Consider the following 72,089-nt stretch of genomic DNA (forward strand, 5'->3'; position numbering starts at 1 on the left):
GGAGTTTTGTTCTTACCCGTCTCCGTGTCCAGATACCTTTAGGCAAGGAACAATCTACCAAAATATGGATGGCTTCCCTGCCTACTAGAGAAGCCTCACATGGAAGGGCACGCTGTGTATGACCTCATTCTGCCTTCACTCTCTGGTCCTTTAAATGTTGACTGATCAGCCTTTTTTCACTGACCCAGTTTGCCTTCTCTGGAGACGCTTTTTGCAAATACAGCAGGTTTGATGAATGCTTAGCAAGAAGTTTGGATGACTTCTGCACTGGTTTCTGTCTATATGGGGCTGATTGGAAAACTTAAGACACTGAATTTATCTTATACTTGAAATTCTATAACTACTGTTATTTATGTCTGTGTGTCTGTCTCTTTCTTTAATCTTTGTTTTGTTTTTCTTCAGTAAGCAGTTCTATGAGGTAGTTAGGACTGTGATTGGGTAGTTGAGGCTCCATGTGGTAAAGTAATTATATCAGAATAATTTGTTGGAAAGACAGACCAGAATACAGATTTGCTGTTTCTTGAATGAGCATCTTTCCTGTTGAATCAAATTAATATTATAAAAGTAATTTCATGGAAAGAACCATCATAAATTGGCAATATCAGTCCAAATACAGAAAGACCTTGCTTTCCTGACTCTCTGTAGTAGTAGCAAACCCAGTGGAGTTCTGAAGAATGTGGTCATTGCTACGGATTGATGTTAGAGACCAGAGCTAGATTAGTCAGACTGGTCAACTATTCTAGAGTGACTGGAAACTTAAGCATCTAAGTACAAGGACAAATCAGTACAAATACAATTAACCCTTGAGCAATGCGGATATGAACTGCATGGATCCACTTGTACATGGATTTTCTTCTGTTTCTACCATCCGTGAAATAGCAAGACCGACCCCTCTGCTTCCTCTTCCTCTTCAGCCTACTGGACATGAAGATGACAAGAATGAAGACCTTCATGTTTTTCCACTTCCACTTAACAACTAGCAAATACGTTTTTCTTCCTTATGATTTTCTTAGAAACACATTTCTTTTCTCTAGCTTGTTTTACTGTAAGAATATAGTATATAATACATATAACATACAAATATATGTCAATAGACTGTTTATGTTATTGGTAAGCTTTCCAGTTAATGATAGGCTACTACTGGTAGTTAAGATTTTGGGGAGTCAAAAGTTATACTCAGATTTTGAATGCACAGGGGTTTCATATTCCCAGCCCCCATATTGTTCAAGGGATAACTATAATCAAGACCTGACAAGTCCTGCCTAGTCATCAAATCAAAAGTTCACGAGTGAGGAGAGATGTAGGAGAAGAACTTAAGGATGACAGAATGAATATATGAAGGAATAAAGTAGTAAGTAAGTAGCAGACTTCAAAGTAAGCATGAGGATCCAATTGTTTTGCCAAGAACTGGGCTTGAGTGTTCACTTTTCATCTCTAAGTCTGTTCTATTTTAGCCCATATTTTCACCCTCTTATTTGGATATAACACGTCCAGTAAGTGGGTGACTTGCCTGTTTGGAAGCCACTATCTGTTATGAACAAGGCTTAACATGTTCATGTTTCATTCATTATCTCCCAAATGTTGAAATAACGATTTGGGCAGGAGAGTTAGTTTTATAAAGACATCCCACCATAAAAGATATTTAGTATTCAATAAAGCTTGCAGTCCTTTACCTTAATGTTGTGTCTTAATATATTGACTCAGGTCTCACTGGAAATCTGAAACATGGGTTCCATGATCTATACACTTAATAAGCCTTTAAATAATGAAACAGGATATACTTGAAGGGCCAGCTGTCTTTGTTTCTATTTTATGTCTGCATTTTATGGGCTTGATCACTAGCACTCGGACTGGTCCTTGGCAACATTGCAAAGTTAGCAAAGACATTTCCAGTCCTTTCCTGACTTCTTGCTATGTGGAAATTCTATCTCTGACTGCCTGATGCTCTCATGCTGCTTGCATTTCAGTGTCTGCCTTATCCCTAAAGGATATGCCTGCCCTAGAGTTGTCCTATGTACCAGATCTAGGTTTATCAATATTCTGGGAGTCGTTTGTTAAGTTCTCAATTTATTCCTTCTTATAGAGAAGGCTCTTATTCACAGTCTCATATATTTGTAGTATAATGAGTGGGAATGGCAGTCTGGAAGGGGAGAAGACAAATGCAATACCATCTGGTGCCCAGAAGAACTTCTGCACACTTAATCACACCCCAAAGCCTTACATCATCAGCAAAGTGGGAAGCTTAGTATCTCACCTTCACACAATTTTTAGGAGTCATCTCATACCTTATAAATTCTGTCACATTTCAGGAAGCGTTCTTGATGTGTATTCAAGCCTGGACTCTCTTATTTAAGTGCTGTCATTGGGAAGGACGCAAAGTGTTACTGGGTATTTGAGGCTAAGTGTGGTTAAGTATATTGTAGAGAAGATGGGACCATAGTCTATAAATTGTGAGAATAATCCTGACTTCTCTATTTCCCTGCCTGGGATATTCAAGGAGAGAGTTCTAAAATGCAAAGCACCATAAAAGCTCTGGAGTAGCACTGACAGGATGATGGAGACATCACCATGGTGAAGGTTGTTCTGGGTTGTGAGATACCTTTAATTTGATACCTTCTTCCTAAAAGATTAATTCTTACAAAGTTTGTCTTTCTCCAAAATACAAGGGCTCTAACATGGATCAAACAAATAACAGGGTTCTCACTGACTCTTACAGAAGATATAAAATATCTCTTGAGAATGAGAAACCCAGAGGGAACACAGTTCTCCATGCTGGAAACAGAAGATAGCAAGAAAGAAAGACAAAGTGTGATCTAAAGAAGGACCCACTGTGCCTGTTTGTGGAGATAGATACAGCTGAGGGAAGAGACAATTTGTAACTGGAAGGATAAGGCAGGTTTATGGGTGTGTATGTGCCTATGTGACAAGAGAGACCTTGGGTTGTAATGGGCTAGACTTAAGTATGAAGTATGACTGCCTCCATGAAAAGGTTCATTCATGAACCTTAAATCTTGCACATAATGAGAACCAGAAACTCTAGCTGATTCGTGCAAATATCCCCTTGTATATTTCTTAATGTTTCCCATTTTCTTGTTCACCGGATATGTGAGCCTCTGGCTTCATCATCTCATCCTAGTAGTCAACAAATTCCTTCAGAGCATTTACTGAGTCCAGCTCTGGGAATACACAGTGGCAAGGCTGAGGTAGACTTTCTTTCTGTCTGTCCTTATAGTCATCAAACTTGAGAGGGAAATACCTTTTCTTGTTTGCCTTGTGTTCTCTGCTCTGCATCTTACTGAGAAGATGTTGTTATATTGTGCTTTTGTTTGATTTTGTTTTCTCATAGAGACTTTCAGACTCCCCGATGTGATCTGGACACAAAGTCAGTCTGAGCGCCACCACACCAACCCCAAACTATGGTTTCTGGACCCAGTATGGTCTTTTCCTTCAAAGAAGAATCTTGTCCATCCAGTGCAGGGGTTGGAGGATTACAGAAGGCTCTTATTCCTTTATGGATTATGACCCCCAAGCTTGTCAACTGGTCATGACCCTCAACGTTTTCATCCGCTTTCCATCTCGTTAGGCTTCCAGCCATCCATGCAGATAGAACCACCTTCCTAAAACCCTGGCCATTACTCTGTAACTCTCCAAACACAAGTATTTACTGGTCCTCACTAAGAGACTTGGCTTGTAGGGGATCTGAGTGAGATGTTGGCCCTTATTCTTAGTGAGTTACAATCTTCTGAGCAGACAAATACACAGGAAATACTAAGAGACTAACGGAAGATAACCAGGTGGTTTGGATGATCAGTACCATTTTAATCTCTGCTCAAAGCTGACATACTTATCACTAACCCACCAAGTACAGATTTGTTCTCCAAATTCAGAAGTGAACAAATAATTATTAACAATGGTAAGATGAGTCCAGAAAGATTACTGTAGAAGGAGAGGGGTTTGAGGAGACAGTGGTAACAGCAAATAATTTGCAGCTAGAGAAAGATGATCATGATGATTTAATATTGATCAAATTCTATTTATATCATATTTATACGAATTATCTCATTTGATCTTTACAACCCTAAGATATAAATAATTATCTTAATACAAGAATGTACAATTTGGAATCGTTCTACCAAAAAAAAAAAAAAAACCACATACACTCATATGTTCATCACAGAACCATTCATAATGGCAAAGACATGGAATCAATGGTGTGCTGGGTGAAGAAAATGTAGTACATGCACCCCATGGAATACTACATAGTCATAAAAAACAGTGAAATCATGTCCTTTGCTGTGATATGAATGCAGTTGGAGGGCATTATCCTCAGCAAATTAACACAGGAACAGGAAACCAAATACTGCATGTTCTCACATATAAATGGGAGCTAAATATTGAGTAGTCAGGGCATAAAGATGACAACAGTAGAAACTGGGGATGACTAGAAAGGGGAGAGAGGAAGCAGGGCAAGGGTTGAAAAACCAACTATTGGGTACTATGCTCAGTACCTGTGTGATGGGATCATTTGTACTTTAAATTGCAGCATCACGCAATATACTCAGGTAGCAAAAATGTGCATATACCCCAAGAATCTAAAATGCGAGTTGAATAAATAAATACAAGGAAACCAAAACAAAAGAATGTAGAGCTTGGGAGGTTTGATGAACCATCACTTTCATCAAGAATACAACTCCAGGAAGTGAGAGTGAAGTTTCAAGAAAACAAAGCAGAGAACGAACAAGAGCCACAATGAGGATATGTTTTGGATTGGCGGAGACCTAGCATTACTCATTGCTTGATCAACAGAAGCATATTTCTCCCCGGGAATCTATATAATCTATATCTCAGAACTTTCTCCCAGGGGTGGAAAAAGAGATAAATATCCATGACTTGTGTCTCCCTAGGCCAAAAATTATACCCTGGGTCTTAACTGCTTCCCTGACAGTCAATTCATTTGCACATTCCTAGGAGCCACAATAGTCTGGAGGGAAGCCTGGGATGGGAGGTGAGCAGCAGTGTGTGAGGTGCTCTCAGCGATGCCTGTGTGAAGTTGGTCTGATCCCACACACAGATGGGACAAGAGACAAGAGGTGAAGCCAAGAGGATTTGAAATGATGCAAAAGTGATATCTAGTCCCTTACTGTTTTCTTTGTTTTACAAGTGAAGAAATCCTGGGCACAGAAAGCCAGGCAAGTTGTCTAAAGTTAAAATCTGATATGTGATAGGGAGGAAAATGTAAACACAGAGATTCCAAACCATTGTATCCAAACTCCCAACTACTAATTACTAATAGAAAGATTCCTCTTGAAAACTTTCAAAGAATGACCCGCTAGATGACATAGACTAAACATTCAAAGAGCATCAAAAAGAACTGTAAGAAACCTGTGAATGAGAACCACGGACTAAGTTACCAGAGGACAATGGGAACTAAGAGGGTGTCTTTAACCTGGAAAGCAACCAGTGAGCCCAACCACATCCTTCAGTCCCACATCCTCTGACCCCTCACCTCTCACACACAGTAGAGATCTGAGCTGCATGTTGGCACTCTTAAATGTATTTTGGCCAGGTTCCAGAACAAAGAGAAGGCAATGTTCATATCTGTTTCACACGTGTCTCATGCCACAGACGGCTCAGTATTTCACAGGAGCAACACTTCAAGGAACCTAATACCATCTCCATCTTACAGATGACGAAACTGAGGCTTAGATGGGTAAAGGGTGTTCTTTGCTTCTCCATATTGTTTTTCTGGTATATATCACAGGCATATGTTTTGTCTAGGGTCTGTCTGTATTTGCCTTCTAGAATGATATTCAAGAGGTGGGGTTATAAACCCTGGCTGGGTATTAGAATAATTTAGGGATCTTATTAAAATTATAGAACTCCAAGCTCTACCTCAAACCTAAGGCATTAGACCTTTTTAACTAGGGGAACAGATATCCTAATGTGACCATATTTCACAGGGGATCTGATGGGAAGCCAGGGTTGACACTCAAAAGAACGGACAGAAAACAGTGAACATGTTCCTGGGCGGCATGAAAGAAATATGCAAGTTTCAGAACAAGGGCTGGGAGAAAAGACAGTCCTGCTCTTCTTTGTACAAATCAAATCACCTCTGAAGAGGTGCTTTAAATTTTGGGTAGCTTACTTTAAGTACTAGAATTGGAAAGAAAAACTGTACTAGGGAATAGGACTGTGTCCAGGGCACCCAAGACAAAGCCCGACATAATCCAAGAGGCTAACAATTTGGGTAAGTCTGGTGAGGGCAACGATCTCACCCACAGTTAACAAACAAACAAGCAATATTGTCTCCAGGCTCAGTCTCTGGAGTCAGCGTCCTTTCTGGAACATGCCCTGCTGTGTTCCTGCCCAGTCTTGCCAGCAGCTCAGTCTGCATCTGGGCTTTTCCCTACCTTCTGTTGCTAATCCACAGCATCCTTCTCCCTCCCCTCAGGCTACCACCAACCCCCTCCTCCCACGCACCCAGGCTGTGTTTTAGCAGGACAGCTATTTTCTGCCATTCAATGCGGAGTGATCATCATCAGGTACAGCTTCCCAAACACACAACTGCACTACTTGTGCAGCCTCAGGTATCATTATGAAGGCTGTCCCAGCACTCGCTGTCTACACTGTACTTAATGGGGTGGGATGGTCTCTTGTTCTCTGTTAAATATTTTGAAAGAGAACCCATACGTATGACAAGGTTCAGGCACCAAGCAGAAATGGGAATCAGAGTGCCCCTGCTCTGATAGGCAGGCACAAGTTTTAATTATCTACTCATCCAGGCTTTAAAAGTTTTCATTTTACTATAAAAAGCAGAAAAGAATGACAACATGATTTCATGTGCTTACAGGAAATGAAATTGGTTGAGAACATTGCTGTCACTTCTCTCTTCCTTTGTAGTGTTTATTTTTCCTGTTCTATGAATAATAAATACTGAAATATAAAAAAATACAGAAATACATAAAGATGAACAACTTATGACCCCACAGTTCAGACAAAACTTCTTTTAACATTTTTATATGTTTTCATCCAGTCTTTTTCATGCACACTCACACGTACACACAGAGAGACAATATAATTGATTGTATTATGGTAGTTTAATATTCCAATTGTTTTGGTTTGCGCTACATTATGGGAAAACATTTATGCCAATGGATACATTTTAGAAACAACTTTTCTAATAGTTCTATATTTTATCTGTTTCATTCTGATTTATTTCACTTTATTTTCCTGTTATTGGATATTTAAATTATTTCCAATTCTTTGTTGATAACTCTTAATAAATCAATAGACCACCCAAGATATTAATCAAACTCAGCCTATGTGTTGTCACTGTTCATGTCAGCATTGTATGAAGAGTGAATGGGCTTTGGGGACTGAAATGATAATAGGATTAAATACTGATTCTACCACTAGCTCAGAGCATCTAGGCAAGTCATTAAAAATTTACTCATCTGTAAAACACAGCTCACGCTAACTGCTTTGCTTCTGTTTCTAATTTTTTTCTCAATTTCCTAGGACAAACAACGTCAGATAATCTCTTTCTATATATTCTTACTCATTCTGTTTCTCAAGTTGCAAATACACATACACCCACACAATTCCTTTGTTAACACTACCTCATTCTCAAGGCCAAATCCAAATCCTATATCGACTTCTCCCCCCACTGGTTTTCTTCTTCTCTGACCCTTCCTTTTCCAGGCCCTGCATGGATGGCATCAAGGTACTTTCATTGACTCTGGCTCTTCACCTATGACTTCTCATGCCTTTGAGTCTACCATTTCTTTTTCATGGGATTTTTCTCTTGACATTCCTTCATCCCTTTGTATCCAGCTCCTCCTCATAACTGAGAAATCATCTCTAGCCTCAACTCCTCCTGGAAGGATTCCGAATCCCAAACCACAGACAGGGCTAAGCAATCCTCCTTGCTGATTCTTAGGGTTGAAGCATGTTACTGTCAGTAAAAGAGATGCTTTATTTTGAACTTTCTCAATTTGAAGGTTTGGTGCTTTTTCCCTCATTTCTGGCAACATTTCAATGTTTCTTTGCTTTCTCCTTACTATATCTCTAGATATTTCTTCAGCTATACATGGTCAGATGACTAGAGTTCACTTAGCGGTAAGGCTATCCTAAACCTCATTATTTTGTGATATCTATTGACAGTGTGTGAATGAGTCTGTGAGGCTTATCACCTAATATTAGAAACAAAATAAATCACCAAAAAACTTGAAGCAGTTAGCAGTAGAAAAATCCTGAGTTAGATTCCTGGCTCAGTCTTTTACCAGCCATGTGGCATTGACTGAGTCTCCAAACTATATGTTCTTTATCTGTTTACATGAAAATAATATTTGCTAATTCTTACAGTTAGGTATATATAGTTATTTCTAAATGACATATAGTAATCACTTAATGATAATTTTATTAGAAATATTTTCAGCTACCTGTTATTTTTACAAAAGAATCATATTAAAAGATTCTGTTAAAACTCTATGAGAATACATGAGACACAGGTGGTTATTACTATTTGGCATTCACACCCAAATATCTAATCACTAAAATTATTATTAATAATGAAAATGAGGCAGATGATCATGGCATTTATCCCCAAATCTCTAGCACCTTGCACAGTTTCTGGTACATATCCAGCTCCCAGAAATAAACACTGAACTGAATTTATGGTAAAATAAATTTTTAGAGGCTTTGATATTCCATTTTTTAAGCATCCAATCTATTCTACACACCCTCATATTAGCATATTTATGTGACAATGAAACTATTGCAAAAAGAGAGAAGATTATTAAGTTATGGGCATTAAGTTAATGGGGAAGATATAAAATATTGAATAGCTTGGGCTAGACTGCATCTTTTAGAAGAAGAAACTGAGGACCAAAGAATTTCCGTGAACTGCCAGGACACAAAATTTGAGTGGGGCAGAGTTGGAATTAAAACCAAACCTTCTCTCAAGCCAGTTAGAATGGCAATTATTAAAAAATCAAGAAACAACAGATGCTGACGAGGCTGTGGAGAAATAGGAATGCTTTTACACTGTTGGTGGGAGTGTAAATTAGTTCAACCATTGTGGAAGACAGTGTGGCGATTCCTCAAGGATCTAAAACCAGAAATACCATTTGACCCAGCAATCCCATTACATAGAAGGATTATAAATCATTCTATGATAAAGACAAGACACATGCACACGTATGTTTATTGCAGCACTATTTACAATAGCAAAGACTTGGAACCAACCCGAATGCCCATTAATGATAGACTGGATAACGAAAATGTGGCATATATACACCATGGAATACTATGCACCCATAAAAAAGAATGAGTTCACGTCCTTTGCGGGGACATGGATGAAGCTGGAAGCCACTATTCTCAGCAAACTAACACAGGAACAGAAAACCAAACACCAAGTGGCAGTAGAACAATGAGAACACATGGACATAGGAAGGGGAACATCATATACCAGGGCTTGTCGGGGGTTGGGGGACCATAAGAGGGAGGGCATTAGGACAAATACCTAATGCACGTGGGGCTTAAAACCTAGATGACGGGTTGATAGGTGCTGCAAACCACCATGGCACACGTATACCTATCTATGTAACAAACCTGCACATTCTGCAAATGTATCCCAGAACTTAAAATAAAATAAAATAAAATAAAATAAAATAAAATAAAATAAACCCAAGCTTTGCCTCCCTAACACAATTTAGCTTTCCTTCATACTTCAGAAGACTGATTTACCTACTCCACATCACTGGATTTTTGTAGGTCTTTCAAAATCTCATTTATGCATCTAGGATAAACATAAATTTAAATTTAATTTTATGTTAAGCGTTGATCAAACTTGCAAAGTCCCTCTAAGTATTGTGTTGCTTTTGTTATTGCTGTTGCCCTCTCTCCCCACCTCTAATCCAAATTCCTAATGCTTGGTCTTTTTTTTTTTTTTTTTGAGACGGAGTCTCGCAGTCTCGCTCTGTCCCCCAGCCCCCAGGCTGGAGTGCAGTGGCCGGATCTCAGCTCACTGCAAGCTCCGCCTCCCAGGTTCACGCCGTTCTCCTGCCTCAGCCTCCCAAGTAGCTGGGACTACAGGCGCCCGCCACCTCGCCCGGCTAGTTTTTTGTATTTTTTAGTAGAGACGGGGTTTCACAGTGTTAGCCAGGATGGTCTCGATCTCCTGACCTCGTGATCTGCCCATCTCGGCCTCCCAAAGTGCTGGGATTACAGGCTTGAGCCACCGCGCCCGGCCGGTCTTTTTTTTAAACAAAGAACTTGTTTTCATAGAAATGAATCTCTTGTTGATTTTTATGTTATATGTCAAGCTCCCTTATGAATCTATCCAAAACATCCGAAGAATAAATCCCAGGGCAGGAGGAACTTGTATTCACACATCTAATTAACCTTTAATTGTCTATTGTGACTGCTTTGCAGTTCAATAGTTGCTTGATTTTTATTGCCCACCTAATTAGTGTGGTTAAAGTGGCTTTTTATGTCAGCTTTTATTGTATCGGTTTGCTTACACAATTTCACCATACTCCAGGAAGTTCCAATAACATTGTGATTCTTAAGTGCTATATATATATATTTGTTGTTTGTTTGATTTTTCTCCTCAGGAAAAAAAAGTGCTTTTACCAATTTCTCCCACTAGAGTGTATGAGTAGTCTATGAAATTCCTTAATGATAGCAAAAGCCTTTTCATTAATTGTGAATAAATTATCAACACAGCTAGTCAATTCTAATTAATCATTTTTCTACCCAATAAGCCACCAGATTGACAGTCTTAGAATTCTGAAACAAGGGGGAGCAGTGAAGGAAACCCCCCAAAATACTGCAATTTAAGGCAAACTAATATATATGCACATCTCTAAAAATCAGATTCTACAGCTGTAATTTATTACTGAGTCCATGGAATGTAGCTAATTGAGTATCCATCTATCAGGGAAGGGTTAAGATTTAAAATAATCAATTAGATGTACAAATCTTATTGCATACCATGGATCTTTTTTCTTCTTTTTGCTTGCTATTTTATTTTCCAAGTAAAGAATAAACTTGCCTCCAATTATATAATTTGTATTTTCATATGTTAGCCTTTTTTTTTCTTGTTCCACAAACTTTCTAAATTACTGAAAATTATCATGAATGCAATTTAATTTTCTACATACAGAGCACTATGGTTGTCTCTAATATTGGCCACGGTTGTTTCCCTTAGCATCCCTGAGCTCTTGCTTTATTTTCTTCGTCTCTATTCTCTTGGCTTTAAAATAGAGTTAAGCAGTTTGAATTATTTCTAGATCTCTGTCTCTCTCTGTATTGGAGAGATAAAAGATCTAGTACTTAAGAAAGTCCTCAATTTATCACGAATAGTCAAAACGTTCAGTGGCAATTGCCCTATGTATGAAAACAGCAGTGCGGTACAGAGTAAAAACACTGGGACATGCTGTCTCATGCACAGAACAGGAACCAAGAGTAATGGGTTCTATTCCCTACTCTATATTTGACTTACTGTTTAGCCTTGGGCTCATGATGCTTCTTACCCTTCAATGTTTTATTCTTTCCATCTGGAAAACAAAGATAATTGTACTTGTAGGGAGGGAAAAGGGAAAACATGACATAAATTAGTTTGGATATAAATTATTTGCAAGATTCAAAGATGATTCTGAAATGTAATCCATTCCACATTTATTGGGCATTTCCTAGGTTCTAACAATTGTGCTGGGTGCTAAAGAATACACAGTTTACCATTACATTGGTGCTCATTATCTGATAAGGTGTAGCCATGTAATGGTAATTATAATATAATGTGAAAAGTTAATACCAATGAGCCCAACTATCTATTTCTAGCAGAGACAGCTGAACTAAAATTTATTGGAAACATCTTCTGTAACTATTGGCTCATCATAAATCAAGTGAATTGCATTTATAAGGACAGTTTGTCTGTTAATAATCTGCAGGAAGACAAGGAAAGATATCTGGAAAATCACCACAGTAGACTGGATTATTGCTTGTAACTCTTTCTTCCCCATTATGAAAGTATTACACATGAATTGTCTTTACCACTTGACTTCATAGTGACTCCCATTAAAACTGACAGAGTGTGCATCCATCTTCCATTGACTGTGGTTTTGGTGTAATGACTTGCTGTACCCAACGGAATACATTGGGCCAATGAGGAGACATTGCGCAAGTTCTGAGTTGAGTCTTGAAGAGTCATGGGAAGTTTCTGCCAGCCTGATGGGATTTCCTACCATTTGCCAGGATAAGATCATGCTTCAAGTGGCTGTTGCTCCTTGACTTATGATAAGAACAAAGAAATGCTGCACAGACTGAACTCCACCAAAAGCCAGGGTTCCAGCCTAACCCAGATGATACCAGTCTAGACCAGCTGACCCTGAGAAACACTTAGGAGAATAACATAAATGCTGTTGCCGTAAGCTTTGCAGTTGTAGGGACTGTTTGCTCATAACGTTTTCACAGTTAAGGAAGGAAGCTGGTTAATAAAACATCTTTTTGTAAACTCAGATGAAATTATTGACTAATTTCGTCATTTATCAATAAATGATAAAACTATTAGGTGAGAGGTTGATGGAAATTGAGTCTTTACATGGTGTCAAATTGTAACTCCACAAGTTTCTTGCCAGGCACAGAGAACAGACATAACTTATCAATGGAGAGATCAAGCTTTCACTACCTTAGTACAGTGAGGCACTAATTATGTGACAACCAGACACCATAATACAGCATATGACAACACATCAACTCCTCAGCGTGACCTATGAAGTGTTTTTGACAAAAATGATTAACCTGAATTTATCAGAGTCCTAGGTCCGACTCTCCCTTTACAGGAAATATGAGGGATAGAGATAGAAATTAAATACCACCAGCTAACATTAGAAAAATTCATCAAGGATGCTTTCTGTAAGACAACTGACTGATTACTTCAACAAGTCAATGTTACAAAAAGAAAAAGTAACAAAGGAGCAGGAAAAAAAACACATAACAATGCAATGTGTGATTCTAGGTTGGATCCCAGTTTGAATGAAAACAGCTGAGAAAGATACTTGACGACAACTGAGGACATTTACATATGGGTCAGCTTTTAGAATCATTCAGAAATTATTATGTGGTTAGGCTTAATATACTTAATATAGTTTTGTAGTTAGTAGAAAAGTGTCCCAACTTTTAGATATATATAAGGAATTATTTAGAGTTGCTTATATGTAAATAATTGACTTGAAATGACATAAAAATACTAAAATTATGGCAAAGATGTTAATGCTGATTAAATTTGGATAAAAGATACTAAATGTTTATGATTCAATTCTTTCTAAATTGTGTATGTTTGAAAGATTCTAAAATAAAAACGACCAGTGACAGTGTACTTAGGACTCATGCTAAAATCATTTGGGATGTCACTCTGTGTGCAATCTGGCCCGATGTTTAGTGTTGTTTTTGGTGTTCTCCAATTATTTCACTCAATTAAAGGCTGTATCCAGAAGGGGTCAGTAAGCTGCTTAAAGATAAGCACCAAGTTTTATACTTGTTTTCACTTAGCCCAAACACTCAGTGGGTACGCAGGTAAATTCATGTTAGCCATTCCATTAAAGATGATAGAAAGGACTTTCTTTTCATTATTTGCTATTACATTATATGACTATTTATTACCCTTCTTTGTTCTTATCAGCGGAAGCATAGACTTTGGTTGTGTGGCTCCTTATCCCATGAATTAGTTGATTAGATCAGTCCAAGCAGTGTCAGCCAGTCAACCAGCTGGTTAGAGCTAATCAGAGATGACCCACCATCACTGCTCCAGAATTGCTCTACATGTCAGATAACACAGAATGCAAGAAAACACACTGTGTGGTTAAATACCAAATGGGTCCATGCAGTGTATTCTTTTAGTTCTCCATGATGGGCCAAATACATGTAGAAAGGAGAACGTTATGACATAAATATATATCAAGAAGCTCACAACCTTGGTTTCAGTAATAAAAAGGTGTCCATCATGTTAGTATCAATGGATTAATGGTAACATTTTTTGAATCCTCTAATCAAATGTCTCATGCTTGTCATGTAATTGTCAAAATGCCAGAATTGACTGACACATATTGCGAATTCCCCAAGGGTAAATGTTTCAAAAGGAAAACATAGTAATTTCAACATGGCATATAATTATAAGTATTCAGCCATTAATGACAAGTACATAGGCCTCTTTCTCAACACAGAAGTCAGAAATGTGAGGTTTATTTTGGAAAAGCTGAAAAGTTGTGGTTACCATCATACAGATATAATTTTTCAAAATATTAGTGAAAATGATGCAATCATTTATTTTGCACCTACCACATTTCAGGAAACGCACTCAATTCTCTAAACATATTTTTTTAAATGGTTGTTGGCGTGGGACTGGGGCGGTGCTTTTGACTGAAAGTCTTGTGTGCTAGCACCATTATTTTAAATAATAGTAATAATAATTCAAGTGGGGATGAAAATATAATCAGAACAAAAGTAACAAATCAGTGAATTGGTAACATGTGAACTGAAGCCTTACAGGGAAGACTATATTTTTCAATGTTTTTTTGTATTCTTGGAAGGGTATTAGGTAAATTTAGCATCAGATGTCATCAGTGTAAAATAATGTAAAATATTGAATCAAATACCCTGAGAATTCAAGACAAAAGTAGCACTATATACATGTACAAGAGAAAGAAAGGGAGCAGAGCAGCTTTTCCTTTTAATTGTCTGGATGAAAGTTGTAATTTCTACATCACTCTTAATGTACAGAATTAAGGTCCAGAGTCAAGTCTGGATATTACCAGGAATCACTGCTACTGATTAGCAACCATATTTAACAAGGAAGCAATGGACCACACGTGGGAAAGGAAAGACACTGTTGTGAAATGTTGACAGGAATTTATTTCTTGTCAGTGAAACTGGCCAAATGATTTAGATATTGTAGTTAAGAATGAGACGAGAACCTTGTGACAAATGGGAACTGTATGGATTATGATGAGGAAACAGGAAGCATTGCAGAACATGCTATCCACATGTATTATAAGGGTGACTTTTAAGAAAAAAAGAAGTAAACTTTTCAGTCACAGTTTAGAAACAGTCGAAAACATGCAAATACAGTTAACAGTAAGCACAGACATATTTAACACAAAGTTAGAAGTATTTTAAAGAATCTAAATGTCTATATGTGTGTGTATATATATATACACATATGTGTGTATGTGTGTGTACACACATATAGTGAGAGAGCCAGGTGAAATCCAAGCATCAGAATGTCCTCAACATTTTTTCAAACATCAAAATACTCGAACAATTTTGACTCATCCATCAAAAATGAGATTTCTGCCTTGTCTCTCTTCCCACTCCAACCCACAACTCTGAATAGATTTTCCAAAAAAATTGCTTTTATCATGTTACCCTTGAGCCAAATAAAATAAAATTAAATTAAAGTAAAATAAGCATTGATGGCAGCATATTTCACCACTCTACCACATCAGGTCTGTGATTACCAGATAGGACTCTATTCCAATATACTTGTCAATATATGATTCTCTTAAACTCTATATGAATACATTTTCTTCAGTTTCTACTTGCAGTTCCTCTGCAGGGGGCTCAGATTGAAGGATCTGGGTGGAGGGGCAATTTCTATAGATATCATATTTATCACTCTATCTTTAGTACCCCCATCCCTACTGGCACCACATTCACTGCTGTTACTACTAATACCATGATCATGCAGTTTACTTTTAAAATTTGAACTAGCTTTCTCCAATCCTTTCCACTTTAGCCAAAAATAAAACCCTCTTACAACTGACTCATTAGGGCTGTTCATCAATTATTACTTAAAAGGGTCCTAAAAATCTCAGTTTATGTTCAAGTTGGAATTCCTTCTACAACTTATTATATTAAATTTGATTGTTAACATGCTCATCTTTTCTTATCAGGCTATAACATTTCAATGGCAGAAATTATGTGTTGTTAATTTCTCTTCCCCAGTGCCCAGCCAATACTTAGGAAAGCATGTTATATAAAAAAACAAGTCATCAACAGGCATATATATTACAAAAAAACTCAAGGCAAGGAAAATAAAGAAACACAAGTGGGTTTTTGTTATGTCATTTTCTGGAAAAAACAGTGAGTAGATCAGTTTTTCTAAAATGAAGCCCTCTGAGTTGGCATGTCGAGAGAGAGAGAATTGAGGTGGCTGTTAGGATGTTGCCTACAGGCTGTTAATTATCGCCTTATTTGAAATCATCATTTTACTATTCAGAACATTAATTTAAGTAATTATAATAGACTGATATTATGATGGATTAATTGAGGTTAAACAGTGAAGTCTTATATTTAATTAAAAGTAAAAAAACCTATTAGAGTATTATAAAAACCCTGTATGTGCCTGCCAATTTTTACCCCAAGAATTACCTGGAAGCTCTCTTTTCAACTGACAGTGAAAATTTGTTCTGTAATATCTGTTTGGTTTTATGTATTTGTTTTAAAGAGTATATTCAGAGAGTTTCAGAGAAAAGTACTAGGCGAACTAATTGGCAAATTCAAAACTTTAGAGTTGTGGCCCTGCCCCTCAGCCCCACTGCAAAAACATTTATCTATACCTGTAATGGACTTTTCACTGCAGCTGAACAAAAATGCAGCACTTTGGTACTTTATGCACAATTTTCTTATCCTGAGATATCTGTGTATAGCTTAGAAGCTTTGTCTTTTGACAGTAACTACATGACATTCCTCAAAGCTGGTGGAATTGGTAAAATAAGAATCTTGTATCTCCAACAAGAGAGTATCAGTGACTGAATCTTATTTTTCAATTTTAAGTCATCATTAAGATCCTAAGCAAAGCCCAGCCAAAATACAAAATATGGAGAAAGATAAGGAGCTCTGTGGGGTTCTGAGAAAAGAGACAAAACTGGTCCAACCATTGTCTGATTTTTTGCTCTCTACTGAGATTGAAACACATGGAAATAGGATTGAAAATGAAACAAGAATCAGCATTGGACTAACACAGCTGGATGTTAGGCAAATGGTTATTATGTAGTGTTTACTTTTCTAGAGGAGAGGGAGACAGTTGTAATACTTAGGAACCAAACTTTTAGAAATCAAACATAATTCTATTTATGCTTCTCCATCCCCCAAATATGCTTCTCTGTCCCCCAAACAATAAAGCTCACCTTTGCTAATGTTTCTTGCTTTCTCAACTACGTTCCTTGCACTGTGCTAAAATGCCTTTTATCTGCACTATTTTATTTTATTCTTTTATCCACCATGTAAGTCCCTCCCTACAAATTCTATAAAGCTGTGTAATTTGCCCAAATTCACACAGATTCTAAATGGTAGATATTGGACTCATATCCAGGTCTTTCTTCAAAGTCTGACCTCTTAACGACTATTTCACCTGCTAATGAATATTCTTACATTAAATTATAGTACTTCATTGCACGTAGGTTTTTTCTGTATGACTGAACCCAATAGAGTTAAAAGGGATCTTCAAAAAGCATTCCGAGCATCCTTATAGTTTCAGCAAAATGACACGAAACCTCTCTCCCTGTACCCCTCAAAACTTTCCTCCTCTCTAAATAAATAAATAAATGGATAGAGGTTTTTTTTATTTTATAGCACAACTTTCTTCAGTTAACCATCCCAATATTTATTACCTCTTCTGCTTGTGCCTGCCTCCTTGTGTGTAATTCAATATCCTCAAAATGCAATCTGATTCAAACAGCTGGTCCAGGGATGCAAACTACCTGTTTTATTCTGTGTTGAGCGAGTGACTAGTCCTGGGCTGGCTGCTGTGGCAGGGCACAAAGAAATGACCTCAGCCCATAAGGAGCTTAAGAACTGGTAGATAAAATGCGGCATTTACACATTCAGCATATAGAGGCTATACTGCCTGTGTGCAATGAAGTGGTAAGTTGAGTAATAGACTCTAATACTAACAAGATTTCAGAGAGGCCACATGAAGAGACAGGAGTAGCTGAGGATGTCTTTCTATATGAGATGAGCCTATCTTTGGTCTTGAAGAAAACTAGCTTTTATTGAATGCTTTCTATTTGGCAAAAAGTGTGGTATACGGTAGATATTTCACTTACACTTGCTCATTTGATCTTCACAAAATGAGCATTGTCTTTTTATAGTTTATAGAAATGTGGTTCAAAAGAAACTATTGACTGTATAAATCCACACAGTAAGTTTTTGAATTAGACCCTGTCCAACTTACCTGAATCTGTCTAACTATCTGTCCATCCCCATCCATCTACTTTTTTTTTTTTTTTTTTTTTTTTTTTGCTTTTTGCATTACTTTACAATTGCCTCCATGATTGCTATGTCTTGTATAGGTAATATTTACAATTTCTTGCACAGAATCCATTGCTTTTTTGCTAATAGCTCCTCTGCTTTTCTTTGTAGGACTGTCCCACCCCAGTTCTCAATGTGTGTTCTTCAGGTAGGGCTGACATCTTCCCATCAACTCTAGGGGTGAACAATCAGCAAAATAAGCCTCACTGAACACAGTGATTATTTCAGATGGTGTAATTGGTCAGGTATGTGTGTTGAGAAAAAAGGCTCTTCTTTCTGCTAGGGATCTCAGCTCTGAAAATAGGAGTCCATGGTTTTTAGTTGCCACCTTGTTACCAAAAAATGAGAGGGTATTTGAGAAAGACATCATCAGAGAAAAAGCGAATGTCAAGTGACAGGGACAGAAAGATTTGAGCACTGGCATTTGATTGCCTGGCCATGCATAAATTAACTTTTTATTTTTGTCTCAACCAGTTGGATTTGATGTTCTGCCGTATAAAATCAAATGAGCCCAGGCTTACATGGAGGGTATTCCAAGAGTTGACAATTTGGAGGTAGCAGGATGAACCAAGGTTAATGATGAGGAAAATGGCACGTTTTAAATGAAGGCATTAAACATGTAAGGCTAAAGTGAAGAGAAGGTGTTACATAGGAGACAGTAGAGCCAAAATCCCTTGCACTAGCTTTCATTCTTTGCAATAAAGGAGAATTTGGTTGACCCAGGAGGATGGTGCACTGACATTTAAAGCAACACAGCAAGAATGCACTGAATATTAAATGCACTGTAGAAATAATGTGCATCATATATTTGTGATAAAAAGAAAGATAAATATAATTGTAGAGACTCTATCACAAATAGAAAATCTCCTGTGAAATACACTTATAGAAATAGTCAATGTTTTATGCATATTAAAACATTCTCCAAGATGATACAACTGCCAGAAGCACCATAGTTCATTTTAAAAGACAAATACATTCTAAAAATAAAATAAAACTAGAAAACACATTATTTGTTCAAATTGTATTTTGAGGTCAACCAAGATGCACTTGTAGTTCCTTGCAATTTGAGGGATTTTTATAAAACTGACTTTCAATTGAGATTTTGAGAAACACCAAGGCAAGTTAAAATCTTCATGACTTTATTCAACAAAAAAGTGGCAGCAATTTTTCAAATTTTGTGTGAAAGTTCCTACAACAGCAAAAATGACCTAGAAAATAGTTCAGATAAGACCCTCATGGCACAATGACTTTTGCATTCTCCTGAGAAAAGTCCAACAAAGTATAAATCTATTCAAACAGATGGACTTAAATTATAAGCATTAATTCAATTCAAACTTTGTTGCATTATCTAAAAATTGCTGTTGAGAATCAGCTTTATTTTAAGTCTAAATTATTAAAATTAGTAATTAAAATTTCTAAAACAATCCAATTCAACAGTTACTGAGCAATTACTATGTGCCTTATTCTATTTAGTATTTAAAATACAAATAAAATTCATCCAATCCACCAAGGAATGGCCTTGGTATCCTCATCTGTCATACAGGAATGATGATGGTACCCAGGATTGTTGGAATGAGTAAATTAGTTTAATATAGATGAAACACTTAAACAGTGACTGGAGCTTGACAAATACTCTTTAGAGGGTTATTATTACTACTCTGTTAATAGGTGTATTCACAAAACTGTGAAAGCATTGAAGAGGTAATGGTTAGTTTTTTCTTGGGACTAGAAAAGTCTTCACCAAGAAGAAATAATTTAATTCTTTAAGGATGAGTAGAACTTCACTAAATGAAAAAGTGTGGGTGGCCTCTCTAGGGAGAGACTAATGGGTCAAAATTCTAGAGCCACAAAAGAACTTGATATGATCAAGAAGTCATGAATAGGCTGCATTTGATCTGAAGGGGTGCTGAAATTTTATTCTCTAGGGCATAGGGGATAATCAAATTTGTCTGTTTTGGCAGACTAGTGGTATAATAAGAATTAGTTTTAAAGTTGCCCCTAAATGATCACATGAATATTATCATGTGTATATATATCAGTCGCATCATATGAAATTAGAAGCACTTGGCTTAAACCCCATCTGTCATTTAGTGACTTCCCTTTTCTGAAAATATAAATAATAATACTTATTTCAGAGACTTTTCTCTTAAAAGAGACATTTTTAGACTCTCATTATATGGCAGACACTATGTGGTGCTTTTCTATGTATATGGTCATAAGCCTATAAGATTTATATATTGTGAAAGTGTTAGACAATATGATTACTAATGTGTTAATATCCATTTGAAAGTTTTTGGTTTAATTAATAAACACCAGGCTTGGTTGCACTCATTAATGAAAGAAAATATGAAGCATAACATAAGCAATTAAAATAGTATAACAATAGGAAAATAAAGCATATCATCCATCTTCAACAGCCATCAACTCACACCAACCTTGGTTCATCTATTGCTCTACTTACCTCCTCTACTTTCTGGATTAAATTGAAGCAAGTTTCAAAGAACTATTAATTCATTTGTAAATAATTAAATATGCATCTCCAGGAGATAATGACTCCTTGAAAATATATTCTAATATCACACTTAATAAAGAATTAACAATAATTATGTAATATTTTCAAATATCCAGATCCTGCTCAAAATTATATTCAATTTGTCTGAATCAAGATTCAAGTAAGATTCATATTGTAGTTGGTTGACATCGCTAAAGTCTTTCTTGATCTTTTCATCTCTTCTTGTTTGTGTGAAATTTTTGTTTTGTTGTTGTATTGTTGAAGACACCAGGTTGTGTGTCCTGTAGTTTCACTAAGTGCGGATTTTGCTTATTATATCTTTGAGGTGTCATTAACAAGATCTTCTAGCCCCAATACTTTCTGTCAGTTGTTGGTTAGATCTAGAGGTTGAATCAAAGTTAGATATGTCTTTTTAAGCAGGAGTATCTCAAAGGCTTTGCTGTGCATGTTTATCAGGAGGCACACTATGCTATTTGATCTTTAATCTTGAGATGATTGGTAATTAATATTTAGGACTGATAAAAAAAGCAATATTTTAATTCTATCATTTCTTCTTCATTTAAGTTGAAGTGCTTCTATAAACAGAAATCTTCCCTTATCAGCTACTTGGTTGAGATACAACAGGAAACTTGTTGCTAATTACCCTTTATTTATAAGCTTTTAAAATCATATGTTGATACCTCAGTGGTCTTCAAATGCAATCAAAGAGCCTTTTAAAATATCATTGAGTTATACCTGATGTAAATGATGAGTTGATGGGTGCTGACGAGTTGATGGGTGCAGCACACCAACATGGCACAAGTATACATATGTAACAAACCTGCACGTTATGCACATGTACCCTAGAACTTAAAGTATAATAATAATAATAAAATATCATTATAAATGAATAAATTGAGAAATATCTGAGAACGCCAGCCTCACTGGAGCTTAGATGTTTTTCATCTTTGGGCAGTAAAAGCTAAGTCGGGTAGGCTCTTGAATACTTTTGGGAACTTTCTTGTCAACATATAAGATAATTCCAGACTCATCTCATATATTTCCTGCTGCAGACCTGGAATTAATCATTTCTCCAAGAAGCCCTGTTCCCTTTTAGTGGAAAACAGAGCCTATCTAGAGATCAAAATCCAGGAGTGCAGAATGCTTATTGCTATTGTGTTGTTCGTTATTTCTAGGTCTTTCAGTTGACAGAGCAGAGGATACATTTTTATTTTTTTTTAGAAAATAAAATATATTATAAATTTATACTGATGGCTAAAATTCAAATTTAGGGTTACAGTATTTTAGTTTACTCTCATCAATCCTTCATTTTTTTAACTTCTATGTCAAAAATCTTGGTGTTCAGCAACATAAATGTGATTATTCATTTGCTTTAATCCATACTACATATAAAACACTACAAAATTCCCATCACCAATATAACTACCAAAAAACAGTTTATGGTTTATTGTTCCTGAAGTTTATTTTGCCCTTAAGGTGTATCTCAGTGTAGATATACAGTGAAAATACTGTGCTTTATAATCATTTGTTATAGTTCTTCCTTCTATAGTAATTCCACCAATTGGATATTTAATGAAGTGTATCTGTTTTCTTTACTTTCAGAATTTAGGGATTGTTTTTCAAATCTAAATTTATGTGATTTAATAATCACATAAACTATATATGTGAATTCAAAGTCAAATCTTCAAAGACTATTGAGACATGAAAAATGTTTTTTGAGGCCGGGCGCGGTGGCTCAAGCCTGTAATCCCAGCACTTTGGGAGGCCGAGACGGGCGGATCACGAGGTCAGGAGATCGAGACCATCCTGGCTAACACAGTGAAACCCCGTCTCTACTAAAAAATACAAAAAACTAGCCGGGCATGGTGGCGGGCGCCTGTAGTCCCAGCTACTCGGGAGGCTGAGGCAGCAGAATGGCGTAAACCCGGGAGGCGGAGTTTGCAGGGAGCTGAGATCCGGCCACTGCACTCCAGCCTGGGCGACAGAGCGAGACTCCGTCTCAAAAAAAAAAAAAAAAAAAAAAAAAAAATGTCGTTTGAGCTGCCACCTTTCGCCAGGGGGAATTTGGAGGACCACTAAACTCATGCATTTTTGAAATTTCTAGTTTTAGAAAAAGACTTAGGGCTCACCCATCTAGAAGCAGATCCAGTTTGAGAATGAAGAGTGTTGGCTAGCACCAAGCACCAAGGGACAGTTGCAATGTGAAAACACTTCAGAAACTGCTCAGATCATTTTTATTGGAAGAAAAAGTACACTACCAAGTAATATTTTAATAGGTATTTATTTAATTGGAAATATAAAAAAATCAGCCACAATTTTCTTCTACCTTTGTGAAATTTTGCATCTGATTTATGAGTTGACATTAAGAAATCACTTAATACTTGCTGTTCGGCCCTATTGTTTGGCATTCTATCATAAACATTTTCCATGTTGTAGCATATTCTTCCTATTTTCATTTTAATGGCTGCATACTGTTTCATGGAGTGAACGGACCTTAATTTAATTAGTCTGCACTACTGTAAAATATTTAGGCATTTTTTTTTTTTTACTGTTACAATTATCTTCTAGTGAACACATGATGCTCCATAAAAATAATTTTAAGTGCTTGCTTTAGCTGTGGCAGCAGTAGCAAGTAGTATTTTTGATCATCTGGGTGCATAATACTTTACCAGGTTTTGCTCACCAATTAGATAAAATATTAGCCAATTATGATGCAAAGAAGAGCAAAAATAGTAAATACTATTTTGAACCAGCTGCCAAGAGAACAGATGGAATCCCGTAGTATCCAAAACATTTGACCTGAAGTTGTCCTGTGTGACCAGATCCATCTCTTCTCAAAATACATTTTTCAAGTAGTAGTTCCCTGATCAGTAGAAAAAGCTGCTTTTATCTTTCTCTCCTCTTGTAAATCATACTGTATGCTATCTTGTTAAAACACCCCAGAGAAATAAGAATGAATAAATCTTCCTGCAGATCTAGGTTTCCTTTAGGATAAACTAAACCTGGCAAACACACTGTTAAAATAATCAGCCACAGCATTGAACCCCAAGAAAGTTCTATGGTCTTACATCATAACTGCACAACAATCAAGGAGGCCAACTGAGGGTATGAGCTGGGATTTTTTTAGGTAGGGGGAGGGAGTGGAAGTAAAAACAGAGAAGAAAATATGAGCTGCAGGACTAATTGGATGTAATTTGGAGATTTCAAAGAACACTGACTACAAGGTTTGAAGAGTTGCAGTAGTTTTGAATGATGAGGCACCAGAAACTCCCTAGGTAGCATTAGTAATTTAATTTAAATGAGAATCCAGTATTTGTGCAAACCTGGGGCTGTTAGGATGCAAGACTATCTTGGGATTGGGACTGGCAAACCGTGTGCAGAGCTGTGATGAAGAAACCCTGTCAGAAGACGGTGCATTATGGCTTTAGAGAGTTAATTTCTAGACAGTCAAGGTTGTATGAAATGGGGTACTTCCAGCATCCCTGGAGATGATGTCTTGGTTGGTTGGATCTTGGATTTTGCAGATTATTGATGAAAACATTTTTTGGAGATATAAGGGACTGAAGGGATAATATTAAATCTTACTTTCAAAAATTTCTATCAGTTAAATTCGAAGAAGCATTTTGTGGCTTATGGGGATTTATAATATAAGTTTGTGACAGGTGATATTACTTTCTTATATTGGGCCTTGAATTGGATTGAATAATTAACTGTGATTTGAGATGTGAAGAGGCTAGTATTTTCTAAATAGTAAAACTATGGTTTTGGACGTTTTATGCTTCAGAGATTTAATTCCTGCCAGATTAATTTTTTTGTAAACCCCAAAAAGTATCTATATTTTGAATCAGACATCCAGATTTTTTAGAAAGCAATTTTTCACCAAAAATAATTCCTGCCGAGATTTAAATGGATAGAATCCTAGTCACCTCGGGGCATGAAACATGTCTAATTGTCCCATCATTTTATTAGAATATTATTTTATTTAAAATTTTGCCGACTTCATTAAGACATAAAGACCAGGTGAGAAAGAGCAATTCATCTAAAATAATTAGCTGGAATTTTTCATTCACGGAGTCTTTTGCCAACCTTAATCATTAACCTGGACTTTAACAACTTGTGCATTCTTGCTGACAGCCTGACTCTCATCTTGAACTCCCCAACTGAAATTTTTTCTTGAGATAAACTGCACACTGTCTCTTCAAGCATCTGAACGGCAGGGGAAAGCTTAGACAAATAGAATAGTAACAATGCTCAGGTGTGTTGAGAAATGGGCGAACAGCTGTCCTTGACTAACTCTCGGATGGATGCTCAGAGGGACACTTTTATCGTTTCGTGGAGCCCTTGTTTAATACCATGTTTTGAAATACACCGCAAAGTTGACAAGACAAACAGTGGAGAGGTGGAGGTCTTCTTATTTCTTTGTCTTTGTGGCAAATGCCAAATCTCACGTTTTTCCTAAGATTCCTAGAATGCACAGCTAAGAGGAAACATGAGAATTTATTTAGGATAATGGCTTACAATTCTTTCATCATGACACACAGGACAGCTGGTGGATCATGTGCTGCACCTCCCATGGGTTATTTTAAATAGCTCCTCAGGTGTTTGGAACACACAACTAGATTTGTGAATAACTGGCTGGTGGAAAGAAGATGGCACAATATCCTCATTGATAAGATAAAAGCTTTAGAGTAGAAAATTGCTATCATTACTTTAATTTTCCTTAAAACTTTCTCTGCCCCCTCTTGCCTCTACGTTAGATCAATTGTCAGCCTGCCTCTCTGACTTCGCTGAATTGACAGTTGCTAATACATTGCTAATGGCTAACTGGGACTTATTGATTACAGATAAACATTTGGCTCATTCAAAATCAAAGTGGTAACATGTTTGAAAAGATGCTTAATATATGCATTTAAAAACAGCTCTCACAGAAGATTGGTTAAGGGCTTTAGGATACAAAGAACTGTTATTAACAAAGTGGACTTGGGTCATTAATGGGTAATGTATAAGAAAATTAAAATGGGTGATAACATTTTAAAAGAAATTTCCCTCTATTAATAATAAGATAAATATAATTTCAAACTATAACAGCATAGCACTGTGCATTAAATCTCATTTAATTGGCAAAGGGCAAAAGTGATGCCTGGCAGTAGTGAAGCAGTGAGGTTTCTACATTGCAGAGATGGTGCTAACTGGCACAGCCACTCTAAAGAAAGATTAGACAATATGGACCTAAATTCTTTAAAATGTGTATACTGTTGAAGCAGCATTTCTAGGAGTTAGCATAAGAAAATAATTCATCAAATATTCAAAGATGTTTATACACAACTGTTCACAGTAACTTTTAAAAATATTCAAAATAAAAAAAACCTCAGTGGACACCAAAGAATAAGTTTTGAATATCCTTTCGAAAGACTGAGTTAGCCATGAAAATCAATGATACAGATGCATGTGTATCTATATAAATAAATTTTTAATAAATATACAGAAGTAAAAGCACCCTTCTGTAAGACCATATGTATGTACGTATATGTAAATATACACACATACACATACATATCTGTGTAACTTGATAAAATTTGGACGATTATAAATGAACATATAAGGAATATTCTCCCTGAGATGATTTTTTTTCTCTCTCTAATGCTCTATATTTTGTAATTCACTTCTAAAATTTTGAAAGAACACATTATTAAATTTCTGAAAATGAAAAATTCCTATGTTTAACAAATGTAACAAGAAATTATGCTATTTAAAAACTTACTGGTCGTGACATCTTAAGAGTTTATTTCAGTGTCTTTGAAAAGCTCAGACAGATCATTGGAACTACAAATGTAGGCAGGGTTTTTTTATTCTGTCCAGTTCAGGATAATACTAATAAACCTAAAATAATTTCAAAGTTACAGGACAAGCAAAGTCTGATTTGGAAAGGTCAGTTTATGAAATGAGAGCCGAGTTAATATCCATTCTCTTCCCCCTCACCCCATTCCATTATAATTTGATCATTTAAATGAGAAAACAAATATATTACTATTAAGAAAGATGTTATTAGGATTCTTCCTGTCTCAAGCTTGGTTTAAACCCCAAGAGAATAGCTGCCAACCACATCTGGATTTCAAAGAGAGGCCTGTGGGTGCCAGATTACCAAAGCAAGGCTTACCAATGAGATAGCCAAGAGCCAGTTTTGCAACCCTTAAACCCTTAGCTAACTGTCCACCTCTGATCTATAAAAGGGATTTGACAGACTGAGAGAATTTGGTGTAGATTACAAAAGAGTTTTAGAAAAGATCTGTAAGGATACTGTGTGCCTCCTATTCACTCTTCCCTTCAGGTCCCCACCTCTCTCTACCATGTTGGAGGGGTGAAGATGTTTCTCCCTAATTTCAAGTCTAAAAAAAGGGGTCTCAATTGAACTATCTGGAACATTTGATATGTGTCTCCCTAGAGCTAGGGTGCTGTTGCATTGGTATCTAGTTGATGCCTGAGAGATCAATAGGCTTGAGATGATGGCTGGCCAGTTATTCTCATGCAGGACAAAGATTTGCTGCAAGGAAAACTGCTTGAATGCCGAGAGTTGACCAGCATATAGTTTATGTTTTTCAGGGACCAAATGTGACCAAGATGGGAGGTGGGGAGGGAGATTCTGGAGTTGTCTTAAAGGGGCTGGGAAAACCTCAACAAAAAGAGACCTGTGTTGAATGCCTAGGGCTGCTGAGCAAAGAGTGAGGAGCTGGAAGAGGTCATTTGCTAGCTCGCAAGTAAGATGCTGGGGTTTCTGACAAACCCACACATTCGCCTCACTGTGAGTTCCCTCTAAAAGCATGCCTCCTTCCAAGACAGTACCACTCACTGCAGGCCATGTTCCCCTGCCCTACCCCCACCTCTACCCTGAAAAAACCTGTGAATGAGGGAGGAGTTAACAGGAGAAAATGAAGAGTGTTTCCTCAAGCCCAGAGCTAAAGGAAGACAGATAGCTTCACTTTAAGTTGAGCATTTGGATAACTCTGTTAATGATCTGAGAGTACTTTTGGGGACTAAAGGGAATGGAGATATTTTTATGATCTGAGAATGACCAGAAAACTCACAGGGCCTGCCTGTGTGTCCAGTGTCAGGATACAGACTAGCAACATCTTGTCACCATATATTTTATCTTTCTCTCTCTCTCCTTTATATTTATCATTTAAATTAAATCATACATATCAAGACACTTCACTTCTAAAATGTACTATGCGCTTCTTAAGAATAGGGACAATTGCTTTCAGGACCACACTACCATTATCGGGCCAAAAAAAAAAAAAAATCAATTATCAGTAATTTCCAGTCATCTAATGTCTGGCATATATGCAAAATTTCCCAAATGTTGCACCAGTGTCTTTGTAGCTGTTGTCATTTATTCATTTACGTATTTAATTAATAGCTAATCTGGTTCTAATTATGTTTCTTTAGTCTTTTTTGGTCTAGAATATTCCATCCGTTGCTTTTTATGCCACTGCATTTTTTAAAAATCTAGGATATTCTTTTTATAGAATATCCCATAATCTGTATTTGGCTGATTGTTTCATCTTGTTGCAATTAAACATCTTCCTCTATCCCTTATATTTTCTGTAAGCTTAAATAAGTTAGCTTCGGGTTAAATGTTTTTCTCTCTCTTTTCTGCAAGAATAGATGATCAGGAATGCTTTCATATTATATCATATCAGATTGTTCGATACTAGATATCTAAATGTATTCACTTGGCTAATATTGTTACTTCACAGCTTTTCCTTTGCAGTTGATAAGAAATCTAATTTTGTGGTTGGGGAATTGTGAGTACTCTGCTCCCCAACCATTTCTCAACTAATGATTTTAGCACTCATTAATGATACATTCATAATAAATTACAATACTATGGACTTGAAAAATGGTAATTTTATAAATATTATATATATATATTTACATTTATCAGAGAGTTTTTCTGTAAAATAAGTTTCCTTTTTGTTTTTCTTTTGTTTGAGCATAAGTATGGACTTAGGGTGTTGTTTTTTTTTGTTTTTTTTTTTTTGAGACGGAGTCTCGCTCTGTTGCCCAGGCTGGAGTGTAGTGGTGTGATCTCAGCTCCCTGCAAGTTCTGCGTCCTGGGTTCACGCCATTCTCCTGCCTCAGCCTCCTGAGTAGTTGGGACTACAGGCGCCCGCCACCAGCCCCAGCTAATTTTTTTGTATTTTTATTAGAGACAGGGTTTCACCGTGTTAGCCAGGATGGTCTCGATCTCCTGACCTTGTGATCCGCCCACCTTGGCCTCCCAAAGATCTGGGATTACAGGCGTGAGCTACCGCGCCTGGCCAAGGGTTTTAATTTATATTAATGGGTTTCAATTAATTACCATTGTGATTACTTTTGCTGCCAAATTTATCCCAAATTTGACAAGGAATGTTCCTTCAGGCTGGCTCCTGTATCCATTTTTGATAGAGGCCTAATGAATACTTGCTCTCTCACTTATTCCAGGATCTCCTTACCTTACAAACCTCAGACCTAGAATTAACTATTTCTTCATATAGCTCTGGTTCTTTTCATGGGCAATAGTATTTAGAAAACAAAATCTAGGTGCTAGATGTGCTTTCTGCTATTGGGATATCATTGATTCTGAGTCTTTTTAGTGGGCAGAACCAGAAGATATATTAAAATGGAATTAATTACCTTGCATTGATATTTTCATTAAAAATTTAACATTACAGATTTGTTTTCTCCTTACTTCATTTATTTCATATTGTTTTTTCTTTTCTTTTACCTTTCTTTCTTTTCTTTTCTTTTTTTTTTTTTTTTTTTTTTTTTTGACAGAGTCTCGCTTTATTGCCCAGTCTGGAGTGCAGTGGCATGATCTCGGTTCACTGCAAACTCCAACTCCCAGATTCAAGCGATTCTCCTGCCTCAGCCTCTCGAGTAGCTGGGATTACAGGCACGCGCCACTATGTTCAGGAAATTTTTTGTGTTTTTTTAGTAGAGACAGGGTTTCTCCATGTTGGCCAGACGGTCTCAAACTCTTGACCTCAGGTGATCACCTGCCTCGGCCTCCCAAAGTGCTGGGATTACAGGCATGAGCCACCACGCCCGGCCAGATGGTTTTTCTTTTTATTACACTGAAGGTCTAACTTTGTGTGGATTTATTTTATTATTATTTATTATTATTTTTTGAGATGGAGTCTCACTGTGTCGCCCAGACTAGAGTGCAATGGTGGGATCTTGGCTCACTCCAACATCCGCCTACTGAGTTGAAGCAATTCTCCTGCCTCAGCCTCCCGATTAGCTGGATCACAGGTGCACACCACCACATCTGGCTAATTTTTTTGTACTTTTAGTACAGATAGGGTTTCGCTACGTTGGCCAGACTGGTCTTGAATTCCTGACCTCAAGTGATCACTTGCCTTAGCCTCACAAAGTGCTAGGATTACAGGCATGAGCCACCAAGCCTGGCCTTTCTGTGGATTTTAATTGTTTTAATGGGTTACAATTTGCTTTATCTTAAGTATTTATATGTGTGTATTACTATTAAATTTACTGAGTGAAATTTAGATGCAACATCTTGTAGAAATATAAGCTTTGCAGATACATTTAAAAATAACCCTACTAAAATGTAGAGGTTATACGGTCCTCAACAGATCTTTGAAACAATTCTTTAATCTTCATGGTCTTATCAATTAAGTTCATGTGGTAAACCAAATGAATTGATAAGACCATGCAGATTTTGGCACTTCTGCCTGCGTTAAATTTAATCATCTGCTATCTTTTTCTTTTACGTAACATTTCATTTCTCAAATATGAAAAGCTTTTACATAGTTCAAAAGTTAAATGAATATAAAAAGTATATTCAGAGAGGTCTCATTCCTATCCTGTCCTTTCTACCCAAGTCCCTATCCTTATACAGAGCCCTTTTTTTAAGTTTTTTATTTGTCCTTCCCTATTAGCCTATCACGAATTGGTGAATGAGGGCAGAGGAATTGTTTGCCTGAACACACATGGCCACAGAGTGGAGGAGCTAGGATTTCACCCAGAGCAGTCTGGTTGCAGAAGCAAACCCTTAGCTACTTTGCAAATGCCCTTTAAAGTAAGATTGTGGGGAAAGACAGGCTTGAAAATTAGCAGGTTTTCCCACTTGCTGTCTGGGTGACTGAGCAAATTCCTTAACTTCTCTGAGGTTTGTTTTCCCCTATGAATTAGGGATAATAATGTTTACTTTGTAGAGCATAACAAAGAATAGAAATAACTTATGCAAATTAAGTGGTAGATTGTCAGGCACATGGCAATTACTCAGCGAATGTTACCCATTATTATAACTGGTAAAACTATAGTGGTATGACTCATACGGAAGAGCACTAGAAATTTTTATTGTTGAGTTGTCATTGAAGTGTTTGTTGATCTGATTCTATGTTATTTAGTAAGATTTTCTAAGAATTGATGAACTTGAATTATTAGACCAAAAAAGCAAACAAGCTTGGGTTTGATAATTCATAGTTTCAAAAATGTTAAAATAATCTCAGAGGGCTTTGCTGATTTTGGTTCATTTTTCAAAATAGATGTTTCAATATTTTAGTGGAAAAGAATGTTTTACTACTACTAGAAGTCATATAGAAACAATAAGGTAATTTCTAGCTTATTTAACTTCCTCATTTTTTTTTTCTGTTTGCAATGTAAGATATTCTTTTTTTTTTTTTTTTTATACTTTAAGTTCTAGGGTACATGTGCATAACGTGCAGGCTTGTTACATATGTATACTTGTGCCATGTTGGTGTGCTGCACCCATCAACTCGTCAGCATCCATCAATTCATCATTTATATCAGGTATAACTCCCAATGCAATCCCTCCCCCCTCCCCCCTCCCCATGATAGGCCCCGATGTGTGATGTTCCCCTTCCCGAGTCCAAGTGATGTCATTGTTCAGTTCCCACCTATGAGTGAGAACATGCGGTGTTTGGTTTTCTCTTCTTGTGATAGTTTGCTAAGAATGATGGTTTCCAGCTGCGTCCATGTCCCTACAAAGGACGCAAACTCATCCTTTTTTATGGCTGCATAATATTCCATGGTGTATATGTGCCACATTTTCTTAATCCAGTCTGTCACAGATGGACATTTGGGTTGATTCCAAGTCTTTGCTATTGTGAATAGTGCCGCAATAAACATCCGTGTGCATGTGTCTTTATAGTAGCATGATTTATAATCCTTTGGGTATATACCCAGTAGTGGGATGGCTGGGTCATATGGTACATCTAGTTCCAGATCCTTGAGGAATTGCCATACTGTTTTCCATAATGGTTGAACTAGTTTACACTCCCACCAACAGTGTAAAAGTGTTCCTATTTCTCCACATCCTCTCCAGCACCTGTTGTTTCCTGACTTTTGAATGATTGCCATTCTAACTGGTGTGAGATGGTATCTCATTGTGGTTTTGATTTGCATCTCTCTGATGGCCAGTGATGATGAGCATTTTTTCATGTGTCTGTTGGCTGTGTGAATGTCTTCTTTTGAGAAATGTCTGTTCATATCCTTTGCCCACTTTTTGATGGGGTTGTTTGTTTTTTTCTTGTAAATTTGTTTGAGTTCTTTGTAGATTCTGGATATTAGCCCTTTGTCAGATGAGTAGATTGCAAAAATTTTCTCCCATTCTGCAGGTTGCCTGTTCACTCTGATGGTAGTTTCTTTTGCTGTGCAGAAGCTCTTTAGTTTAGTTAGATCCCATTTGTCAATTTTGGCTTTTGCTGCCATTGCTTTTGGTGTTTTAGACATGAAGTCCTTGCCCATGCCTATGTCCTGAATGGTACTACCTAGGTTTTCTTCTAGGGTTTTTATGGTATTACGTCTTATATTTAAGTCTCTAATCCATCTTGAATTAATTTTCGTATAAGGAGTAAGGAAAGGATCCAGTTTCAGCTTTCTACTTATGGCTAGCCAATTTTCCCAGCACCATTTATTAAATAGGGAATCCATTCCCCATTTCTTGTTTCTCTCAGGTTTGTCAAAGATCAGATGGCTGTAGATGTGTGGTATTATTTCTGAGGACTCTGTTCTGTTCCATTGGTCTATATCTCTGTTTTGGTACCAGTACCATGCTGTTTTAGTTACTGTAGCCTTGTAGTATAGTTTGAAGTCAGGTAGCGTGATGCCTCCAGCTTTGTCCTTTGACTTAGGATTGTCTTGGCAATGCGGGCTCTTTTTTGGTTCCATATGAACTTTAAAGCCGTTTTTTCCAATTCTGTGAAGAAACTCATTGGTAGCTTGATGGGGATGGCATTGAATCTATAAACAACCTTGGGCAGTATGGCCATTTTCACGATATTGATTCTTCCTATCCATGAGCATGGAATGTTCTTCCATTTGTTAGTGTCCTCTTTTATTTCACTGAGCAGTAGTATGTAGTTCTCCTTGAAGAGGTCCTTTACATCCCTTGTAAGTTGGATTCCTAGGTATTTGATTCTCTTTGAAGCAATTGTGAATGGAAGTTCATTCATAATTTGGCTCTCTGTTTGTCTGTTACTGGTGTATAAGAATGCTTGTGATTTTTGCACATTAATTTTGTATCCTGAGACTTTGCTGAAGTTGCTTATCAGCTTAAGGAGATTTTGAGCTGAGACAATGGGGTTTTCTAAATATACAATCATGTCATCTGTAAACAGGGACAATTTGACTTCTTCTTTTCCTAACTGGATACCCTTGATTTCTTTCTCTTGCCTGATTGCCCTAGCCAGAACTTCCAACACTATGTTGAATAGGAGTGGTGAGAGAGGGCATCCCTGTCTTGTGCCAGTTTTCAAAGGGAATTTTTCCAGTTTTTGCCCATTCAGTATGATATTGGCTGTGGGTTTGTCATAAATAGCTCTTATTATTTTGAGGTACGTTCCATCAATACCGAATTTATTGAGCGTTTTTAGCATGAAGGGCTGTTGAATTTTGTCAAAAGCCTTTTCTGCATCTATTGAGATAATCATGTGGTTCTTGTCTTTGGTTCTGTTTATATGCTGGATTACGTTTATTGATTTGCAAATGTTGAACCAGCCTTGCATCCCAGGGATGAAGCCCACTTGATCATGGTGGATAAGCTTTTTGATGTGCTGCTGAATCCGATTTGCCAGTATTTTATTGAGGATTTTTGCATCGATGTTCATCAGGGATGTTGGTCTAAAATTTTCTTTTTTTGTTGTGTCTCTGCCAGGCTTTGGTATCAGGATGATGTCGGCCTCATAAAATGAGTTAGGGAGGATCCCCTCTTTTTCAATTGATTGGAATAGTTTCAGAAGGAATGGTAGCAGCTCCTCCTTGTACCTCTGGTCGAATACAGCTGTGAATCCATCTGGTCCTGGACTTTTTTTGGTTGGTAGGCTATTAATTATTGTCTCAATTTCAGAGCCTGCTATTGGTCTATTTAGGGATTCAAATTCTTCCTGGTTTAGTCTTGGAAGAGTGTAAGTGTCCAGGAAATTATCCATTTCTTCTAGATTTTCTAGTTGATTTGTGTAGAGGTGTTGATAGTATTCTCTGATGATAGTTTGTATTTCTGTGGGGTCAGTGGTGATATCCCCTTTATCATTTTTTATTGCGTCTATTTGATTCTTCTCTCTTTTCTTCTTTATTAGTCTGGCTAGCTGTCAATTTTGTTGATTTTTTCAAAAAACCAACTCCTGGATTCATTGATTTTTTTGGAGGGTTTTTTGTGTCTCTATCTCCTTCAGTTCTGCTCTGATCTTAGTTATTTCTTACCTTCTGCTAGCTTTTGAATGTGTTTGCTCTTGCTTCTCTAGTTCTTTTAATTGTGATGTTAGAGTGTCCATTTTAGATCTTTCCAGCTTTCTCTTGTGGGCATTTAGTGCTATAAATTTCCCTCTACACACTGCTTTGAATGTGTCCCAGAGATTCTGGTATGTTGTATGTTTGTTCTCATTGGTTTCAAAGAACATCTTTATTTCTGCCTTCATTTCGTTATGTACCCAGTAGTCATTCAGGAGCAGTTTGTTCAGTTTCCATGTAGTTGAGCGGTTTTGATTGAGTTTCTTAGTGCTGAGTTCTAGTTTGATTGCACTGTGGTCTGAGAGACAGTTTGTTATAATTTCTGTTCTTTTACATTTGCTAAGGAGTGCTTTACTTCCAGTTATGTGGTCAATTTTGGAATAAGTGCGATGTGGTGCTGAGAAGAATGTATATTCTGTTGATTTGGGGTGGAGAGTTCTATAGATGTCTATTAGGTCGGCTTGGTGCAGAGATGAGTTCAATTCCTGGATATCCTTGTTAACTTTCTGTCTCGTTGATCTGTCTAATGTTGACAGTGGAGTGTTGAAGTCTCCCATTATTATTGTATGGGAGTCTAAGTCTCTTTGTAAGTCTCTAAGGACTTGCTTTATGAATCTGGGTGCTCCTGTATTGGGTGCATATATATTTAGGAGAGTTAGCTCTTCCTGTTGAATTGATCCCTTTACCATTATGTAATGGCCTTCTTTGTCTCTTTTGATCTTTCATAGTTTAAAGTCTATTTTATTAGAGACTAGGATTGCAACCCCTGCTTTTTTTTTGTTCTCCATTTGCTTGGTAGATCTTCCTCCATCTCTTTATTTTGAGCCTATGTATGTCTCTGCATGTGAGCTGGGTCTCCTGAGTACAGCAGACTGATGGGTCTTGACTCTTTATCCAGTTTGCCAGTCTGTGTCTTTTAATTGGAGCATTTAGTCCATTTACATTTAAGGTTAATATTGTTATGTGTGAACTTGATCCTGCCATTATGATATTAACTGGTTATTTTGCTCGTTAGTTGATGCAGTTTCTTCCTAGCCTCGATGGTCTTTACATTTTGGCATGTTTTTGCAATGGCTGGTACCGGATGTTCCTTTCCATGTTTAGGGCTTCCTTCAGGGTCTCTTGTAAGGCAGGCCTGGTGGTGACAAAATCTCTAAGCATTTGCTTATCTGTAAAGGATTTTATTTCTCCTTCACTGATGAAACTTAGTTTGGCTGGATATGAAATTCTGGGTTTAAAATTCTTTTCTTTAAGAATGTTGAGTATTGGCCCCCACTCTCTTCTGGCTTGTAGAGTTTCTGCCGAGAGGTCTGCTGTTAGTCTGTTGGGCTTCCCTTTGTGGGTAACCCAACCTTTCTCTCTGGCTGCCCTTAAAATTTTTTCCTTCATTTCAACTTTGGTGAATCTGGCAATTATGTGTCTTGGAGTTGCCCTTCTGGAGGAGTATCTTTGTGGTGTTCTCTGTATTTCCTGAATTTGAATGTTGGCCTGCCCTACTAGGTTGGGGAAGTTCTCCTGGATGATATCCTGAAGTGTTTTCCGAGTTGGTTCCATTTCCCCCCTCACTTTCAGGCACCCCAATCAGACGTAGATTTGGTCTTTTTACATAATCCCATACTTCTTGCAGGCTTTGTTCATTTCTTTTTCTTCTTTTTTCTTTTGGTTTCTCTTCTCGCTTCATTTCATTCATTTGATCCTCAATCGCTGATACTCTTTCTTCCAGTTGATCGAGTCGGTTACTGAAGCTTGTGGATTTGTCACGTATTTCTCGTGTCATGGTTTTCATCTCTGTCATTTCATTTATGACCTTCTCTGCATTAATTATTCTAGCTATCAATTCTTCCACTCTTTTTTCAACATTTTTAGTTTCTTTGCGCTGGATATGTAATTCCTCCTTTAGCTCTAAGAAGTTTGATGGACTGAAGCCTTCTTCTCTCATTTCGTCAAAGTCATTCTCTGACCAGCTTTGATCCATTGCTGGCGATGAGCTGCACTCCTTTGCAGGGGGAGATGAGCTCTTATTTCTTGAATTTCCAGCTTTTCTTCCCTGCTTCTTCCCCATCTTCGTGGTTTTATCTGCCTCTGGTCTTTGATGATGGTGATGTACTGATGGGGTTTTGGTATAGGTGTTCTTCCTGTTTGATAGTTTTCCTTCTAATAGTCAGGACCCTCAGCTATAGGTCTGTTGGAGATTGCTTGAGGTCCACTCCAGACCCTGTTTGCCTGAGTATCAGCAGCAGAGGTTGCAGAAGATAGAATATTGCTGAACAGCGAGTGTACCTGTCTGATTCTTACTTTGGAAGCTTCCTCTCAGGTGTGTACTCCACCCTGTGAGGTGTGGGGTGTTGGTCTGCCCCTAGTGGGAGATGTCTCCCATTTAGGCTACTCAGGGGTCAGGGACCCACTTGAGCAGGCAGTCTGTCTGTTCTCAGATCTCAACCTCCGTGTTGGGAGATCCACTGCTCTCTTCAAAGCTGTCAGACAGAGTCTTTCGGGTCTGCACAGGCGTCTGCTGCTTCCCGTTGATTTTAGCTGTGCCCTGTCCCCAGAGGTGGAGTCTACAGAGACAGGCAGGTTTCCTTGAGCTGCTGTGAGCTCCACCCAGTTCGATCTTCCCAGCGGCTTTGTTTACCTACTTAGGCCTCAGCAATGGCGGGCGCCCCTCCCCCAGCCTCGCTGCTGCAGTTTCGGTTAGATCGCAGACTGCTGTGCTAGCAATGAGGGAGGCTCCGTGGCCATGGGACCCTCCCGGCCAGGTATAATCTCCTGGTGTGCCCGTTTGCTTAAAGCGCAGTATTGGGGTGGGAATTACCCGATTTTCCAGGTGTTGTGTGTCTCAGTTCCCCTGGCTAGGAAAAGGGATACCCTTCCCCCTTGCGCTTCCCAGGTGAGGCGATGCCTCGCCCTGCTTCAGCTCTCGCTGGTCAGGCTGCAACAGCTGACCAGCACCGATTGTCCGGCACTCCCCAGTGAGATGACCCCAGTACCTCAGTTGAAAGTGCAGAAATCACCGGTCTTCTGTGTCGCTCGCACTGGGAGTTGGAGACTGGCGCTGTTCCTATTCGGCCATCTTGCTCCGCCCCTCTGTAATGTAAGATATTCTTATGCTCCCTATGTTTTAAAGAATTTTTATCCTGTTTTTAACAAAAAGAAGTTTGAATCATGCAGAGGTTAAATTTAATTTGTATAAAATCCTCTTAATAGCATGGTCTAATTAAGACACCCATTACATTCATGTAATGCTAATTTAACTTGGAGGCAAATTGAGCACTATTGGATTTAACATAAAATTAACACAGTGGACATAAAATGGATGTACTAATTAGACATTGTGATCAGAAATATTATATGAATGAAAATCATATACTGCTATCTTGATGGAAATAATTGTTTTACAGAATAAGACATACTGTCCGATTTACTAGCATAATTTATATGAAGCTGTATGAGCAAGACTGTTAGTGACCGCTTTTGTGAAGACAAAGATTATTCAATCATTTTTTTTCTGACATTAGTAAATGCCTTGGCCCCTGCCTTAGAGAGTTTGTTATATTGGTGAAATTTATAATGGTAGATTGAACACATTGACTTGTATTAAGGCAGCAGATCTCAAACTTTTTTTATCTCAAAATCTTTATACCCTTAATAATTGTTCAGGACTCCAAAGAGTTTTTATTGATGTGAGTTATATCCATTGCTACTTATATAAAAAATTAAAATGAATACATTTTAAAAAGGTGTTACATCTATTTAAAACAGCAAAAATAAAACCTCTTCTATTAGTATAAGTAGCGTAGCTTTTTTAAAACATGAGGATATTCCAAATGTTGACAGACTTCATTGTAAATTGTAAGAAAATTACATTTGTTAATATCACTTTCTTGAACATCTATAATTACTGAGAAGCTTTCAATGTATTGGTGAAAGACATACATGTTTCAGAATTTGACTTTTTGCTTAAAAGCTGCCAGTTATTTTCTTCAAAGTGATAGACTCACTAATTCACTTTTTAAGAAAGTGTCTGCTGAGTACTTGAGTCTAACCATAGTTTATTAATCATTCTTTCAATAAAAATCATGTTAATGTAAAAAGCAGATAGTTCATTTCACAAGTCAAACATTTGCACAAATGCTTTTCCTTGAAATAACCACTGTGCTTTGATATGCAGTGGAACTGCTTTACATAAACTTCCCATTTTGTCACAGAGAATATTAAAAAGATGTGCAACAAGTAGTTGATATGTAAATAAATCTAATGATTTTTATAGCTTCAACAAGAACATTCTTATATAACATTGGCATTTTCTCCTGCCTGCTGGCGAGTGGCTTTGAAAAATACCTTGATGGCTGGAAGAGTTCAGTGCCAAATATTCGGTGCCAAAGACACTAGCAGTTCTACCCAAAATTCCTTTTGCATCGTTGGTACCAATGCCAATACAGTGAAAAGGTCAAATAATGTCCTAGAATTATTAGGAAAACTTTTTAGACCTTGAGGAACACTGGGAAGTGTCCTGGAGATCCCCAGGCCTCTGTGGACCATACTCTGGGAACGCTACAGTAAGATCCATGTTTGCTCAGATATCCTTGAATCAGGACAGAGAAAGCATTTACAAAGAAAGGTGGCTCTACTTCTACTATGAATGCAGACTACTCTCCATGTTTCCTGAGAATTTGGGGTACCATGAGCCTTTGTAGGAAGATGCAAAACTTTTCTGTCTCCAAATCCCAACATTGTACTTCCTTAGTTGCTTTTTGATATTAGACTTTAGTGTCACAAACCGTCCATAAAGAGGGACTCACTTTGAATATTTGGATGGTAGAGGAAATGAGAGTGGGTAGAATATGTAAAGAGGCTCAAATCACAAATCACACAGTGGTGGAACTTTTGCTGTTGCCACGTACTTGGAAAGATGACTGGAGATACAAATATAGAAAGAACCATTTGCAAACCAACATAGTACAAATTTTACCTTGCTTAATTCTTTGGATTTTATTATTTGTTTTTTGAAAAACATTGATTTTCTTTGGCTAGTTTGAACAAGATATTTGTTAAGAATGGGATGAGATTCTAATATCTTATATTTTAAGATCCCTAAACAAGCAAAGGTTTGTTTCAAATATTTAGCCTTGGAATAAAACACTAACACTATATAATATAAATAATTATATTTCATTAATGCTTTTTGACACATAGGTGATGATGATGAGGTAAAAAGGGATTTTCATTCAGGATAAGCTGCTTACAAGATTGAAGACGTTAGGAGGATCATCTGACCTGTTACCCTCAATATTGTCCTCCAATCTACACAGGAATTTGTTGAGCATAATTCAGAGCACGCTGTCAGGGGAACGACTGGGGCCCAGAAGCTAATTAATACAAATCACACTTAAGATTTTATTTCAAGTGCTGTGCAGAAGCCCTTTAGTTGAATTAGGTCCTACTTGTCAGTTTTCATTTTTGTTTCAATTGCTTTTGAGGACTTAGCCAAAAATTCTTTGCCAAGGCTGATGTCAAGAAGGGTATTTTCTAGATTTTCTTCTAGAATTTTTAGTTTGAGGTCTCACATTTAAATCTTTAATCCATCTTGAAGTTAATTTTTATATGTGGTGACAGGGAGGGGTACAGTTTTATTCTCTTGCATATGGCTAGCCTGCTATCCCAGCACCATTTATTAAATAGGGAGTCCTTTTCACATTGCTCATTTTTGTCAACTTTGTTGAAGATCAGATGGCTGTATGTGTGCGGTCTTATTTCTGGGTTTTCCATTCTGTTCCATTGGTTTATATGTCTGTTTTTATACCGGTGTCATGCGTTTTGGTTACTGTAGCCCTGTATTATAGTTTGAAGTTGGATGGGGTGATGTTTCCGGCTTTGCTCTTTTTGCTCAGGAATACTTTGGCTATTCAGGCTCCTTTTTGGCTCCATATAAATTTTGGAATAGTTTTCCTTAGTCTGTGAAAAACCATATTGGTAGTTTGATAGGAATAATGTTAAGTCTGTAAATTGCTTTGGGCAGTATGGCCATTTTAATAATACACTTCCAATCAATGAGCATGGTATGTTTTTCCATTTATTTGCATCGTTTCTGATTTTTTTCAGCAGTGTTTTGTAGCTACAGTGTTTTCAGCTTTTAGAGATCCTTCATCTCCTTAGTTAGCTGTATTCTTAGGTATTTCCATTTCTTTGTGTGTGTGGCTATTGTAAATGAGATGTGTTCTTTATTTGAATCTCAGCTTGAACATTATTTGTCTAAAGAAATGCTACTGATTTCCGCACAGCAAAAGAAATTGTCAACAGAGTAAACAACCTACAGAATAGGAGAAAATATTTGCAGACTGTACATCTAACGAAGGTCTAAAATCCAGAATCTAAAAGAAACTTAGGCAAAAAACAAATAATCCCATTAAAAAAATGGGCAAAGGGCATGAACAGACACTTCTCTAAAGAAGACATGTAAGTGGCCAACAAACGTGAAGAAAATGCTCATTATCACTAATTATCAGAGAAATGCAACTCAAAACCACAATGTGATACCATCTCCCACCATTCAGAATGACTTTTATTAAAAAGTCAAATAATAACAGATGCTGGCAAGGCTGTGGGTAAAAGGGAATGCTTACACACGGTGGTGGGAATGTAAATTAGTTCAACCACTGTGAACTAATTTGTAAACTCCAGTTTGGAGTTTTCTCAAAGAACTTAAAACAGAAGTCCCATTAGACCCAGAAATCTAATTACTGTGTATATATCCAAAATAACATCAATTTTTCTACCAAAAAGGAACATGCACCACTTTGTTCATCATAGCACTATTTACAATAGTAAAACCATAGGAGCAAGTTAGGTGCCCATGAGTGGATTGGATAAAGAAAATATGGTAAATATACACCATGGAATATTACACAGTCATAAAAAGTAATAAAATCATGCTCTTCGAACAAATATGGATGCATTGGAGATCCTAATTCTAAACGATTTAGTGTAGGAACACAAAACCAAATACTGCATGTTCTCACTTATAGTGTATATTAGTCTGTTCTCACACTGCTAAGAAAGACATACACGAGACTGGGTAATTTATAAAGGAAAGAGGTTTAATTGATTCACAGTTCCACATGACTGCAGAGGCCTCACAATCATAGCTGAAGGTGAATGAAGAACAAAGTCATCATGTCTTACATGGCGGCAGGCAAGAGAGCGTGTGCAGAGAAACTCTATAAAACCATCAGCTCTCATAAGACTTACTCCCCATCACAAAAACAGCATGGGAAAGATCTGTCCCCATGATTCAATTACCTTCCACTGGGTCCCACCCATGACATGTGGGAATTATGGGAGCTATTCAAGATGAGATTTGTGTGGGGACAGAGCCAAACTATATCACAGCAGAAGCTAAACATTGGGTACTCATGGACATAAACATGGGAACAATAGACACTAGAGACAACTAGAGTAGGGAGAGAGGGAAGGGTATGTGGGTTGAAAAACTACTTATTGAGTACTGTGCTTAGTACCTGGGTGACAGTATCCATACCCCAAACCTCAGCATCAGGCAATATACCCATTTAACAAACCTGCACATGTACCCCTTTATCTAAAATAAACTTTGAAATTATATTAAAAATCATTTCACAAAACAAGCAAGTTGTCAGTTAATTTGCAAAGAATATTTCAAGTTTAAGGCCTTTATTCTGTACTAGGATCTTCAAAAGATACTGGACAATTTATTTTCTCTTTTATCAAGTTATTACCTTAACATAGATTGTTTTCTTGTAAAATAATTGTAAATTCCATGTATTTCCCTTGGGGGATAAATGAAATTTCAAATGGATTTCTATTGGAATCAGTTGACATCTGGAATTAAAATCTGGCTGAAGTTTCTGTGATTCCGTCTAAGATACTAGATTTTCTTTGATACTTTTTGTTCTTCGCTGTTTCTAAAGAAATTACAGTAGAAACAAGACTAAAATGATAGAGGATAAATGAGACAAATAGGATATAGTTACCAGAACATTGGATTGTGCAAAATGGAACATTTTGACTGCCATTTCTATCACTAGAACATTACGACTTTATGTAGAATTTAGAAAAGTAATAAGTAAATGATTCCCTAGTTCAAGAATCTCTGAGGACAGCTGAAGGCCTGGAAACAATAACTTGAGGGATGCAGCTGGGTGCTGGGCTTGCTTGCTGAAGCATGCTTGGCTGGGCCCTGGAACGCTGAGGAGAGTCTGAAGCTGGTCAGAGAAGGTCATACCCTACTCGACTTTTGCTGTTATAATCTTAGAATCATGTTTTCCCTTATTCTAACAGCTTATCTTCTTTGCCCATTTTATTAGATACCAAACTCATGTAATTTTTTAACCTCTAAATATCTACTTCTATGGGACAAAAATAACTTTCATCAGCTGTAGTGTATGCAGGAGTATATGTGATTCTTCCATAGTGCAGATAAAGAGAACTAAAGAGGATACACCTTGTCATCCCTCAGTTCAACTCAGCCTCCCTAAGCCTCTAGTGGCCATCAGATTGCAGTGGTTATTCCCTGTTCCCTTCTGTCTCTATCCTCCCTCCCCTTCATCAGGGCAGCCTGCTGTTCATTGACATCATGGATGTTGATGGTAGTCCCAGCTTTGATTTCTTTCTACCAGTCAACCACACAAAGAAGGAGAGAGAAAACTCTTTTAGAGAATTCCTTGGCCCAATGGACCAGGCATCTCTTTTCCTTAGCTAAGTTTTCCTTCTTGGTGTGTTACAGGGAAGGGGGAAGCAGTTTGCCAGATAGCAAGTCAACCTGGTCTTGGAATGAGGAGAAGGAGGTGTCCCTCGGTCCCGGTAACACTCTAGCAGGGCCAAGCATTGAAGGAGTCTGCATTCAACCTGCAGAATCTGTTTAGCACTTTCTACACCCCAATCAGGGTGTATTTTATTCTCTGGTTTTAGTTTCCTATCTGGTTTGAAGAGGAGAAAAACAAAAGACATGAAACATAGCAAGCACTTGCTCTCTTTGACATAAGTCAGCTTGTTCAATTCTCACAACAATCCTGTAAAAGAGCTGCTGTTATTCCCATTTAATAACAATAAAATGGTAGCTCAGAGAAGGTAAACATTTTTCTAAGTTCTTATACTTAATAAGTCTAAATCCAAATTTGTTTTTCATTCTTCTTTCCATATCACACTGCTATACAGTTACTATATTATTATTTCACAATCACAGATCAACTCAGACCTTTGTCTTTTCTCCTGATAGGTCACCTTGTTCTTGGCATTGCTTTCCATATTCATGGCTAGCGGTGTCCTTCCCGGGGTTAGAGGCAATGATGAGATCTTTTTCTTGTGATTGCTCAGTAGAGAAGGCACGAATGGTGCTGCAAACCTAGGACACCTCCAAACGTTAAACACTTTGGTTAATAGCAGGAAAAAATGACCTCTGGATGCTGCCAAAGTGAGCACTGCCTTTATGTATGATAGAAAATACAATTATACATTTTAAAATGATCTCACAGTCTTGCTTTCTAACTTTAATTCACTGTCATTTAACTGATTTATAAGGATTCTTGGCCACAACTAAAGTGTATTTTAAACTTATAAGTAGTTTCTAATGAGGAACTTTTAAAGGTTCAGATAAAAGCCCCACTATTCAGTAGTTAGAATAATTCAGTGAAATTAACCATGTAAATGCTCAATGAAGCAAATGATTAAAGAAGGAATGAATAAAAATAAAGATTAAAGTGGATCAAATTGTATTTTGTCTTTTTTAATACTGCTTATAGATCATAATTAAATAGTGGTAGCTCAAAAGCACAAAACTAACCTCATCACTCACCAGGTGTGAAAATAATGTTGATGGGTTTACTTAGTTTTAGAGTGACAAAGAAGATACACTTTTTCACTTTTAAAAAAATCACTCAACGCATCATTCTTTAATATTCGCTTTTGTGATGATCACTGAGTATAGAAAGTCTTTTGATTTTGGGATAATTTTAAGTCTTTGCCTGCTGATAACCTCAGACACAGACCTTCAGCCAGAATTGGTTGAGAGTTCTGCTATCTTCTCCAGTGAGGAATATTTGAGTATATACTAAATAATCATATTTATATATTGACATTAAAAAAACAAATATTCTTATAGTTCTCTTCAGTCTCCTGAGCTCCTTAATATACATGGCCACATTTTTATCATTATACAGTCATGAAAAGAAGCCTATGTAGGTCTTATCATCCACATTTTACAAGGGAGTAACTGAAAATCAAAGAGGTTAAGTGACTTTCTTAAGTTCCTCAGATAAAGATTTTGAAACAGCTGAGATTGAAATATAGGTGGGCTGACTTCAAAGCCCAAGTTCTTTTCTCTAGAGTGCAGCACCTCCCATGAGTTGACAAAATTAAACAAAAACTAAGCAGATTTATATTTTCTTACACATACTTCATAGAAGTAATCATTAAGCAGCTACTTGGTACTAAAGTTTCTCCCAGCAGGTTGCAGTGCAGACTAAGCTGCTGTATGTGCCCCCAGGCTGTAGGCATGTCAGCCGCTATGGATACCATAGTAAAATAAATGGCTATCGAGAAAGCAGCAGGAACAACTCACCAGGGGAGCACAGTGATGAAGTGAAAGCTTCACCTTTCAGGAATTCTACACAGCCTATAAAAAACAAAACAAAACAAAAAAAACTCCCTCCCATCCTTTCAGTGTTTCTTAACTAAACAACTGCTCAACACAGAAAGCATCAATGTGTTGTTTTAGATACCGGGATTAATATGTGTGAAACTTCAAACAGAGTCCAGATCTCATGACTCCAAGTAGAGGACCTGTTCCGATAACCCATGAAAATAATCACAACATCCTAATCACGTTTTCGTCCCTGTTTTACTGTCATAGCTGTTAATAGGTCCATTGGTCACTGGGACACCCACATGGGGTTTACATACCTCTTCATATACAGGTCACGAGTCTTTGAAGACAGAAGCATATAAGGTCCTGATTTTGCTCTAGCGTGAACTCAAACAATTTTTTTTTCAGACTAGTCACCCTCATTTTTCAAAACATCAGATCACGTCAGACCTGCTTCTAGGACATGTGAAATTGGGCAGAGGAACTGCTCTTTCTTCATGGTGTTACTGTAGTGTACCAGTCATACACTGTTCTAAGATCTTTAATCCTCACTTCCTTGTCACCCTCATGAAGGGTCCTTCAAACTTCTTGATGACAGCCAGAGGCAGGGAGGGCACTCCAGGCAGCAAGCTGACACAATTTACAAAAGCAGTTATCTTCTCTCGCTTGAAGCAATGCCGCCTGGTAGAACAAATGGTGCAATGCATACACACTTAGTTTATTCACCTTGATCATCTAAGTGTCAAAGACAGAGCAAGTACCATTCCTAAGACTCTCTGGAGCATGCAGGATACTGACAACTTTTTATTTATGACCCAGGGTTTAGCCCATGTGAGCTCATACTTTGTCTTCTGCCAAGCCTTCCAAAGCTCCATCTCAAGTCCTCCTTTAAGGTGAGGGTCACTGGACTGCATATCATTCATTTCCCAGCTATTTTTTTCTTCATTTATCTGTGATTTTACTCAGATTATGACATTAGTTTAGAAGGGCTTGCTGTAGTCGGGACAATCAGTAATGTACTTCTAAATACTAGGTAGATCCTCCATTCTTCTTGGTTAAACTCCTTCCAGGTTCTAGTTTTTTTGTCTGTGTGTTTGTTTGTTTGTTTATTGGAAGATCCATACACTTTGCCTTTCTTTTCACCACCTTGGTTTGGTTTACAAGAACCAAAGCTAGTTTCTCTAAATCCACTTGATTGGTGTGTGTGTGTGTGTGTGTGTGTGTGTGTATTATTATTATTATTTTGAGATAAAGTCTTGCACTGTCATCCAGGCTGGTGTGCAGTGGTACAATCTCAGCTCACTGCAACCTCTGCTTCGCAGGTTCAAGCGATTCTCCTGCCTCAGTCTCCCAAATAGCAGGGAATACGGGCGCCCACCACCACGCCCAGCTATTTTTTTTTTTTTTTGTATGTTTAGTAGAGATAGGGTTTCACTCTGTTGGCCAGGCTGTTCTCAAACTCCTGACCTCGTGAACCGCCTGCCTCGGCCTCCCAAAGTGCTGAGATTACAGGTGTGAGCCAGCATGCTTGGCCTGATTAGTATATTTTATTTCTACTACATCAGACACAGATTCTTTTTGCCCAGCATGCATAACCATGTAATCCTACCTAATATAATTTCCTCTGTGTGTGTGTGTGTGTGTGTGTGTGTGTGTGTATTATATATACAACTAGTAGGAAATTCCACATATCCACATATCTTTCTAAATATCTCCCTATTACAAAACTCCTCTCTCTTGATTACTACACTTTATAATTTTACTCCCCATGTCACCCAAAGTGGGATTCTCATTGCTGATGGTCTGAGTCAGGGAGACCCTGTTGCCTTGGCCATATCAGAGTCTCTGGATGTATGTAGGGTCCTGGAATCACTATTTCCTAAAAGCTATGCAGTGATTTTTTTTTTTTTTTTTTGAGACGGAGTCTCGCTCTGTCGCCCGGGCTGGAGTGCAGTGGCCGGATCTCAGCTCACCGCAAGCTCTGCCTCCCGGGTTTACGCCATTCTCCTGCCTCAGCCTCCTGAATAGCTGGGACTACAGGCACCCGCCACCTCGCCCGGCTAGTTTTTTGTATTTTTTTTAGTAGAGACGGGGTTTCACCGGGCTAGCCAGGATGGTCTCGATCTCCTGACCTCGTGATCCGCCCGTCTCGGCCTCCCAAAGTGCTGGGATTACAGGCTTGAGCCACCGCGCCCGGCCTTGCAATGATTTTAATGTGAAGCCAGGTTCACATTTTCAGCCTTCAGAAAAGGCCTGTTGACCTAGGTTGGAGAATGATAGCCTTGTCCCCAAAATTGCCTGTCTTCCGTAGTTATTCAGTCAATATTTATTGGCAACAATCATGCAATAAGCAATTCAAATGAAATATCCTGGCTAATGTGGGACCACTCTGGCAGCTCTGAAGTTAGAGTATATGCTGCCAACATGTATCATTTCAGATCTTTCTGACTGAGTGGGTAAAAAAGATGCTTGACCATTTTAGTTGCTGTTTCAGTGATTCTCTGAGACCAGGCGTACAAATACACAAAGTTCTCTCCCCCCTTTCTATTGTTCTCTTTCTTCATCACAAGGAAAAATTAAGGCCTTTATATATGCTGAGCAAACTGTGGGGGTAAAGTTGTAAAAATGACGGACAGATCTTACTTTGCCAAATTAAGACATTTAGCAAGTATTGTAAGTGTGATGAGTGATGGGAATAAGTCCGCGACACTTGCTTTGTCTAACAGATGTACTAACCTGATTTTGATCTGCCAGAGTACAGGATTCATTCCTTCCAGGTGAATTATTCCAAAGTGCTTTTGGCTAAAAGGCCTCTGAAAACCTCAATTTATTGTTCTCTATGTGGTATATTTACATTTGCCATCTCTCCATTATTTTCACAGCTGTCTTGTGTCCTAAGTTGGGCCCTAAAAAAATAAACTGTCCTAAACCACAGATCAAGGTATCTGAAGAACTGAGGTGGTAGGGCATGGATTTTGGGAAAACTTTTCTATGGAAATCTATGTCTTGGAATTTCTCTCCATTAGCAGTTCTTGTACTGTTTACAGCATGAGATATGACAGCATATCCTGCTTCTCGTACAGGATAAACCACATATTCTGGGTGAATGTTTTCTCTCCACAGAACCATCTCACACGTTTCCACATCAATTCTGAAGCTGTTTTTGACATTTTAGATTCATTATTTTAACCTTTTGTTTCTGAGCGTAGTATCCTCACCAGTCTACGGCATGAGGAATTGAAGGCTCTACCCTGTCTGTTTGCCTGGCAGAGCTGGGGTGAACCTGCTCTTTACACACCAGCCTTCCCACTAGACTGCAGCTCACTAAGGCAAGGGCTCTGAATATGGAAATGTTTCCCTTTCCAGGGCCCTAAATATTTCTAACTTGTATGGCACCTGTGAACCAATCAAATTCTCTTCTTAACTCCAAATGAACTCCGGGCCTTCTTAGAAAAGCCAAAAGAGGAATTAAAGGGGAACAATGGTTCATGCCTGTAATTCCAGCACTTTGGGAGGCAAGGTGGGTGGATCATGAGGTCAGGAGTTCTAGGGCAGCCTGACCAACGTGGTGAAACTCCATCTCTACTAAAAATACAAAAATTAGCCGGGCATGGTGGCATGCACCTGTAATCCCAGCTACTCAGGAGGCTGACGCAGGAGAATCGCTTGAACCAAGGAGGCAGAGGTTGCAGTGAGCCAAAATTGTGCCACTGCACTCCAGCCTGGGTGACAGAGCAAGACTCAGTCTCTAAATAAATAAATAAATAAATAAATAAATAAGGAAAGGAGGATGAAAAGCACTAGTCTGCATCCATTCAGAGCTATGTGTGCAGTAGGGAGTCATGCCAACCTAGAACCTGCGCATCATCCCAGGTGTGTTTCCAGTCTTCCCTTCCCATTATGAGACAAAATGAATGGAGACATTTAGATCCTCTAAAATGAGGATCCAGAACAGGATGTCAAAATGGCAGGAATATATAAATGACAAGGGCACATTTCACTTGCTTTACTTTAGTCCTGAGATGCCCAAGGTCAGACGCCATGGATGAGTCTTGGGGCACTTTTGTTCCCACTCTCTTAGCCATCTCTCAGTTCCTGCAATTCAGAGGAACTCCCCAAGTTATATAATCTGATGGACTCTGTTCTCGAGATGACACTATCTCCATACTATCTGTTTCCAAGTTTCCTTTCCAAAGGGATGAATGAACGAGGAGATAGCCCTAAGTCCCATTCATTTCCAAGTAAAGCATGTATATGCTATTTCCCAGCTTGGGAGCAGGCTGGGGCCCTTTCAGTATTTTATGTCTGCATCTTTGAATGAGTCTGGTTGTTCTCTCAAGGGAGTTTTACTTTATGGCTGAAAGGAAACCTGAAGCCTGATTTCTTGGCTTTTCTCTTTAACTCATTCCTCTATCTCCCACCAAGTTGTTTTTAAAGATTCTCTTTGGAATTGCCTTGCTTCCTAAAAGATATTGCAAACAGTATAGAAACAGTGAGTGCCTACTCATTTTACCAAGGAGGAAATTGAAATTCAAATCAGAGGAGGGCCTTGTCCCGTGGACAGTTAGTCAGTTCACACACTGGAGCTCCAAGCCCGGTTCACTTTCTGCGACACTGCCTTGCTTGGCACAACATCATCTTTCAGTTAGCCATGGCCGTTGCCTCCTATGTATATTCAACAGAATCCTGAAGAAAGCAAGCTGAACACATTTCCAAATCAGCAAGAGCAGCTCTGAATAAGAAGAAAATTCATGGTAAGCTTATGGGATGTCTCCAGGTGACCGTCTTTCTATCTTCCCTTGTTATCACTTTCCCTGTTTTGGGTGTAGGGGGAGAAAGAATTTCTCATTGGCTGTCTCTTGGGGTGAGCAAAAATTGAATGTGTTTAATCTAGATTTTCCTCAGGTTCCTTGACTTGTAATCAGCACATCTTTATACTCTTACCTCTCCAGCTGTTCTCTGTGCAAAGCTGAAATAAGTAAAACTGCTGAAAATGCCAGAGCTATTTAGTGTCTGGGAATTTCCCTAACTGCTTCAACATTCTTAAAGTTACTAATGTAATTGGAATTATAAGGCACTAGATAATAATGACGTCCTTTGGCTTTGTTCGTAGTGGCTTGTACACCTGTAATGAAATCCATAATGGGCCGGGCGCGGTGGCTCACGCCTGTAATCCCAGCACTTTGGGAGGCCGAGACGGGCAGATCATGAGGTCAGGAGTTCGAGACCATCCTGGCTAACATGGTGAAACCCCATCTCTACTAAAAAATACAAAAAGCTAGCCGGGCGAGGTGGCTGGCGCCTGTAGTCCCAGCTACTCGGGAGGCTGAGGCAGGAGAATGGCATAAACCCGGGAGGCGGAGCTTGCAGTGAGCTGAGATCCGGCCGCTGCACTCCAGGCCAGGCGACAGAGCGAGACTCCGTCTCAAAAAAAAAAAAAAAAAAAAAAAATCCATAATGAAAAGGAAAATAGAAGTACATTTGGGATGCAAAACCACTTAATTTCCTGGACAGCCAGTAAAAATGTGGCATCCTGAGCAATACCTTAACTTTGATTTTACCTTCAGACACCTATGATGATGATTCTGGTTGTTAGGTGTGGAACATTAGAATAATTGGGTCAGAAGAAATTTCCATCGCATCCTAGCTTCACACAGCATTTCTCTTACTGGAAATCCAGTTCATTAGTCATCTGACTTAGAAAACTGGGACTCTAACACTGGATGTTGATTTTATTTATTTACTCTTTTGTGTTCTGGTCTTATTCCTGTTGTATTTGGGGGGTCCTATCTGCTATCTCTTGTTCCTGGTGTCGAGAAGTAGTGTTCTATGGCATTTCTACATGTCCTTGGACTATCTTCCAAGGCACATTTGTTTAACAAACATCCTTCAAAGAGAGAGGCAGTATAATCATGAAATGTCTCCCTCTAGGGCAAGGTTAGACGGGTTTGCTTGAAGCTCCCTTCATAGATTGTTTTCTAGCCTTGGGATTTCTTGTCTTTGGCAAAAAATCTATTCTGTGAGTTGCATCACCCTGAGCCCACTTCTGCATGACTCCCACTCTCGCCCTCCCCATGACACTTGAGCAACAAGGGCAACTGATCCAAACAGAAAGCTCATGCTGCCTCCTGTGTTCTCCTTAATAAAGTTCATTGTCTCTGATCCAGGAGTCACATGTCTTCTGAGATCATCTATGAAACTAGCAGGCTAACTTGTTGGCTAGCAAGTAGGGTTCAATCTCAGACCCTTCACAGTTCTTGACACCCAATTTCTTCTTTCTGGCACCTTAGCCTTAGATCTAGATGATTAAGTCCTGCTACATGATCTTCATCCCAGCATCTCTTTCCTGTTTAAGTGGCTCAGCCATATTTCCAGTACCTGTTTCCACTAGATTACTCACTAAATGTGGTTCCCTCTCTGTGGTCACAATGAAAGAGAGAATTCTTGTAGGTGTCTGGAACGGGCAGGACAGACATATTTGAACCTATTCGCCCATTCTAATTATTTGATAGTGACAGTCTAGGGCTTATGACGGAGGGATTCAGTAGTTGTATGTAAACTCAGGGTGAAAGGATTGCATGATCAATAGGTAGGTGTAAGAAATAGTCTAGATACTTAAAGTCCAAAATATCTGCATCAGGGCTCCACAGTCAGATGCACCCAATGCTAAACCATATGAAGAACTGGCAATTAGAATGGTACATACATATAAAGTGAGCTATTTTTGATGATAGTGAAGCCACTATCCATTTAAGTAGGTAACTACTCTGATTATCACAAAGGAAAATGTGGGAAAATATGCCAAATTTTCTCCAATCCTTTCTCTAATTCCTCTATAGTTGGGCAAGTATGATCCCTCTCAAGAGGTTTAAGGGTGGAAAAGCACAACTAATATAGGCATTAGTGCTATAAAGTCACTGTTAATTTAACAAGTTTATAGAATGTGCTGGTAATTTACAAAGTTTTAAAATGTTGACGTTTCTGTCTATTTTCCAGTACCAGGAAAATCTGTAAGTCTCCTGAACATTTAACTTTTAAAAAATAAAAACTGTGTCACTTGTTATTAACATATTCTTTGCTTTGCCTGTTAGAAAACCTAGGAGGAAGTTTTTCTATTAACCAGAAACAGTTCTCAAACTCTGATGCACATTAGAAACACCAGAAAAATCTTAAAATTACTGATACTTGGGTTTCACCACCCCAGATTCTCACTTTATTGTTATGTAATGGATCCTGAGGTTTTTTGAAAGCTTATCATATAATTAAAATACGAAGCAATGATTTGAAAACCACTATTTTATAGGATATTACAGTTAGTATTTTAAACTATCTAGAATTCAGTTTTGGACTAGTATATAGGAGGGATCAAACTTTCATTTTCCCAAATAGCCCACTTTTCCAATGTTATTTATATCTTCTACTTTTATTTAGTAGTTTTGCTTTCATCACTGACCTTTAAAATGATATCCTTACAAATATACATTCCATATATGTGAATCTGTTTCTGGATTCTCTATGTTTTCCACTTGGCTTATTTGACAATTTTTCAACCAGTATCACACCACTTAAATTACTGCAGATTTATGGAGTGTTATAATAACTAGGAGAACAAAAGTTTTGCCTTATTGCACTACTTTTTCAAAATATTCTTGGCCATGTTACACATTTTATTTTTCAGAAAAATGTTTAGGAGATTTTGATCAAGTTCCATCATCCGACGTTTCGGGCCATAGGCAACCAGTCTGTCTCTGTATTCCATTTTGTGAAATACGGTGTTCTGATTGGTCACACCTAAGTCTTATGATCTAACCTTGGAGCACTGTTTGAGAGCACACGATCTGAGATCCAGAAAGGTGGTTTTGGGAGATAGAATGTGGTGTCAGAGCTATAGAGTAGAGAAAAATTAGAGAATGGGGATCCTGTTACCTTGAAGGGCAGGAACGCCTCTTTTGATGCCTGAAGCATTAAAACCCAGCAATATCCCTAACTTTATTTTCCTTTTATGGTACCAAGAATGAGTCCAGGAGATAATTTTAAATGGCAGTGCTCCAAAAAGTGGTACATATACACTACATGAAGTGGTTACAAATGAACTATTGTTATTCATGAACTCCACACACCCATCATTAAGTGTGCTTTCCAATATACTACATTACTGTGGCTGCCTTCAAGGTTGTGCTGTAAAATTTCCCTACATTAACTTTTCAGTTATTCAGAGCATCCCATTAGTTTACATGAGAGAAAAGAAATTAGAAAGATAAGGAATCTAAGAAACCATTAAGGTTACTGCCTAAAAATTTCCTCACCATTTTTTTCCTTTTGTCTAGCTAACTATAAGTCATACATTCAATATTTTCCTGGTAGTATTTTCTTAGAAATACTTACATAGCTTAGAGTGACATTCAAGCTACTTCATAGTTTGACTGCCACCTATTGATTGTTTTGGTCTATCTCTTAGTAAGCCAGGCTAGTCACCTAAATGCCCTCCTTTCTCCTATTATTTACGGTTGTGTTACTTGCATACGTTACCTGCTTGTACAGCAATCCTCCCACTCAGGAGTGAAAGGTTTTTTTTCCTGTGAACTAACATGCACTTGGCTTGTACTTCGTCACATTTTGACTAGAATTACAGGGACCTGAAGGTATGTGTTGTGTCTGGATCTGCCCATATGTTCAAGGTATTTCTTCCAAGTAAGTTTTCATTATTCCAGGGTAAGCGCCAGACTTCCTCATTTTTCTACCTTTCATGGAACTTTTGAGTGACTGGCAAGAAATACTCAATGGCAGTGTTTCTCAAGCTTTACGCTCATCAAAATGACCTGGAGAGCTTGCTAAAACACACTGTTGCAACCACCCCGAACCCCCACACCGCCCTCCCTACAAAGCCTAAATCCATCTCAGATGGAACCCAAGAATTTGCATTTCTTATAAGCTCCAATGATGTTCAGGCTGCCCATGGTAAAACCACACTTTGAAAACCACTATTCCGTGACAGTGTTTTAAAAACTGGTTGCATGTCAAAATCTCCTAGGAATGGTTAATTAAGATTTTTATTTTTTAAAAAAAGACTGCGCTTGGGTTCTCCTCTAGACAAATCAAGATCTCTGAGGATGCCACTTTTCTCATGTAAAGAAAAAAAATTCAATAATCCACAACTGCTAGGAGATTTCAATGTGCGGCTAGGGTTGAAAATCACTGTTCATACAAATAGCAGATGAGTAAGCAGACTCATGAACAAGAGAGCAGGCTTGCTGGGAGGCTAGGCCAGAGCAAACGTCATATCCTCCTGAGGCAGCGTGAGTTAGGGCATGCATCTCACATTTTAATGTGCTTGCAGGTAAGATGAGGATGGTAAATCTGGGATGTCTCTGAGATGCTGCTGGTCTAACAAGCTCCCAGATGATTCCTATCCATGAGCCCCACTCTGGGTCAGTGCATGCAAGGGATGACAAAGGCAGGTGAGTGAAATGGGGCTGGAGAGCCCACATCCAGTAATCCTCTAGAATTTCAAACATAAGAAAGAAGGGGAAGTGTTGTGGGGTGGGTTCCCCTGAGGAGGAAGTTACTTCTAAGCCATAGGTTTAAGACTTTAAGTGAATTTTTGGGGAAAGCATCCAGTTTTGATAAGTCTGGCCCCAGACTAAATGTATAATTTCTACCTAATTAAGGAGGCAGGCACATAGGCAAAAAGGTAAATACAGCTTCTGGAAGCACATCCTAACAGAACCCCAGCGAATTTTTATCAAAGCCTGTGGGCTTTCTCCATCTTCTTAGCTGCCTGCATTGAGAAGTAAATTTCCATGGGATAAAATTAGGATTTTGCTTCATTCCCAGTAGCTGGCATTAAATTAGTCCTCTAGAATGTGTTTGGAAATCATGTTGATGAGCAGAGATTGTCTAAGCAGCAGGTGCTACGAATTCATTTAATCATTTTACCGCACACCCTGCACATATTTCAGCTTTCTTAGGTTGACTTTTATTTGCAAAACACCTATCTGAAGGTCTGTTATAGTGGATGTCTAATTGATGGTGCTCGTCAAATTTTATGCTCTATAAATGCCAGATACGTTTTCCCCAAGTATGCTCTTTCTTGATCCATTTCTCTACAGTAAGCATTTGAAAGAAATTTAACTCTTGAGGGATTCTAGGCAGGATTTCTCACTGATTTTAGAGCTTGTGTTCAGGTTGGGGAGGTAGCATTGTAGTTCCCTGACTCAGCTCAGCATAAGCCCATTGTGCCCAGACAACTCACCTAAAAGGAACAGGAGAGTGCAGTTAGAGAGCCTTTACTCCACCCATCCAGATGCCAGGCTACCACCCATGGGCGTCTTCCCTCTTTTCTCTCTCATTGGAAGAGAAAGAGAGAGAGTGTGTGTGTCTGTGTCTGTGTGTGTGTGTGTGTCTGTCTGTATGTGTTTACTTCCCGTAGTAGTTTGAATGGTGACCCTCAAAAAGGTATGTCCGCATCTTGAAACCTGTGAATATGACCTTATTTGGAAAAAGTGTCTTTTGTGGATAGAATTAGAGATCTAGAGACGAGATCATCTTATATTAACCAGGTGGACTCTAATTCCAAGGCTAACTGTCCTTATAAGAGACAAAAGAGGAGAAGACACACAGAGGGGAAGGTCACATGACACTGGAGGCTGAGATGAGGGTGATGCAGCCATAGCCCTGGAAGCCTCCATACCTGGAAGAGGCAAGGGATGGAATTTTCCTGGAGCCTCTGGAGGAGGATGACCCTGTGGAAACCTTGATTTTGGACTTCTATCCTCCAGAATTGTGACAGAATAAATTTCCATATTTTTAAAAGTCACCTAGTTTGTGGTAATTTGTTATAGCAAACCCTAGAAAAAGAATTTACTATGCATCAGCTTGGGGTCGGGAGGTGGGGCGCAGAAAAAGAAAAGTTCCTAGGCCCTCCTAAAAGTCATTTTGTTTAACATTGGATCTATGCATTTGTCATGCCCTCCAAAGGCGACTTCTGCAGACAAGTTCTCAGCATCCTTCAATAAGACAGAGCCTTTCTTTGCTCCTACCCTAACCTTGAATCAAATACAGCTTGGTGGGGCCTGAAGCTAGAGAAATTCTCAGTGGCTGGGCTGGTGGAGAGCTATCTGTTTGTGTATAGGGTTGCAGCCAAAGTCTTTAAACTAAAACTAAAACCCTGTGGATTAAATAAAATACTGGACATGCAAAAGAACATTCTCTTCGGGAATCTCTGTATACCAGCCTCTCTGTATAGTGAACGCTATCACATTTTCTTCTCACTTTTCTAGATAACCATCTAGAAAGGTGTTCAATCTCTTGGGGGTAATCCGTAGTCCTCCAGGGTTATTTCCAAAAGTCTTGTTGATGTTATCAGTGTTAACACAGAACCTCTTCTGATTAGTGTTCAATCTTACTGTGGAATAGCTTTTTTCTCTCAAATATTATTAGAAAATTAGTAAAACTTAAAAATGATCAGGTTGGGCCAATTTTACCCCTACTGTCCTACTGCTATTCAAAGACCTAGCACTTCTGTACATACAAGTAAACTTCACTCGAAATGAGATTCTCTGTTTCTGCTTCTACTTAGGTTCCAAGGCAGGTAAGCAGTCTAACCAGATGACAGGTGAGCAATCTGAGGTGAAGCGACTTATGACGTTTGACCCCCATTGTTGTCTTGGAAACACTTAATGCTACGTATTGGAAAGAAGGAAAACCTACTGGCTGTTGTAAACAATTTATAATAACTTAACATGGGAGAAAGAAGAAAAAAGCAGAGTGAAATTTTATAGGGTGGGGAAAACCTGGAGGAAACTTTCCTTTGAAAGCCAGGAGTCCAAACTCTAGATAGGATAGTACAGAACTTCAGCAATCCCCAAGTGTTCTAGTGGAATTTAAAACAGAGGATGAAACTTGGAGAACTCTGGGCTAGGTGTGACCTGCAAATATACTTTAAAAAATTCAATTAATATTTAAAAATCAGTATTTTCACATAAGATAATGACTATTTTTTGTTTTGAAAATTTTGGAGGATCTGGCAGCATTGGGCCTTTATTTCTGCATTTTCAGGAACTGGGTTATGGGTGTTCCTTCTAGTTGAGGGGTGTTTGAGGTCCACTCTGTCATCTACCTGGCCAGTCACAGCAAAGCTGGATGTAGTTAAATATGGAAGGCACAACTGGACTGGGGGGATTGGATAAGTCCTTGAACAAGTACCTGAGTTAAAAACATCATAAGTTAAAAGGAAGGGATACTGGTGTAAGTTCTGTTTCTCAAAAATGGGTGTGAAGTTCTAAAATTAATGTTAATTTGGGTTGCTTTTTTTCCAATTTCCCCACTCTCTGCCATACTCTATTCTCTGACTCAGCATTAGACCTAGATAAGTTAGTTAATATCCCTGTACTTTTGGTGCCTCATACACAAAATGGGAACAATTATAACTACCTCCTAAGGTTTCAGTAAGACCGAATAAGACAATGGATAACAATGACACAGCACAATGCCTGACGCATAATAAGCACTTAAATGTTGGTTGCTATTATGATTGGTATTCTTTAAAAAGTGCTATTACTTGCCATTATTGACTTTTGAAATTGGAGTGTTCAAACAAACAAGATGTTGAGAGGCTCAGGCAACCAGTATGGTTGGAAATAATAAGAAAGTTAGTTAACTACCGTGATGCTACACTAACCCTTGGAAAAATTGTGTGGTGTTTTAAGAAATTGCTTGCTAAATTTCTGTTTGGCTTCAGCAAAACCTCAGGTTCCACTCTCAGAGTATGAAAGAGGCAGTTAAGGCAAGAAAAGTACATTTAGAAGCTTAAAGAATGCAAGTGTCCTATGGGTTGAGAAATGAGATTAATCCTTCCTTGACTAGTGCTTTTTACTGGCAGGATACATTCTTTAGGAAAAGGAGTTATGCTGGCCGTGGAAGTAAATAGTGACAGGTGCTCTCTTGTTTATTTTCTATTTATTTTTCAACCCCAGGTGCATTTTATTCTCAAATGTAACTTCTTTGCTTAGTCAACTTGCTTTTTGGTAAAATTGTTCTTAAAGCATTCAGTTTACATAATTAAATATGGTTGTGTGGTTATCTTTTATATCCCAACCTAAGGACCTCCATATGGCCAGGTGTGGCTTACACCTCTAATCCCAGCACTTTGGGAGGCAGAGGCCGGGAGATCACGAGGTCAGGAGATCGAGACCATCCTGGCTAACATGGTGAAACCCCGTCTCTACTAAAAATACAAAAAAATAGCCGGGCGTGGTGGTGGACATCTGTAGTCCCAGCTACTTAGGAGGCTGAGGTAGGAGAATGGCGTGAACCTGGGAGGTAGAGCTTGTGGTGAGCCGTGATGGTGCCACTGCACTCCAGCCTGGGTGACAGAGCAAGACTCTGTCTCAAAAAGAGAAAGAAAAAGAAAAAAAGGGCCTCCATATAATCTAATTATTTTTTCCATTGAAAAAAAGACATTTCACAGACAGAAGCTATAGGTAAGGATTCATTACAAAGGAATCTCATTATTTTAAATCAGCAATTCCATTATTTTTGATTCTGCTGAGAGTGGGACCTAATTCTGTCAAAGAGAGAAGGTTGTTAAGATTTGGTGGTCAGAAACACATGACTTCCAATCAAATTTAGCAGTCCTAACTATTAAGTTTTAAGACACATCTTATAGATTTATGTGAGCTTTCCTAATGTGAATTAATTACAGGGGGCATATTTCTATCTAAGGAATAATTAGTTATGTTGAGATTCAATGTTATTTGCATATTTGTGTCTTTGAAATTCCTCTGAAAACAAGTAATTTTTAACAATTATTCTTGGTGTTTGAGTCCACTGAACTAGTCAAAAATTTATAATTGTAAAAACTTTGGCCAAATTATCAGATAGAGCTAAGATTTGGTTTGGGATCTTAGGAATCCCTATTATCTCCTTGAACTTTGGGAGGTATCTGTTGTTAGAATTTAGACAGTCAATGAGCTTGTCGAAATTTTTTTTGGAAAGAAAGAAGGGGATATATTTGTAGAGGAGGAAAAGGAGTCATTTGTAGAAGATAAAAAGGAGGAAGATAAAGGAGAGGACAGAAAGGGAAAATAAAATTCACATAAATTGCTTATCACTGATATTATGGAAGTAAACTATTTTATAATAATATCTGCAATCTGTTGTTAACATATCCTTCAAAGAAAGAAAGATGTGCCCATATATAAGGCAAGAAATGAAGCAGTATATCACCTTGTCTCAAATTATAATTTTCCTTACTTGTGCAATATTTATTGAACAATTTTATGCACAGTGTTGGGTTTAGTGGCAAAGATATGTAACAAATAGGACAAAACTTCCATTTAAACTGGTATAGTATGTTTGTGCACATGTGTGGTAATGGTGCCAAGTGATTGTTGTAGAAGAATAGTGAATAATGAAAAAATTAGAAAGTAGAGAATTACAATAGAGAAGGAAGGTGCATGAGCCGTCTCCAGATAGCTTAATTCTATTTCTACTTTCAATGGACAATAATATTTTCAAAAGATATTAATTACTGACTTCAGAACAAAGAGTCTTTCAGCCTAAGTTGTCAAACTAAGTTAAGAGAAAAGGAAAACTAAAACTAAAAATAAAAAATAAGATCAACTATATAAGCACCATTTTGATCTCAAATCTTTGTGGTAAGGCTTGAGAAACAGGACTTTGCATATGGGAAGATCATAAATCTGGACCTGTCAGGGATTTGAAGAGTCCATAAAAGTCAGTACTAGGTGGCTCTGCTGTGCTCCTAATCTGAAAGATTAATGGGTAATTTCGATTTCCTGGTAATTCTTTTTATACAACCAGGCCTATACCTTTTAAGATCCAAAATATATATTACCATAAAAAGTTTATAAGATAATTTGTAATATAACCTATTCTCCTTCTATTTTCATGTTCTTTCTTTTTCTCCTGTGGTCATCATCAGACAGTTAAAAGAAATGGATTTTTGTCAACTTCAAACTCAAGCTTAAATAACCAGAAATAGGAATCTTCCCCATTATGTTTAAAAATGACTTTCAGTGTGCCCTTTCCTAACTAGTCATAATTTAGCTTGGGAATTTCAAATATTAACATATTAGTCATTAGTTGGTATTATTTAAATTTTTTCTTCTTCAAATAAATTCAGCTTGTCACCTCTATATACTAATTACTGTCAATGGTTTTCTTTTCTCTATAATTTAAAGTCATAAAGTAGTAATAATTTAGTTCTTTATACATAGTTTGAGCATAACCCATCATGAGAAAGCAAGGTATAATTATTACTAAACATTTTTGTTTTTACTAAATAACAGTTTCTAAATTTGAAAAACTTCTCTGTGCGTGATATATGAGGCCGACACATTGAGCAACACCATGTGCAGATGTACTAGCGTGTGAAAAAATTGGTTAAGCTTCTTGATGTTTCATGAAATTTAAGCATAAAAATATATTCATGTATAACTACTTTTGGCTTAAGAATTCATACATTTATCTGCCTGTAAATACTCTGTAAACTTCTGTTATGTGCAAGATATCATCCTAACTGCTATAAAGCTTATAAAGACGAATCAGGTTCAACTTCTTTCCTTAAATAATTTACAGTCCAACCTACGCATGTATATAAATAATCTACCACCAGAAAATGCTAAATAATCTACATGAGGCATTTTTAAAGTGTTGTATGAGTTAAATACATATTTGTGTGTGTGAGAGAGTATGATATATGCATACATATATTTGAATTAAAAATATATACACTTTTTGAGATAGATCAGATATACACTTAAAATGTGTATATATGCGCACATGTGCATAGGTGTATATGTGTGTAAGGAGGTAACTAGGGGTTCACAAATTTCATTAAGAGATTACCATTTGGCCGGGCGCGGTGGCTGAAGCCTGTAATCCCAGCACTTTGGGAGGCCGAGACGGGCGGATCACGAGGTCAGGAGATCGAGACCATCCTGGCTAACAAGGTGAAACCCCGTCTCTACTAAAAAAATACAAAAAACTAGCCGGGCGAGGTGGCAGGCGCCTGTAGTCCCAGCTACTCTGGAGGCTGAGCCAGGAGAATGGCGTAAACTCGGGAGGCGGAGCTTGCAGTGAGCTGAGATCCGGCCACTGCACTCTAGCCCGGGCGACAGAGCAAGACTCCGTCTCAAAAAAAAAAAAAAAAAAAGAGAGAGAGAGATTACCATTTGAGTTGACTTTGAAGCACAGATAAGATTTGGAAATATGGAGATAAAGGATATTTGACAATTTGACGTGGTGGAGAGAGTATATGAATGTATGAGCAGAGTCCAGTAGGCTGACAAATTGGGGCCTGTTGAGAGGACAATGACGAGCTGTCTTGGCTAAAAGATAGGAGATTAATGAGAAAGAATAGTGTTAAATAAGTTTCAAAAGTAAGTTTGTTTCAGATGTTAAGTTTTTATTATAGAAATTTGATCTTCAGTTTATTGGAATGGAGTTCGGAGTAGGAGAAAAGGAATACCATAAAGCCTACAAAGATGCTCCTGGTTAAAAGCATAATCCACTAGGATTGGGTTGGAACTGAAACAGGTGTTTAAATTTTCAGTATCTTCAGTTTTGTTTGTTTTTACTGTGTTTAGACTGTTGGATCACACATATAAGACTGCGAAGCACTCATTAAAGTGAAAATATATGCAGATGTTTATACCCCGTATAAGGGATAAATTGAGCATCTCTCTCCAGGTATATCCCAACCTTTTGCTATGTATACCCTGAGTGGGTACCTGTGGTTGAATGTAATTATCATATCTTCTAGAATGCGAGCATACACTGATTGATGTCAGACATTTGGACTGTGCTATGGTTTGGCTCTGTATTCCCACCCAAATCTCATCCTGAATTGTAATCCCTGTAACCCCCACATGTCGAAGGTGAAACCTGGTGGGAGGTTATTAGATCATGGGGTTTCCCCCATGCTGTTCTCTTGATGGTAAGTTCTGACTTACCATCTGAGATCTGATGGTTTTTTTAATGTTTAACATTTCCTACAACACATTCTCTCTTCTTTCTCACGCTCCTGCTGCCATGTAAGACGTGCCTTCTTCCCCTTCTGCTATGTTTGTAAATTTCCTGAGGCCTCCTCAGCCATGAACCATGTGTAACTGTGACTCAATTAAACCTCTTTCCTTAATAAATTACCCAGTCTTGGGTATTTCCCTATCGCAGTGTGAAAACGAACTAATACAGACTGTGGCTAACAATAAATTGTATGTGGCAGGAGGGTTTCAGAGTCTTGTCAGATAAACAGATACCAGAAGAGGTCATGGATAATTTAAAATTCCATAGTAAGCAAAATTTTTTTAAAAAAATTTCAAAAATGAATTGTAAGAAGGGGTGATAAAAGGACCACCTCACTGGGACTATTGATTGATCTTTGCATTGGCTGTGCATTGCCTAACACATTGGAGACAGAGCATTATTTCTGACTTAAAAAAAATCCCTACACCAAGCCAAGTAGTGGGGTTTAGTATTAGGCCTATTTCTAATATATATATATATATATATACATATATATATATATTTTTTTTTTTTTTTTTTGAGACGGAGTCTCGCTCTGTTGCCCAGGCTGGAGTGCAGTGGTGCCATCTTGGCTCACTGCAAGCTCCGCCTCCCGGGTTCACACCATTCTCCTGCCTCAGCCTCCCCAGTAGCTGGGACTACAGGCGCCCGCCACCTTGCCCAGCTAATTTTTGTATTTTTAGTAGAGACAGGGTTTCACTGTGGTCTCGATCGCCTGACCTTGTGATCCGCCCACCTCGGCCTCCCAAAGTGCTGGGATTACAGGCGTGAGCCACCGCGCCCGGCCTTCTAATTTTTTTCCTCAGAGTTTGCCAAACATTTGATATGCTCAGAAAATAATCATCCAAGAATGCATTCATTGCTTCCTGCAGAAATGTGCCCTTTATTAAAAATAGTTTATCTGGGACCTGCAGTGTGTTGAATTGTGTCCTCTAGAAATGTATGTTGAAGTCCTAACCTCTGGTACCTCGGAATGTAATCTTTTTGGAAAAATGGATTTTGCAATGCAATTGTGTTAAAAAAATTGTGTTAATTAAAATGGGCTCTAAATCCAATGACTGGTTTTGTTACAAGGAGGGAGGGGAAATACGGAGACACTTAGATGAACATACACAGAGGGAAGAAAGCTGTATAAAGACAGAGGGAGAAACAGATGCAGCTACCAGCCAAGTAATGTCAAGTGTTGCCAGTAACCACCTGAAACCAGGAAAGAGGCATGGAACAGATTCTCTCTCATAGTCTTCAGAAAGAGCATGGCCATCAACACCTTGATTTCAGACTTTTAGGCTCCAGAGCTGTCAGAGATTAAATTTATGTGGTTTTAAGCCACCTTGTTTGTGGTACTTTGTTACAGCACAAAGGAAGATGGTTCAGGAAGGAAGCTGGTACAGCACAGAGGAAGCTGATATAGGAATCTGGTACAGGAGCCAAAAGATAGGGAAGAAAAGAGGTGCACTATATCATGTTTCCTGCCTGATCATTATCTCCAGTAAACAGATGTGTATATTAAGAGCCTTTGTAACAAATATGCTTAATATTTACAGGATGCATGTATTAGCTGGAAAAAAATTATACTTTCTTCTACAAAAATTGTATTCTATCCTGACCTCTGCTCAGAGCTTCTGCAGAGGGAGATTTGTGGGAACACTGTGTCTTACCAACAATCAGCAGTCACACAAGAGGCCTAGTGTCCTCCACAACCCCAGTTTGTGGACTTAAGACCAGTTGCCCTGGTTAGATCTTGGACATACAATACTAGAAAGACTCACTCAGTATTTAGTATGTCTTGTTCAAATGTTTCATAGGAAGTGCAAAGGGCTTAGAAACCATATAACTTATTTGATTCCTAACTTGGAAACTTATTAGAACGTGACCTTGTACTGCTGAGGAAGCTCTCCAGACATCACTGGTAATACAGAGTTTTTAGGAGGTGAACTTTAATGTCCCTTTTAGCTCTGTGATTCAATGACTCAATAGATGAATAATTTTCCCAAAATAAGTTATAAAGAATATGAGTAATAGAACTAGAATTTACAGTTTACTTGGCAGTAAGTACTGGCTTTCAAATAATTTTAATTAGTTCTTGTTGAATTATGAAGTTTATTTTATTTGTATTTTATTATAAATGAACTACAATTCTTACTTTTAGATGATTTTGCTAAGAATAAAGGAAAAGGAAGTAATTTGAATTTCAAATTTTTAGCCCATCAAATATGAAATGAATATTTAAAGATGAACAATAAAATTAGGCCACATTTTTGAAAAATATTTCTGCTTGCTAAAATCAGAATTATACAGCCACGACCTTTAAAATAAAAGACAGAGTTTCAGATAAATGCAGTGGTTGTAGATTATAGTTTCTGGAGAATTCTGCCTCAAATGATATATGCTCATTCATCTTTCCTTTCAAAGAACAACAATAAAAAAAAAAATCTTTCAGTCAGTTGAGTGTTCTGGAATGCTAAAATAATATGAATGGCTTCCACTCTTCCATGTTAAAATGAGTCCCCCAAAGGTTTACAATCTTTGATGTCCAGCCATGCTTGACTTGGCATTTGAAAATTCTCTAGTAAGGAATCAAGGTAAACGGAGCATACGTTTCTCTTTGCAAATTTGGTTTTGTAGATGTCATACTATGTGCATGTAATATACATGACAATTACTCCACAGATTGGGGCACATGTGTTAATGTCACAAGAGCATCAATGGGAAAGAACCTAAATTTTGTAATGTAATCGTAGTGGGGTGGCAGAATTATCACATAATTTATATGATAAAGCAAAACGAAGGCCGTGTCCCTGTAAGGATTCAGGCAATACAAGTCCACACGGCATTTCTCCATCGTAGACATCTTTGCACATCTTATTTCATCCACATTTACTAGCTAAGCAAATCAGGGACCCCTGTTTTTTTGTTGTCGTTGTTTGTATGTTCTATTCTGCTGCCCCAATCTTTAGCTAATACAACAAAAGTACGAGTAAGAAAGCATTTATATCCACTGTAGACTCCTTGGCATTTGGACACTCAGTAATGCGTTCATGGTACTTTACATGAATATGCACAGTGATAAGGTTTTTGCTTAGCCAAGGTTTTGCTCATTCAGCAACATCATGAAAACGTCTTCTCCTTAATAAAATAATTGATTTGCTTTAATGCGACCCCCAGAGCAAATGCCAGAGAAAAGGCAAGTAGGCAAGGCAAAAAAAAACTTTATTTACAAACCAATGTGAGGGAGGGGCAAGGTTCACCAGTCTCCGGAGGTGGAGGCTGATGAAGTCGCTCCAGCGTTCTGGGACGAGGTTCCTGGGTCCCGCGTAGGAGGAGGGGCCGAGGAAGTTCACTCTGGCATTCTCAGAGGAGGTTCCTGGGTCCCGTGAACGAGGAGGGGCCAAGGAAGTTCGCTCCGGCCTTCTCAGACGAGGTTCCTGGGTCCCGCCTACGAGGAGGGGCCGAGGAAGTTCGCACCTCGTGCCCGCAGGGAGCGGCTTTTATGTCCTGGGCCCTGGAGTGGGGGGGCAGTGGGCGGGACATAGGAGGGTCAGGGGCGGGGGCGGTAGGCGTGGCTAGGCGGGTTCCGGTTTTTCTCCATCGAAGGTCGGGTTGCGCCTGGGCAGTCGACCCCTGTCTTTCCCGGGCGTGGGAAAGTTGACGGTGAAGAACCCGGAACTGCGCCATCTTGCCTCCGTTCGTCCAAACAATAATAACAGGAATGAAGATTTCTGATACATAATGAGCCCAGGGGTTGACAAAGGAACTTAATCTTTATGAACTTGGGATCTCCGAGGTCGCGCCATTGCACTCCAGTCTGGGCAACAAGAGTGAAACTCTGTCGCCAAAAAAAAAAAGAAAGAAAGAAAGAACTTGGGCTCTCCAGGGCCCTCCCTGTGCTCTGTTCCGGTCAGGGCTAGAAAGGCCGCTGCCACTCAGTGGGAGTCCGGCAAAGGAAAACCAAAAAGCAGGCCCGGGGAAGAGCTAATGGTGTTTCTGTTGGAAGCACAGACAAGATGGAGGCTCTAAGGGGGAGAAAGAGGCTGAGGTCTTACAATGTCCTCAGCGGGAGACTGGAAAAGCAGACATGCAATTGTGGGAAGAAACCCAAAGGCGTAAAGAACTCACAGCAAAAGTCCAAAATCTCATCGGCCTGCAGACCTCTCTGCAGGGGGCAAGGGCACAGCTGCAGGGGGAGCTCCGGGGCTGCAGAGAGCTTCTACTCTGCCTGCACTGCCCTGAGAAGAGGTGATGGGCCTCAGAGGGAGTCCGCGGAGGAAGACGCCTACTGCCGGGACCTCGATGTGAGACTTCGCAAGGCTCAGACAACTTGAGCTGCGTGTGTTAGACTTGGCGACTGCTACAAGACGACGTCCCAAGGCCTAGCCCCGCAATTGAAGAAAGACACTTCCAGTTTTCATAGGGAGCTCTTCTTCCATGAGAACACGGCCCAGGAAGGCTGGATGACCACCATGTCCACTGAGAGAGCACTCCAGGAGCTCCAGAAAGAAAATGAGCACAACGGCAGAAACCAGCTGTGAGGCCAAGGTCTAGCCTTTCCTGAATGGCACTTTGGCTCCTGGGGTTTCGCTGTTTCGCTTGCAGCCCACAGGGGCCCTGAAGGACCAAGGGGACCTTGGGCCACCAGGAGCGAGGCAGGTCACGATTTGAGGGCTTAGGTCTAGAGCACCTGCCGATTTGATGCTGTTTCCCTTGTCGCCGGGTCCTGAATGGCCAGAGACTCGGCGGAATATCAGCTGGTGCTGCTCCTTTTAAAGCACTTTTGATTGATTTCATGTCAGTTAGCTACTGTTCATTAGTTTATGCGGAAATTGTTCTTATTGAAGTTTGATGAGTGGTGTTAGGTTTGTAAGGTACTGTTTTTTAAATAAAGATACACACACACACACACACACACACACACACACACACACACACACGGAAAGAGAGAGAGAGAGAGAGAAAAAAAACTGATTGACTCGGGCTCTCTGGAGTCACCCTGCTTGGATGCAACTCCCAGATCTGCCACTTGCTAGCTGTGTGACCTTGAGCAATTTACGTAATGTCTCTGTTTACTGCATGCCATAAAAAGTAGAATTGGAATGGCAAGAGGACCTTCCTCTAAGGACTGAGTTAATACATTTAAAGTATGTAGAACAGCAGCCTTAACATAATGAGCACTTGATAAATCATAACTATTACTATTAATGAGAGCTTAAAGATGGGTAAATAGACAATCTGGAGAAGGAGCGTAAGTGTGCATAATCTGCAAACATCACAGGGAGCAATTGTATAAAATGCTACAGTTGAATCCTTGCAGTGTGAATATTTTAAACTTGAAGTACCCAGATTGAGATTTCCACTGTGGTTGGCCAACCAAGAGCATGAGAAATAGAATTTCAGTTATTCATATTTTTTGCACTGACAACTAGCTGTTTCAGAGCTGCTCTGTGGAACTCAGGCAACACATTAAAGTTAAATTCTGAACTCCTTTCCTTTCTTCTCACTGAAGAGAAAATTAACAAAAAGCATGTGGATAAATGTGAAGCAAGGAGAAGAGTCATAATGCCTTGGAGAGACTCAAGAGTATAGTTCAGTAAAAAGTCATCATCTCTGGCCAGGCACGGTGGTGCACACCTGTAATCCCAACACTTTGGGAGTCCAAGGCAGGCGGATCACCTGAGGTCAAGAGTTTCAGACCAGCATGACCCACATGGTGAAACCTCGTCTCTACTAAAAATACAAAAATTAGCTGGGTGTGGCAGCCTGTGCCTGTTATCCCAGTGAGTCAGGAGACTGAGGCAGGAGAATCACTTGAACCAGGGAGGCAGAGGTTGCAGTGAGCCGAGACTGCACCACTGCACTCCAGCCTGAGTGACAGTGAGACTCTGTCTCAAAAAAAAAAAAAAAAAAAACCAGAGTCATCTCATTGCCACATGAGTAGTCACAGGCATAATCAGGGGGATGGAGAGGAACACTGGCATGAAGCATACAAAAGATGGTATGGGGGGTGCTGAGGGGACTCTGGAGTCCCCTGAAATAGCATAGGTCTCCTGTAAATTCATAAATACCTTATATTACAACATAGTGGTCAAGGAAAAAAAATGCATGCTGAAAAGTATATTTGAATGTTGCCACAGTACGTTGTTTTCCTGGACTAGTCCTGTGACTGGACCCCAGTAACCAGTGAATACTGCACCTAAGTTAAGGGAGTAAGATAGTACAATGAGTCCACCATTCTTGAGCTACTTGCCTAACAGCCTGGCCTATGCAGCTTCTGTACATCCCTACACAACCTTCTCACCTACACATTATCTCTGCCAGAAGGGAAATCAGTTTGTTCTTTGCATGCACCCTTTTTTCTCTTATCATTTCTTTTCTTGTGATGCTGCCTATGATTGCTACAAGAGATAACATCACATGAAGCTGTTGTGTCTGTCACAGGTTCCTTGATTTTGAGCAAAAGTGGAAGGGACCCGTGGCTTCTTCACATTCATCAAAGGAGGGAAAGGAAGCTATCACTGGAATGTCAGACCTAAACTTAATGTAAGCAGATTGCACAGAGATTCTTTCATATCTCCAGTTTAGGGGAATTAGTTTGGATTGTCTGAATAATAGACATACTAATATTGTTACTGTAAGCTGCAATCTATAGAAATATAAGCCCTACAATTCCAGACGACCCCCAGGAGAAAAACGTGTTGTCCGTGGGAAGAAAAACAGATCAATGAACTGGAGGAATGATGTGATCCAACCACCTTCACTCATAGACATTACTGTACTTCATTCAGTACATAATATGTTTTTACATTGCAGGAGCACAAGGTCTCAGGTGGTTATTTTTGCTCCAGTAGCCTAGAAAAAGTAGACTTGCCTACACTTGCAGTTCTGGCTATGATAGACTCTGTATGTCTCTAAGCTTGAATGTAATTAGAGATCTTCGCATACAGCCCATCAGGTCAGAACCTCCAAAGGGATGGGTGGGGACATACCAAGCATCATGATTTTTTGCTGAGTTTTATCTTAAATATACTAGTTATTGGGACTTACTTTATATCTTCAGAACTTAGAGTTTTACCCATCACTGAACTCTTCATCAGAATGTAACATGTATCTTATTCCTGTCCCTATTCCTAATGTATAGCCCAGTGCTAGGTACATAGTAGTCTTTTAACACTTTTTTAATGAGTAGTTAAATGAACACATGGATATAAAATATGTAGTTTACTTATATAAACATCTCAGTGCACAGGTTAAAAACTTTCAAAGTAGGAAAATTTAAACACATTTATATTCCATTCTATTTTATTTCTAATATTGATACAACATGGCTTCCATAAAAAAGAATACCAAAGGGATGAAAATGTAGCATTATCTCCTTTTCACATAGCTGAACAGCTGCTCATTTCTCTTTCATATGAAAACATGAAGACGTAGACCTATTAGTAGGAGCCATATCAGGGTATTCAGCAAATGCCATTTTCATCTGAAGGAGGAAAACTTAGGATTTGATCTCTCAACTGCCCCCAGCTATGTGAGAATTAAATAAGTGATCATATAGGCAACCTTTAAAGTCCCATGTATATGCAACACTGAGAGAGAGATGTAGAACTAGAGACGGCCAGAGATTGAGGCAACTTACAGGTTATCTAGAGGAGTTTTCTTAGGTCTTAACTATAGAAACTTGGACCCAGAAGGGGCAGACACACAACATATCTACTCAAAATAATATGGTTACAGATGTTAGACTAAGAATGATGACCTGGTCTCATCATAGAAAAAGGCATATGACAGTAAATAAATACAAATGTTTTATATGTCTTAATTGTAGCTATATAATAGCATGCTCATTAAAACATGACTAGTTACTTTTTATTTTTTCTATTCTCAAGCATTCTCTTGTCCAGGAGTTAGGGAACATTTTCTGTAAAGGGACAGATAGTAATTTCTTTAAGTAATTGGTAATTTCTTTACTGGCAAAGAGGCCCCATACTTTGCCTTTGTAGCATAAGAGGAGCCATAGACACTACACGAATGTGTGAGTGTGGCTGTGTTCATGGGCTCCAATATCAGGCATGGCTGGATTTGGTTCAGTGGCCTCAGTTGGACTACCCATGTTTCACTCTTTTAATTAATGTTCATCAATTAAACAAATATTATGTACCAGGCGTTGTGTTATTTGCTGGGATACAAAGGTGAAGAAAACCTCATTTTCATTTCATTATATCATGTCTTAAACTATAGTCATTGCCTTATTTTAAATTAAAAGTTATTCATGAATTTTTACCCTCTAAGGTAAGAAACACCTTACCTTGTTGGTATCTTTCTAGTTGATGTAACCTGAAGGATAAGCTCCTTCTTCCAACATGCCTTAACAACCTAGGGAAGAAAGCAATGCAAATGAATTAGGTATGCTTTGAGTTTTTATGAATATAACTTACCTTCTTAATATACAGGGCTTAATATTATTGCTTAGCTCTACAAAGGAAGAACAAAACTCAGTGTTTCTGTTGAAATTTGCCTTCAAAGACAATGGAGTCAGTGAACTACAGAATCTTTGAGATCCTTTGTGGAATATTCATGCTTGGCAAATCCCCCTCTGTGTACTATTATTGCTCAGATAGAGCTCAAGGGATATTGAGTAAATGCTGCTACAGAGGAGATAAGACTTCAGAAAAGAAGAGTACAAACAGAAACGTATGTTTTTATAAAGAACTAAATTGTGTGAGTGCTAATAAGAATGCAATCTAAGTTTAATCAGGAGTGACTTGTAGAAGTTGGGTAAGTACAAGTCTGAAATATTCTGATGGCTTTGTAACAGAGAATATTCTACATGCTTGGGCTTGAAAAAAAATCTTATCAAATAAAGTTATGAGTTTTACAAATATTCAATAAGTGTAGACTGAATATCCTTTGTGTCTTTAGGTCAGTGACCCCTTGAGGCTTAAGAGAAGGCAAATATATTTTTGTACTAAGAGGTGGCCCAGTGGAAATTTAACAATCTAGCTTATAAAGTATTGGCCATGAGTTCTCCAGCGAAACAGAATTAATATATGAAGAGATTTGTTGTGGGAATGGGCTCAAGTGATCGCTGAGGCCAAGAAGTTTCATAATCTGCCATCTGCAAGCTGAAGAAACAGGAAAGCTGGTGGTGTAAAGCCTGAGTCTGAAGCTCTGGGAACTTGTGTGTATCTGGGGAGGCTGGCAGTGGAGAATGACACTGGTATAAATGCCACAGTTTAAAGATGTGAGAACCAGGAGGTGTGTAATCCAAGAGAAGGAGAAGATGAATGTCCTAGCGCAAGAAGAAAGAGAGATCTCCCCATACCTTTTTATTCTCTTCAGGTCTTTAAAGGATTGGATAATGCCTGACTACATTTGGGAGGAAGGATTTTTTTCTTCTCAGTCTACTGATTCAAATGCTAACTTCTTTCCAAAACACGCTGATAGACACAACCAGAAATATTATCTTACCGGCTATCTGAGCAGCCTTAGCCCAGTCAAGTTGGCACATAAAATTAACATCACACACTATGAATGAAAAACCTCAAAATTAAACCCACACTCAGCAAAAATGAAAAGTAGCCTAAGGTAAAACCTGATACTTGTTTATAATTTTCACCACCAGCTGTTGGTATGGGCAGAACTAATGTATTTTGCTATGGAATATGGCTTTCTTTATATGTGTGAAAGTAAGAAAGTTGTTAGTTTACTAGCATGGGAACTTCTTGTTTTAATACCATTGAGTAGATTGTATTGAAAATCCACCCCACATGAAGTTACGTATAAGGAGGGTCAAAAGAAAATGACACATCAGAGAGATGCTCAGTTCCAAACCTGTCTGTGCACACAAACAGAGAACCA

The sequence above is a fragment of the Rhinopithecus roxellana genome, chromosome 14 (genome assembly GCF_007565055.1).
Source record: "Rhinopithecus roxellana isolate Shanxi Qingling chromosome 14, ASM756505v1, whole genome shotgun sequence".
In the NCBI taxonomy this organism is placed as follows: Eukaryota; Metazoa; Chordata; class Mammalia; order Primates; family Cercopithecidae; genus Rhinopithecus; species Rhinopithecus roxellana.